Source organism: Salvelinus alpinus, chromosome 16 (genome assembly GCF_045679555.1).
Source record: "Salvelinus alpinus chromosome 16, SLU_Salpinus.1, whole genome shotgun sequence".
NCBI classification, from domain to species: domain Eukaryota; kingdom Metazoa; phylum Chordata; class Actinopteri; order Salmoniformes; family Salmonidae; genus Salvelinus; species Salvelinus alpinus.
The window spans coordinates 19,955,234-20,025,544 of record NC_092101.1 but is presented as its reverse complement, the minus strand read 5'-3'; the positions used below and the strand labels follow the sequence as shown (position 1 = coordinate 20,025,544).

At 45.1% G+C, this 70,311-nt stretch overlaps 4 protein-coding genes across 9 annotated transcripts in view; 2 read left to right on the top strand and 2 right to left on the bottom strand.

Moving 5' to 3' along the window:
• LOC139541078 (cysteine-rich motor neuron 1 protein-like) overlaps nucleotides 1-3,911 on the bottom strand; it is a 6,366-nt gene extending 2,455 nt beyond the window's left edge. Inside the window, exons 1-2 of the mRNA XM_071345285.1 lie at nucleotides 3,634-3,911; nucleotides 3,188-3,424 (exon numbers count right to left, since the gene is read on the bottom strand). Coding sequence (XP_071201386.1) covers nucleotides 3,188-3,424; nucleotides 3,634-3,826 — 430 coding nt within the window. The 5' untranslated portion in view covers nucleotides 3,827-3,911. The remainder of the gene's footprint in view (nucleotides 1-3,187; nucleotides 3,425-3,633) is intronic.
• Nucleotides 3,912-4,547: 636 nt separating this feature from the next.
• Nucleotides 4,548-15,786, bottom strand: npl (N-acetylneuraminate pyruvate lyase (dihydrodipicolinate synthase)). 2 transcript variants are annotated; one of them, XM_071345287.1, is made up of 12 exons: nucleotides 15,635-15,786; nucleotides 14,807-14,902; nucleotides 14,613-14,686; nucleotides 9,320-9,407; nucleotides 8,673-8,730; nucleotides 8,469-8,544; nucleotides 8,224-8,316; nucleotides 7,948-8,093; nucleotides 7,588-7,634; nucleotides 5,762-5,846; nucleotides 5,601-5,640; nucleotides 4,548-5,481 (listed from the first exon to the last, which is right to left on the bottom strand). In XM_071345287.1, exons 2-12 carry the CDS (start codon nucleotides 14,875-14,877, stop codon nucleotides 5,336-5,338), a joined length of 924 nt encoding a protein of 307 aa, XP_071201388.1. In that variant the 5' UTR covers nucleotides 14,878-14,902; nucleotides 15,635-15,786; the 3' UTR covers nucleotides 4,548-5,335. The 2 variants fall into 2 exon arrangements, with proteins under 2 accessions (XP_071201388.1, XP_071201389.1); XM_071345288.1 differs by having other exon boundaries at nucleotides 14,807-14,879; nucleotides 15,635-15,772.
• Nucleotides 15,787-16,033: 247 nt separating this feature from the next.
• Nucleotides 16,034-33,799, top strand: LOC139541076 (ER degradation-enhancing alpha-mannosidase-like protein 3). Of its 4 annotated transcripts, none has more exons than XM_071345284.1 (21): nucleotides 16,034-17,449; nucleotides 17,552-17,597; nucleotides 22,225-22,325; nucleotides 22,487-22,526; nucleotides 22,646-22,758; nucleotides 22,851-23,004; nucleotides 23,375-23,509; nucleotides 23,843-23,948; nucleotides 24,145-24,242; nucleotides 24,389-24,514; nucleotides 24,650-24,733; nucleotides 24,819-24,902; nucleotides 26,805-26,929; nucleotides 27,116-27,293; nucleotides 27,457-27,602; nucleotides 27,727-27,871; nucleotides 28,049-28,240; nucleotides 28,388-28,553; nucleotides 28,758-28,943; nucleotides 29,280-29,327; nucleotides 32,489-33,799. In XM_071345284.1, the coding sequence occupies exons 1-21, from the start codon at nucleotides 17,325-17,327 to the stop codon at nucleotides 32,761-32,763; spliced, it is 2,673 nt and encodes an 890-aa protein (XP_071201385.1). In that variant the 5' UTR covers nucleotides 16,034-17,324; the 3' UTR covers nucleotides 32,764-33,799. The 4 variants fall into 4 exon arrangements, with proteins under 4 accessions (XP_071201385.1, XP_071201383.1, XP_071201382.1 ...); XM_071345282.1 differs by having other exon boundaries at nucleotides 27,116-27,344; nucleotides 29,280-29,294; XM_071345281.1 differs by having other exon boundaries at nucleotides 27,116-27,344.
• A 1,279-nt stretch (nucleotides 33,800-35,078) lies between these two features.
• On the top strand, nucleotides 35,079-66,107 carry LOC139541075 (uncharacterized protein C1orf21 homolog). Of its 2 annotated transcripts, XM_071345279.1 has the most exons (7): nucleotides 35,079-35,230; nucleotides 48,204-48,365; nucleotides 53,702-53,831; nucleotides 61,310-61,395; nucleotides 63,628-63,698; nucleotides 64,248-64,308; nucleotides 64,580-66,107. In XM_071345279.1, the coding sequence occupies exons 3-7, from the start codon at nucleotides 53,741-53,743 to the stop codon at nucleotides 64,625-64,627; spliced, it is 357 nt and encodes a 118-aa protein (XP_071201380.1). In that variant the 5' UTR covers nucleotides 35,079-35,230; nucleotides 48,204-48,365; nucleotides 53,702-53,740; the 3' UTR covers nucleotides 64,628-66,107. The 2 variants fall into 2 exon arrangements, with proteins under 2 accessions (XP_071201380.1, XP_071201381.1); XM_071345280.1 differs by lacking the exon at nucleotides 48,204-48,365 and having other exon boundaries at nucleotides 35,108-35,230.
• The last annotated feature ends 4,204 nt before the right edge of the window (nucleotides 66,108-70,311 follow it).

The following is a 70,311-nucleotide window of genomic DNA, read 5'->3' as shown; positions in this document are numbered from 1 at the left end:
GTGTGGACCATGATAATTCCTGAGGGATGTGGACACCGAGGAACTTGAAGCTCTCGACCTGCTCCACTACAGCCCCGTCTATGTGGATGGGGGGCATGCTCAGCCCTCCATTTCCTGTAGTCCACAATCAGCTTCTTTGTCTTGCTGATGTGGAGGGAGAGGTTATTGTCCGGGCACCACACTGCCAGGCTGTCTCGTCGTCGATGATCAGGCCTACCACCGCCGTGTCGTTGGCAAACTTAATGGTGTTGTGCACGGCCACGCAGTCGTGGGTGATCAGGGAGTACTGGAGGGGACTAAGCACGTACCTCTGAGGGGCCCCCGTGTTGAGGGTCAGCGTGGCAGATGTGTTGTTGCCTACCCTCACCACCTGGGGGCAGCCCGTCAGGAAGTCCAGGATCCAGTTGCAGAGGGAGGTGTTTAATCCCAGAGTACTTAGCTTAGTGATGAGTTTAGGGCACTATGGTGTTAAATGCTGAGCTGTAGTCAATGAACAGCATTCTCATGTAGGTGTTCCTTTTGTCCAAGTGGGAAAGGGTAGTGTGGAGTGCAATAGAGAATGCGTCATCTGTGGATCTGTTGGGGCGGTATGCGAATTGAAGTGGGTCCAGGGTGTCTGGGATGGTGGTGGTGATGTGAGCCATGACCAGCCTTTCAAAGCATTTCATGGCTACAAATGCGAGTGCTACGGGGCGAAAGTCATTTAGATAGGTTACCTTGGCGTTCTTGGGCACAGGTACTATGGTGGTCTGCTTAAACATGTAGGTATTACAGACTGGGTCAGGGAGAGGTTGAAAATGTTAGTGAAGACCCTGTTAGGGGGTATCATCGGATGGGGCCACCGTGTCTCCTGACCCCTCCTGTCTCAGCCTCCAGTAGTTTATGTGTCGGGGAGCTAGGGTCAGTTTGTTATATCTGGAGTACTTCTCCTGTCTTATCCAGTGTCCTGTGTGAATTTAAGTATGCTCTCTCTAATTCTCTCTTTCTTTCTCTCTCGGAGGACCTGAGCCCTAGGACCATGCCTCAGGACTACCTGGAATGATGACTCCTTGCTGTCCCCAGTCCACCTGGCCATGCTGCTGCTCCAGTTTCAACTGTTCTGCCTGCGGCTATGGAACCTTGACCTGTTCACCGGACGTGCTACCTGTCCCAGACCTGCTGTTTTCAACTCTCTAGAGACAGCAGGAGCGGTAGAGATACTCTTAATGATCGGCTATGAAAAGCCAACTGACATTTACTCCTGAGGTGCTGACTTGCTGCACCCTCGACAACTACTGTGATTATTATTATTTGACCATGCTGGTCATTTATGAACATTTGAACATCTTGGCCATGTTCTGTTATAATCTCCACCCAGCACAGCCAGAAGAGGACTCATAGCCTGGTTCCTCTCTAGGTTTCTTCCTAGGTTTTGGCCTTTCTAGAGAGTTTTTCCTAGCCACCGTGCCTCTACACCTGCATTGCTTGCTGTTTGGGGTTTTAGGCTGGGTTTCTGTACAGCACTTTGAGAAATCAGCTGATGTAAGAAGGGCTATATAAATACATTTGATTTGAAGACACTTGCCAGCGCATGCTCTGAGTACACGTTCTGGTAATCCATCTGGTCCTGCGGCCCTGTAAATGCTAACCTGTTTAAAGGTCTTACTCACATCGGCTACGGAGAGCGTGATCACACAGTCGTCTGGAACAGCTGGTGCTCTCATGCATGGTTCAGTGTTGCTAGCTACGACGCGAGCATAGAAGGTATATAGTTTGTCTGGAAGGCTCGTTTCACTGGACAGCTTGCGGCTGGGTTTCCCTTTGTAATCCGTGATAGTTTGCAATCCCTGCCACATCCAACGAGCATCAGAGCTGGTGTAATAGGATTCTGTATTGACACTTTGCCTGTTTGATGGTTCATTGGAGGGCGTAGTGGGATTTCTTATAAGCGTCCGGATTAGCATCCCACTCCTTGAAAGTGTAAAAGTGTAAGCATCCCACTCCTAACTCAGTGCGGATGTTGCCTGTAATACATGGCTTCTGGTTGGGATATCTATGTACGGTCACTGTGGGGACGATGTTATCGATGCACTTATTAATGAAGGCGGTGACTGATGTAGTAAACTCCTGAATGCCATCAGATTAATCCCAAAACATATTCCAGTCTGTGCTATCGAAACAGTCCTGTAGTTTAGCATCCGCTTCATCAGACCACTTCTATATTAAGCATGTGTGTAACTGGAACTTCCTGTTTGAGTTTATGCTTGTAAGCAGGAATCAGGAGGATAGAGTTACGGTCAGATTTGCTAAATTTACATTTACATTTCATTTTTAGTCATTTAGCAGACGCTCTTATCCAGAGCGACTTACAGTAGAGTGCATACATTTTATTACATTTTTACATACTGAGACAAGGATATCCCTACCGGCCAAACCCTCCCTAACCCGGACGACGCTATGCCAATTGTGCGTCGCCCCACGGACCTCCCGGTTGCGGCCGGCTGCAACAGAGCCTGGGCGTGAACCCAGAGACTCTGGTGGAGCAGCTAGCACTGCGATGCAGTGCCCTAGACCACTGCGCCACCCGGGAGATCATTGGAGGATGAGGGAGAGCTTTGTATGTGTCTCTGTGTGTGGAGTAAAGGTGATCTAGAGTGTTTTCACCTCTACTTACACAGGTGACATGCTGGTATAAATGAGGTAAAACAGATTTCAGTTTCCCTGCGCTGCCACTGGATGAGCATTTTCTTGTTTGCCTATGTACTTATACAGCTCGTTGAGTGCGGTCTTAGTGCCAACATCGGTTTGTGGTGGTAAATAGATAGCAAAATATAGATAAACTCTTGGTAAATAGTATGGTCTACAGCTTATCATGAGGTATTCTAACTCTGGCGAGCACAAACTCGAGACTTCCTTCATATTAGAGACCAGGTGTTAACAGAGACACACCCCTCCCCCGACACCACCGTTCTGTCCTGACAATGTATAGAAAAAACAGATATCTACGTATAAATCTATGTAATAATTATGAATATGTAGGTTATAGGCAGACATACACAGTCACCCATTAACAAATGTAAGCTGTTACATAATACACAACCATGCACCACTTTCATCACTGTGGCTGTTACGCAATGCTTAAATTTGTACAGGGGCCGTACCTCAATGTGCCCTCTTAAGCCCAATCTGTTAGAACCAATCCTCTTACCTTTGCACACGCCGGTGTGTGGGGGTCTGGCAGGGCTGCGTCCGGTGAACAGGGTGCAGGTGAGGTCTCTGTCACAGTAGCCTTTCTCCCAGTGGGGGCCTCCACACACCTGGCCCATCTGACGGGCACACTGTGGGCAGCAGCCACACGGCTCAGTGACATGTCCCCCAGGGCAGACTCGCCTGGCACGGGGACACAGCACTCCAGAGCATGGCACACAGCCTGGGGCAAGGGGAGCTATGGGCGATATAGACAATATGATGCACTGCACGCACCTCTGTAATTAGTTACAATACTGTAATTCCATTGTCATAGCCAAAGTGGAGTTCACTAGAGGACGCAAATAACAATTTATCTAACTGCTTTTCAAATACACTCATGAATAAAACAAATAAAAGTCAAAATATGGAACACATAATATTGGGAATAGTAACAGGTAGACTCACGGCTGCAGAGTCCAGCACTGGGTGTTTGCTCCTTGTCAGCGGGCTTCACAGACACACATGTGAGGTTGGTGTCACACTGGCCCTCCACTGCCCCTCCACACACTTCCCCCTTACCTAGAATAACCTGCCCATGCAGCTGTGAGGGGCTACACCCCAACAAGAACACCCAGAGCCCAAGATAAACCCAAACCATTGCTGTTATCAATAACCCAACTTACCGTACCAAAGCATGGGCTCAAAGAGAGCTTCAGTTCCTCTGAGAGACTTCTGAACATCATGTGTTCCTCCTCCCACTGTCCTTCAGCCAGATTCCTGACCAACCATCTCTTTTCTTATCCCAGCCAAAACCACACACCCCTCTCCCTCGCTCATTCCCTCCGGCTCAGTCTGTCCCTGTCTCTAACTCCTGTACACATTTAATCAAATTCCAATAGATTTCACAACAACTATGCTTCAATAGCCTCAAAGAAAACATGTCCAAAGTTTCATTCTGTCCAAGAGTTGGTGATAGTGTTATTGAGTAGAAAGGCTGGCTTGGTCTCTCCCCTCACGTCAGAAGAGTGAAAAGTGTGTATGATCACGGGTGGATTGTGTAGTATAGTCAATAGAGGATATGGAAAGGGCCAGGGAAGTAGAGGGTCAGGGATGTAGAGGGGGAGGAAGAAAGGGAGCAACTAAGAACACAGAGAGACCGCAGACACCACAGCCAAGAGGGACTGACATGGACAAACACTTCTCTGTCTGACAGAGGCAGGCAGGCACACAACCTCTGAGATCATTCTGCTTTTTGGTTTACAAGTACTGAAAGAGATCTGAAACTGAAGTCATACTCTGCAGAGCTCAGAATCATAACAGAGAAAGAGAGAGACAAACAAATGAACATGAAACTTGGGAGAATAACAGGTGAAAATCTATATGGTATAACATTCCAAAACGGTTGATCTTTTATTTCATATGCAATGTCCAAGAGTGTTTACAAAAATGATTCAAGTTATGTTTAGATTTCCCTTTCACTCGCATACAAGTTCAGGTATACTGTAATTCACTTTAAAGACAATATCAAGACTACAATACTGGAAAGAGTGCAATTCAACTTATAGATGTACTGATTTACTTCAGGGTTAGGTTACAGTCTAATACAGTACTTATATGAAAAGGTATCGAACACACAATAATGCATTGTTGTTCCTGTAAACGACAAAGAGAGTAAAAACAAATAAAGTATGAAGACAACAACCCTGCAGGTCTCACTATAAAATCAATATAGATTAAATATCAGAAACCATTTTAAGATACAAGGTGCTAAAAGTCCCTCTGTAACCCAGCCAATCTGTAAAACAGAGTATTTTTAACAGTTCCCTAGTAGGCTATGCTCCGGATGCTCTTAATGCCCTACTACATGATGCTTGATTGCACCTCTTGCATGTCTGTGTTTTTGGGCATTTTGGGCTTCTGGCAGTGGAATGTTTCTTTACATTTGAATACATGTGCAGGCGATAGTCAGTTAAATCAAACTTATTGGATACAGTGTTAGTGTTTTCTGTGCCTCCTTATTAAAATCAGTTAGAAGCAGGAGAACAGAATAGGAGATTTCAGAGTTGACATCTTGGAGAGTCTAGATAAACAAAGAAACGCATGACTGTTTTAACCGACTCTGTAATGCTCCCAGGCTGGCCTATAAAGCCAAGCCGCCGTGCTACTGTCATTGCTCCCCGAGGATCTGCTGGAGTCTCTGTGCTATGGAGAGGGCCTTGGGATGGGGGCAGGGCAGCAAGGGCAGGCGGGGAGGGCCCAGAGCCAATCCTGACACCTCACTCATCAGCTGCTTATTTACAGCCAAATCAAACCCTGCACACACACAAACACAATGTATCACATCACAAAATGCACAGACTCACTCTAGGTTAATCTCACAGATGACACACATGGGAATGACTTTTGTGGGTGAAAATGTTGCACTCACTCACCCAGCTTTATTGCATAACAGAGTATATCTTGCACCTGGAACTGCAAAGGGAGATCAAAGACATGAATCAATCAGATTAGCACAGATTTAGGAATGATGTCAATGATGTCTACAATGATGTCCTGAGATTTTTTTCTTTCTGAGGCTGAAAAGGAGGTGTACCTGTATAGCCCTGGCCTTGGGGAGGTCCCCTTTATCAAAGGCTGACATGAGTCTGTTCACACTGCTGCCCAGGTAGTTGTATGTGCTGGGGAGAGAGTGGCATTTCTAAGACATACAGTGCATTCGGAAAGTATTCAGACCCCTTGACTTTTTCTACATTTTGTTATGTTACAGCCTTATTCTAAAATTGAGGAAAATGTTTTATTTAATCAATCTACACACAATACCCCATAATGACAAAGCAAAAACAGGTTTTTAGAAATGTTTGCTAATTCATAAAAATAAAAACAGGGTATCAGGGCCTCCCGAGTGGCGCAGCGTTCTAAGGCACTGCATCGTGTCACTACAGACCCGGGTTCGATTCCGGGCTTTATTACAACCGGCCGTGATCGGGAGTCCCATAGGGCGGCGCACAATTGACCCAGCGTCGTCCAGGTTAGGGCTTTACTTGGCTCATCGCGCTCTAGCGACCCCTTGTGGCAGGCCGGACGCCTGCAGGCTGACCCGGTTGTCAGTTGAACGGTGTTTCCTCTGACACATTGGTGCGGCTGGCTTCAGGGTTAAGCGGGCGGGTGTTAAGAAGTGCGGTTTGGCGGGTCATGTTTCGGAGGACGCATGAAATCGACCTTCACCTCCCGAGCCCGTTGGGCAGTTGCAGTGATGAGACAAGATTGAAATTGAGGAGAAAAAGGGGGTAAAATACAAAACAATAATGTAAAACAAAACAAAAATACCTTACATAAGTATTCAGACCCTTTGCTATGAGACTTGAAATTTAGCTCTGGTGCATCTTGTTTCCAATGATCATCCTTGAGATGTTTCTACAACTTGAGTCCACCTGTGGTAAATTCAATTGATTGGACAGATTTGGAAAGGCACACACCTGTCTCTATAAGGTCCCACAGTTGACAGTGCATGTCAGAGCAAAAATCAAGCCATGAGGTCGAAGGAATTGTCTGTAGAGCTCCGAGACAGGATTGTGTCGAGGCACAGATCTGGGGAAGGGTACCAAAACATTTCTGGACCATTGAAGGTCCCCAAGAACACAGTGGCCTCCATCATTCTTAAAATGGAAGAAGTTAAGAACCACCAAGACTATTCCTAGGAAACCTGGCACCATCCTTACAGTGAAGCATGGTGGTGGCAGCATCATGCTGTGGGGATGTTTTTCAGGGGCAGGGACTGGGAGACGAGTCAGGATTGAGGCAAAGATGAACGAAGCAAAGTACAGAGAGATCCTTGATGAAAACCAAGAACAGGACCACAGACTGGGGCGAAGGTTCACCTTCCAACAGGACAACGACCCTAGCACACAGCCAAGACAACGCAGGAGTGGCTTTGGGACAAGTCTCAATGTCCTTGAGTGGCCCAGCCAGAGCCCGGACTTGAACCCGATTGAACATCTCTGGAGAGACGTGAAAATAGCTGTGCAGTGACGCTCCCTAGCCAACCTGACAGAGCTTGAGGATCTGCAGAGAAGAATGGGAGAAACTCCACAAATACAGGTGTGCTAAGCTTGTAGCATCGTACCCAAGAAGACTCTGGGCTATAATTGCTGCCAAAGATGCTTCAACAAAGTACTGAGTAAAGGGTCTGTAAAATATAAAAACCTGTTTTTGCTTTGTCATTATGTGGTATTGTGTGTAGATTGATGAGAAAAAAAAACATTTAATACATTTTAGAATAAGGCTGTAACATAACAAAATGTGGAAAAAGTCAAGGTGTCTGAATACCCTCCGAATGCACTAAGTGTCTGCCTAATGGACTGACTTCACACAGAGAGCATAGTTCTCAGGGTTAAAGTATGATATCAAATGGAGACCAACCTGCCTACAGCCCCATTGGCACCCATTGCCATAGCTCCTAGCAGTTGCTGTTAAAGAGTAAAACATTCTTTAATTAGATAAACATAACATACTGAACACGACTTGCCTCCAAGGCAGTCCTCGAGTATCCCAACAGTACACATTGTTGGTGCCCCAAATAAAAACACCTGATTTAAATGATCGAGGGCTTGATGATTATTTGACAAGTTGAATCAGGTGTGCTTGTCTGGGGCTACAATAAAAATGTGTACTGTTTGGGGTACTTGAGCACTGGAGTTGGGAAACACTGCTCTAAGGATAAGTTATCTTCATACTGACAGAGACAAGCACAGAGAGGGAGAAGAAAGATGAAGTGCTGACCTCATCTATACCATATAGGAGTGACCAGTGAGATGGACTATAGCTGACACACTGGCCAAAGTCCATCAGGTCGCTACCACTGAACTTCAGCCCCTGGAACGAGGGGATCTGATTCTCTATCCCCTCCAACACATCCCTTGATCGCACTGACAGGAGAAAAGAGTGGCTGAGAATCAACATCCTTGTAATTCAAACCCTGAATATTAGAGTATCACATGCAGAGGTCCATCAAGAAGTGACCGACTGTATCATATCAACTGAAAGCAGAGTACTCACAGTTGACCCCGGTCACAGCTGGAATGTGATAATAATAGAAGGGCATGGCTGGGGCGGCTGCAGCCACTTCCTGGAGAAACATCCTCAGAGCATCTGAGTTCAGTGGAAGGAAACAGAGTAAGGAAAGGAAATCCCTACAGTGAATTTCTCTGCAACGTTGATCCGAGTGGAATGGCATAGTCATACCGTAATGAGCAAACAGAACCACAAGTATACATCACAACCGAAAATTAGGCTCAACGCACCTGCAGTGGCGGGTTTGAAGAAAGAGGGGGAGATCACTGATATCCCATCGGCTCCTATTTCAGCAGCATGTCGTGCCTGCATGGGGGACACAGAGACAGTACGACACCTTAATTACACTGTGAGCTGTTCCAAGCCCTTGTGCTGAGTTTAGACTAGCTATGGGTAGGCAAGAGTACCAGCAGGTTGTGCCAGGGATGACTCACCAGCTCCTGGGAGTCCTTCAGACTCATGCAGCCCACATGCACTATCACCTGCTCCAGCCTGTGAAGACACAGCAAAGTGTGCCAAGAAGCCAGCAAGGCGTAATCAGTGACTCATTCACACACACAAACAGTATTGCCACATACATTGAGTATAGCAAACATTAGGAACACCTTCTTAATATTGAGTTGCACCACCCCTACCTCCTTTTGCCCTAAGAACAGCCTCAATTCATTGGGGCATGGACTCTACAATGTATCGAAAGCATCCCACAGGGATGCTGGCCCATGTTGCAGGTCTTGACACAAACCGGTGCACCAGACACCTACTACCATACCCCGTTCAAAGGCACTTTTGTCTTACCCATTCACCCTCTGAATGGCACACATACACAAACCATGTCAAGGCTTAAAGATCCTTCTTTAATAACCTGTCTCCTCCCCTTCATAGAAGTGGATTTAACAAGTGACATCAATAAGGGACCATAGCTTTCACCTTGATTCACCTGGTCAGTCGGTCATGGAAAAAGTTGTTCTTAATGTTTTGTATACTCAGTGTATAAACTATATTACACACATTTAATAACCACCTTCTGTATTACTTACTTGTTGGGTTTAGAAATGGCAAGAATGGCATTTCACAGACTTACTTGTTCTTGCCCTGATGACACCACTCCACTGCAAGCAGCTTCCTCTCCTCCACAGTGAGAGACATACCTTCTCCTGTCGTGCCATTAACTGGTGGAGCGGTTGGGGAAAAGAACAGAGGCATAACTAACAGCTGTGCTTGAGCTTGGTAGGAAAGTGATAGTACTTCTATGACTTTGCACAGATCTAAAGGAGGAAGCCAATAAAGTGACTAAGTAGGCAGTTGAAATTGGCGAGGCAGCTACATTTTTGGGCGTTCTTGCAATAGAATTATATTGAATTCTGCTTAGCTCACGCTATACCACAATAAACAAAGTTCAAACGCAGACTCATTGAGTGCTTTTGATGTGACAGGTTGGCGCGAAATCTGTAGCCCATCTCTGCTGCCCTGTATCAGTGTAAAATAGGGTCCTTATAGCAGTGGTAAGACCAAAGATTCAGCAGGAGGCAGGCAGGTAGAGGTACAAATGACTGTTGGATTTATTTACACAGCGCTGGTGTTTCAAAGATGACGCTGATATTTACAAATATATATAAAACAATTCTGACTTCAAAATGTCAGCATTCAAAAGAAAAACCCTCTCATCAGGCACATTCTGACTTAACCAATAAAGCACAGGTGGGGTCTACCAGGCTCAGATACAGCCTCCCCTTGGGTTACCCAACAGGTGGGGTCTACCAGGCTCAGATACAGCCTCCCCTTGGGTTACCCAACAGGTGGGGTCTACCAGGCTCAGATACAGCCTCCCCTTGGGTTACCCAACAGGTGGGGTCTACCAGGCTCAGATACAGCCTCCCCCTTGGGTTACCCAACACTGAACTAACTAGAATACCTATTATTGGCACACAGGCCAGGTATATCTATGCAAACTAAAGTATGCGCGTTCACACAACATTAAACATGGAGAAATCGGACACATGCTCTCCAAACAGACAACGAAGAAATTGACAGTAAACTGGTAAAATGTTATTGCAGTTTGTGAGCTCTCCAAACAATGTAATTTTGTAGAATTTCCATAACCATACATTCTAAAATGGGGGAGTATGTTGCGATTAACTTTGCAGATAAGTACAGTATATACAGTGGCAAGAAGTATGTGAACCCTTTGGAAATACCTGGAGTTCTGCATAAATTGGACATAGAATTTGATCTGATCATCTAGGTCACAACAATAGGCAAACACAGTCTGCTTAAACTAATAACAAACAATTATACGTTTATATGTCTTTATTGAACACACCGTGTAAACATTCACAGTGCAGGGTGGATAAAGTATGTGAACCCTTAGATTTTTTTATTTATTATTTCACCTTTATTTAACCAGCTAGGCCAGTATAGAACAAGTTCTCATTTACAACTGCGACCTGGCCAAGATAAAGCAAAGCAGTGCGACACATAGAACACAGAGTTACACATGGAATAAACAAAAATACAGCCAATAACACAATAGAAAAGTCTATATACAGTGTGTGCAAATTAAGCAAGATTAGGGAGATAAGGCAATAAATAGGCCGTAGTGGCAGAATAATTACAATATAGCAAATAAACACTGGAGTGATAGATGTGCAGAAAATGAATGTGCAAGTAGAGATACTGGGGTGAAAAAAAATATATATATATATATAAAAATGTAATAAATAACAACATGGGGATGAGGTAGTGGGATGGGCTATTTACAGATGAGCTATGTACAGGTTCAATGATCTGTAAGCTGCTCTGATAGCCGATGCTTAAAGTTAGTGAGGGAGATAAGGGTCTCCAGCTTCGTTGATTTTTGCAATTCGTTCCAGTCATTGGCAGCAGAGAACTGAAAGGAAAGGAAGCCAAATGAGGAATTGGCTTTGGGGGTGACCAGTGAAATATACCTGCTGGAGCGCGTACTACGGGTGGGTGCTGCTATGGTGACCAGTGAGCTGAGATAAGGCAGGCTTTACCTAGAAAAGACTTATAGATGACCTGGAGCCAGTGGGTTTGGCGACGAATATGAAGCGAGGGCCAGCCAACGAGAGCATACAGGTTGCAGTGGTGGGTAGTATATGGGGCTTTGGTGACAAAACAGATGGCACTGTGATAGACTGCTGGAGGCTATTTTGTAAATGACATTGCCGAAGTCAAGGATCGGTAGGATAGTCAGTTTTACGAGGGTATGTTTGGCAGCATGAGTGAAGGATGCTTTGTTGCGAAATCGGAAGCCGATTCTAGATTTAATTTTGGATTGGAGATGCTTAATGTGAGTCTGGAAGGAGTGTGTACAGTCTAACCAGACACCTAGTTATTTGTCCACATATTCTAAGTCAGAACCGTCCAGAGTAGTGATGCTAGGCGGGCTGAAATCGGTTGAAGAGCATGCATTTAGTTTTACTTCCATTTAAGAGCAGTTGGAGGCCACGGAATGAGAGTTGTATGGCATTGAAGCTCGTCTGGAGGTTAGTTAACAGTGTCCAAAGAAGGGCCAGAAGTATACAGAATGGTGTCGTCTGTGTAGAGGTGGATCAGAGAATCAGCAGCCGCAAGAGCGACATCATTGATGTATACAGAGAAAAGAGTCGGCCCGAGAATTGAACCCTGTGGCACCCCCATAGAGACTGCCAGAGGTCCGGACAACAGGCCCTCCGATTTGACACACTAAACTCCGTCTGAGTAGTAGTTGGTGAACCAGGCGAGGCAGTCATTTGAGAAACCAAACTGGTTGACCCTTCTTTGGCAGCAATAACCTCAACCAAACATGTTCTGTAGTTGCGGATCAGACCTGCACAACGGTCAGGAGGAATTTTGGACCATTCCTCTTTACAAAACTGTTTCAGTTCAGCAATATTCTTGGGATGTCTGGTGTGAACTGCTCTCTTGAGGTCATGACACAGCAACTCAAATCGAGTTGAGGTCAGGACTCCAGAAGGCGTATTTTCTTCTGTTGTTGATTTACTTCTGTGTTTTGGGTCGTTGTCCTGTTGCATCGCCCAACTTCTGTTGAGCTTCAATTGCCAGACAGATAGCCGAACAGTCTCCTGAAAAATGTCTTGATAAACTTGGGAAATAATTTTTCCTTTGATGATAGCAATCAGTCCAGTCCCTGAGGCATCCCCAAACCATGATAATCCCTCCACCATACTTTACAGTTGGGATGAGGTTTTGATGTTGGTGTGCTGTGCATTTTTTTCTCCACAGTGTTGTGTGTTCCTTCCAAACAACTCAACTGTAGTTTCATCTGTCCACAGAATATTTTGCCAGTAGCGCCAGGTGCAGTTCAGCAAACTTCAGACGTGCAGCAGTTTTTTTTGGACTGTAGTGGCTTCTTCTGTGGTGTCCTCCCATGAACACCATTCTTGTTTAGTGTTTTACGTATTCCAAACTCGTCAACAGAGATTAGCATGTTCCAGAGATTTCTGTAAGTCATTAGCTGACACTCTAGGATTCTTCTTAACCTCATTGAGCATTCTGTGCTGTGCTCTTGCAGTCATCTTTGCAGGACGGCCACTCCTAGGGAGAGTAGCAACAGTGCTGAACTTTCTCCATTTATAGACAATTTGTCTTACCGTGGACTAATGAACATAAAGGCTTTTAGAGATACTTTTGTAACCCTTTCCGACTTTATGCAAGTCAACAATTCTTCATCTTAGGTCTTCTGTGATCTATTTTGTTTGAGGCATGGTTCACATCAGGCAATGCTTCTTGTGAATAGCAAACTCAAATTTTGTGAGTGTTCTAGCTGCGCCACCAGAGTCTCTGGGTTCGCGCCCAGGCTCTGTCGCACCCGGCCGCGACCGGGAGGTCTGTGGGACGACGCACAATTGGCCTAGCGTCGTCCGGGTTAGGGAGGGTTTGGCCGGTAGGGATATCCTTGTCTCATCGCGCTCCAGCGACTCCTGTGGCGGGCCGGGCGCAGTGCGCGCTAACCAACAGGGCCAGGTGCACGGTGTTTCCTCTGACACATTGGTGCGGCTGGCTTCCGGGTTGGAGGCGCGCTGTGTTAAGAAGCAGTTGGTTGGGTTGTGCTTCGGAGGACGCTTGGCTTTCGACCTTCGTCTCTCCCGAGCCCGTACGGGAGTTGTAGCGATGAGACAAGATAGTAATTACTAGTGATTGGATACCACGAAAATTGGGGAGAAAAGGGGGTAAAAATTCAAATAAAATAAAAATTGTGAGTGTTTTTTATAGGGCTAGGCAGCTCTAAGCAACATCTCCAATCTCATCTCATTGATTGGAATCCAGGTTAGCTGACTCCTGACAATTAGCTTTTGGAGAAGTCATTAGCCTAGGGGTTCACATACTTTTTCCAACCTACACTGTGAATGTTTAAATGATGTATTCAATATAGACAAGAAAAATACAATAATGTGTGTGTTATTATGTCTATTGTTGTGACTTAGATGAAGATCAGATCAAATGTGATGACCAATTTATGCAGAAATCCAGGTAATTCCAAAGGGTTCACATACTTTTTCTTGCCTGTGTGTATGTGTATATATTTATGTATTTAATGGGGCATTTAAAAACATTGACAAATAATTGGCACAAAGAAACCAAAAAATTGAGAGATGTGCCTATAGCGTGTCTTCGCCACACAACCCTCCCCTTATTCTTGTCTGGACATTTAAAAAGTATGCTTGAGACACGTTCCTCACACGTAAGCAGTAACCTCAAATATTGTCAGGGCGTAGCAGTAGTCATTTTCCCTTTAACTGATCGAACCCAGGGCTGTAGTGACGCCTCAAGCACTGCAATGCAGTGCCTTAGACCCCTGCGACCCAAACTTCCCCGCATGAGCCTTTGTTGAAGCAGGTAAGGGAGCATTCTCTCCCGAACGATGCACAGGGGACACTGGGGTTGGCTCCAGACCCCAAAACAGGGACATCTTCTGTGCCACACCCAGGAACATTCACACCCCCTCCCCATCATTGTGCACTCCCCATAGGAACAGCAGAGGAGCAGGAAGGAGAGTCCGGCCTCCAACACGGCGTCCTCCTCACCAGGTAACTTTTAACTTGACTCTGCCCTTATAAATAAAAAATTACAGGCGGAGGCGTATCACATTATTCACTTAGCCTACCACAGAGATGAGAAGTGTTTCACGCTTTTTACAGAAACCCAAACGAGTGATACCTAATCACCCCCCTACACACACTGCGGCCCGCTCTGTCCATTGTGCTGACACAGCGCAGCTGATATTTTCTTTGCGTCAACCTGTCACTCAATCATTTGACGTTTTATTTACTGTAGGGACATAAAACTGTGGGGGAACAAGTTTGAACGGAGGGGATACCCCTCAAGGAGCCAGGTACAGAGGAAGCTCTTACCAAATATACTCTTAACACCTTGTTGCTCTAACAGGTAGTCAATGTAGGGTCTGATCTCTGAAAGGTTGATTTCACTGTGGAGAGAGGGAGAGATTGGATAAAGAGTACAATAAGTTGAAGAATGTGAAGTCAACAACAGCTCTAATCATAAATGCATACATAGCATGACCCATAAAACAAGTTAGATCACCTACCCTTCAGGAGTGAGTGGTGTAAAAGTGGCAGCTACAAGGCCAGTGGCCTTCCTGCCAACAACGGGAGTCATGGCTGAGTGAGAGAAAATATGCTGACTGTGCATGGTTGGGGGGGGGGGGGGGGGGGGATCTGTTAATTTCCTGAGTTGAATTGAATCCTTCACTACAAAAGAGTACCAAAACTGGTTGAATCAATGTTGTTTCCACAAAATTTCAACCACAACAAAATCTGATGAAATTGTATCAACATGGAAAACGCATTGGATTTGGAAAGTCTTCAATGTAAGGGCATTTTGTATTTTATTTTCACATAAATCCAATGACATGGTGGAATTTTTGTTTATTTCACGTTGAATTAAAAATAGCTGACAACTCAACCAAATGTAAATTAGACATTGAACTGATGTCTGTGCCCAGTGGGTAGAGTAGAATTCTGCACAACAACATGAAAACAACCATGGAATGGATAATATTTCATAGCTTTACAATAATAGGTCTGATTCTTCAAACTCCATTGAGCCTATAGTGACTCTCCCCTAAGACTGACATTAATTTGCCAAGCAAACAGTGAACTATGGTACTGGCACTGACCCCTGTAACGTGATATAGCTTACTGACTATCTCGTGTATTTCTTATTTCTATTGGTCGTGTGTTTTTGTTCTACTTTACTCTATAGTACTACGGATATTGATTACTGCTTTGTTGGGAAAGAGTTTGCCAGAAAGGCATTTCACAGTACTTGTGCACGTGACAATACAACCTGAAACTTAAACTATCAGTTTATCATGTTAGGCATGCAATGCATACAGTACTAAATATGTTGTTACCCGTTTTGTTTGTTCCTCCAGTAGATCCTGCACAAATAGGTGGAAATATGATGCAAGCCTTTATTTCGTTTTCTTGTTGAAGAGAGCCTGCCTTACCTTCTGCCTCTGCCAGAGAGTTTTCAACATGGATTTGACGTCAAAGCTCAAGTAGGTCATGTGAGACCAGACGTTGCACATGACTTTGCTAGGCTAGATGGGAAATGTAGTGACTACCAACAATGGTGGGAGATTCATTCTGATGTCTGTCAATATTCAAGGAACTGACACACGTCCACCTTTATGTATATTGCCATCACATTTTTTAAGGCATATTCTTTGCAAATATATAACGACTGCAATAATATTGCATGACAAAACTACAACATTTAGGTGTTGGAAGGGGCTGAGGGCACTACATCCTAACCGGATGCGGATGTTGTTGACGTTTATCTTAACAGCACCTTTGCTTTTATTTCACGGCTAAGGGTTTATGCTCAAGGCAACAGAGAACGGCCAAATATAACAAGCAGAACAGAAGACACTGCCCGAGGGGCTTATATAAACGGCTGAAATGGACTCGGCGCCTTTCCTACTTCGCTTGTTTTTGGACTGTCATTTACTGGACAAGCTGGCTAGCTAGCTGGCTCCACAACTGTCGGACGAAAGAGGGGAACTGTCAAAGGAGGAAATAAAAGCTAACTTTGTTAGCTTTCTGGTTATATTAGCTTTCTCGTCTAGCTTGCTTTACGGATATCCTAATTGTTATAGCTAACATTAGCTAGATCTTCTCTATGGGGCTACTGTCAATAGCAACGGAACAACTTTGTAGTCAGCTACGTTATCGGAATTAGTTAATGATTAGCTAATTATTTGGTAGTTTTAAGTTAACCTGAAACCGAGAATTGACCTCTTCGGTATTACTGGCAGTAGTTAAGCGTTTATGGTGTCCACTTACCCAGACACGGATGTCAAGTAACGTTAATACGGAAGGAGAGTTTGTTTTGATTGACTTGAAGATTGTTACACTGTCAGTAATCAATAATGTGATTAACCGTTAATAAACGCCACCGACAGCGGGGATTAACAGTATGTGAATGTTTTGTGTTGACTGAAGCTTTGCCAACGTGTCACACGCTACAGTAGGTCCGGGTGCCGCATGTGTCAGTGATTGGACAGCAAACAGGTGTGACCAACAGGTGAACGCGGTTTTAAGGGATTTGACACTGAGTCAAGGAAGGAGTGTGCGCGAACGTCTTTGTATAACTTTGTCTTAGATATTAAGACGCATTTTATGACAGATCACTGATATCAGTTTACATAATACTACAGCATTCCTGCATTCTGTCAAATATATTACTTATGAGCCTGATTTTTAGATACAGTTGTATGTCCAACCTCTTGTCACACCACTGCCATAAACCGGGATTTGTACATTATGACTTTGGTGAGGTGGAGTGAGTCAAAGATGGTGTCTAAATGGGCATCAATAAGCTTATTAGTAACAATATTGTTGGCCTTATAAACAGCACTGCCTCAATGTGTTAAATAATCATTGGGCAGACAGACTTTGCCTGAAGTGTCCCCTAGTGCTGAATATGTGAACATGAGATCTGAGTGCTTGTGTTTATCAGAGAGTGTTGTGGTGTCTAGGCCAATATTAATGTGATGATCGGTTACAGTTGCGCTTGACTGAAAAAGACAGGTTGTATCTATGTGCACAGTGTTGTGGTTTCGCCCCGCAACAATGTCGGCCCTATTGTTCTCATTGCTGCTATTACTGAGCACCTTATGCAGGCTTGGACAATCTATGTCACGAGAGGAGAAGCTCAAACTGAGGTGAGTGAGAAAGATGTCTGGTTCTGAGCTAGATGTGTGACATGTTCTGACTGCCTCAGATAAAGGAGAATGAGCTAAGCTGACTTGTTCTTTCCCTTCAAGGAACCAAGTGGTTGAGATGTTTGACCATGCTTATTCAAATTATATGGTAAGTCTCGTCACCGCACCTGCCCCATTCATATAACTGAGATCAAATCAAAGTTTAATGGTCGCATACACAGTTTATCAGATGTTCTAGTGGGTGCAGTGAAATGCTTGTGTTACTAGCTTCTAACAATGCAGTAAAATGTCAAACAAGTACACAAATAATAATAATTTTAAAAAAGATTACAAAAACCACAACAAGAAATCAAGAAATGTCGGAACAAAATAAATTAACAACCCAAATAGCACTGTAATACATCCAAATGCAATCTATGCGTATTTACACAAGATATACTAAGAATGGTATGTACAGCAGTAGCTATATTAGTGAGCTATGCTTCTACACCTGCACTTGCTTGCTGTTTGGGGTTTTAGGCTGGGTTTCTGTATAGCACTTTGAGATATCAGCTGATGTAAGAAGGGCTATATAAATTAATTTGATATGTCAAGATTCCAGTATATAAATAAATATGCAGTGTATAAACAGTGTAACTAAAATGCAATGTACAGTAGTAGAAATATTAGAATGATCTGCTTACAAACAGTATTTAAATATGCAGTACAAAACCCTATGGAAGAATGTATAGAATTTCTGGAAATTAGCTTTCGGACCAGATGCGGAATATAAATATACACTCAGTGGACACTTTATTAGGTACATCCATCTAGTACCGGGTCAGACCCCCCCTTTGCCTCAAACAGCCTGAATTCTTCGGGGCATGGAAATGTTGCTCAATTGGTATCAAGGGACCAAATGCGTGTCAGGAAAAGATTCCCCAAACCATTACACCACCGCCACCAGCCTGTACTGTTGACACCAGGTGGGATGGGGCCATGGACTCATGTTGCTTATGCCAAATCCTGACTCTGCCATCAGCATGATGCAACAGCAACTGGGATTCGCAAACACCAACCAGGTGATTTATTTGTTTATTTTTAAATCAATCAACTGTCTGTTGGTGATCACGAACCAACTGGAGCTACTTATTGTTTTTAGCTGATAGGAGTAGAACCCGGTGTGGTCGTCTGCTGCAATAGCCCATCCGTGAAAATGACCGACGAGTTGTGCGTTCCGAGATGCCGTTCTACACACCACTGTTGTACTGCACTGTTACTTGCCTGTTTGTGGCCCACCTGTTAGCTTGCATGATTCTTACCATTCTGCTTCGACCTCTCATCAAAGAGCTGTTTTCACCCACAGGACCTCCGCTGACTTTTTGTTTGTCGCGCTATTCTCAGTAAATCCCCTAGACACTGTTGTGTGTGAAGCCCAGGAGGTTGGCAATTTATGAGATACTGGAACAGACACACCTGGCATCGACGCTCATATAACACAGTCGCTTAGGTAACTTGTTTTGCCCATTCTAGCACTCAATCGAACAGTAATTGAACTGCCTGTCTGCCTTAGCAAGCCACGGCCAGGTGACTCACTGTCTGTAGGAGCGAACCATTTTTGTGAACCTAATAAACTGCCCACTGAGTGTATATGTGTGTGTATGGTTAGTATGTGAATAGAAAAGGTATGTGTGTGTGTGTGTATAGCAGTAGTTATATAGGATGAGCCATGACTAGAATACAGTATGTACTTATAAAGTGGGGAAAACAGTATCTAAACATTATTAAGGTGACCAGTGTTTAATGACTATTCATTCGGTTCAGTGCCTTCAGAAAGTATTCAACCCCCTTGACGTTTTCTACTTTTTGTTGTTTTACAAAGTGGGATTAAAATTGATTGAATTCTCTTTTTTTTGGTCGACGATCTACAAAAAATACTCTATCAAAGTGGAAGAAAAATGCTAGACAGCCATTTCAAGTCTTGCCATAGCGTTTCAAGCCAATCTAAGTCAACTGTAAGTAGGCCACTCCGGAACATTCACTGTCATATTGGGTAACAACTCCAGTGTATATTTGATTTGTGTTTTAGGTTATTGTCCTGCTGAAAGTTGAATTTGTCTCAGTGGCTGTTGGAAAGCAGACTGAACCAGGTTTTCCTCTAGGATTTTGCCTGTGCTTAGCTCCATTCCGTTTCTTTTAATAAAAAAAACGCCGATAACAAGCATACCCATAACTTGATGCAGCCACCACCATGCTGGAAAATATGAAGAGTGGTACTCGGTGATGTTAGATTTGCCCTAAGCATAACGCTTTGTATTCAGCACATAAAGTTAATTTCTTTGCCACATTTCTTTGCCAGTTTTACTTTATTGCAAACAGGATGCATGTTTTGGAATATTTTTTATTCTTTACAGGCTTCTTTTCACTCAGCGATTTAGGTTAGTATTGTGGAGTAACTACATGTTGTTGATCCATCCTCAGTTTTCTCCTATCACAGCCATTAAACTGTAACTGTTTTAAAGTCACCATTAGGCCTCATGTTGAAATCCCTGAGCGGTTTCCTTCCTCTCCGGCAACCAAGTTAGGAAGGACGCCTTTATCTTTGTAGTGACTGGGTGTATTGATACACCATCCAATGTGTAATTAGTAACTTTACCTTTCCCAGAGGGATATTCAATGTCTGCTTTTTACATTTTGACCCATCTACCAATAGGTGCCCTTTTTTGCAAGGCATTGGAAAACCTCCCTGTGGTTGAATCTGTGTGTGAAAATCACTGCTCGACTGAGGGACCTTAAAATTCTGTATGTGTGGGGTACAGAGATGAGGTAGTCATTAAAAAATCCTGTTCAACACTATTGCACACAGAATGAGTCCATGAAATGTATTACAGTATGTGACTTGTTAAGCAAATATTTAGCTCCTGAAATTATTTAAGCTTCCATTAACAAAGGGGTTGAATACTTATTGAATCATTTCAGCTAAACATTTGTATTAATTGGTAAAAATGTCTAAAAACCTAATTCCACTTTGACATTATGGGGTATTGTGTGTGTAAACCAGTGACAAATAATCTTAAATTAATCAATTCTTAATTCAGGCTGTTACACAATGAAATGTGGAAAAGGTCAAGGGGTGTGAAGATTAAGACTTTTTCTGGTAGATGTTTTCTAAGACCTATTTTCCATCTGTTTGACCAAACATCAAAGCCTTTGCTTATTCCTAATTTTTAAAAATGGAAAAATGGTTTTAAAATATATATAAAGTATTCAGACCCCATGACTTTTTCCACATTTTGTTACGAAACAGCCTTATTCTAAAATGGATGAAATAGTTTTTTCCCTCATCAATCTACACTCAATATCCATAATGACAAAAGCGAAAACAGATTTTTAGAGATGTTTGCAAATGTTTTATAAATAAAATACCTTATTTACATAATTATTCAGACCCTTTGCTATGAGACTTGAAATTGAGCTCCGGTGCATCCTGTTTCCATTGATCATCCTTGATGTTTCTACAACTTGATTGGAGTCAACCTGTGGTAAATTCAATTGAATGGACATGATTTGGAAAGGCACACACCTGTCTATATAAGGTCCCACAGTTGACAGGGCTTGGTTTTTGCTCTGACATGCAATGATGTCGAAGAAATTGTCCGTAGAGCTCAGAGACAGGATTGTGTCGAGACACAGATCTGGGGAAAGGTACCAAAACATTTCTGCAACATTGAAGGTCCCCAAGAACACCGTGACCTCCATCATTCTTAAATGGAAGAAGTTTGGAACTACCAAGATTCTACCTAGAGCTGGCCGCCAAGGCCAAACTGAGCAATCGGGGGAGAAGGGCCTTGGTCAGGGAGGTCACCAAGAACCCGATGGTCACTCTGCCAGAGCTCTAGAGTACCTCTGTGGAGATGGGAGAACCATCCAGAAGGACAACCATCTCTGCAGCACTCCACCTATCAGGCCTTTATGGTAGTGGCCAGACGGAAGCCAGTCCTCAGTAAAAGGCACATGACAGCCCGCTTGGAGTTTGCCAAAAGGCACCTAAAAGACTCAGTCCATGAGAAACAAGATTCTCTGGTCTGATGAAACCAAGATTGAACTCTTTGGCCTGAATGCGAAGCGTCATGTCTGGAGGACACCTGGCACCATCCCTACGGTGAAGCATGGTGGTAGCATCCTGCTGTGGGGATGTTTTTCGTTGGCAGGGACTGGGAGACTAGTCAGGATCGAGCAAAGTAAAGAGATCCTTGCTGAAAACCTGCTCCAGAGTGCTCAGGACCTCAGACTGGGGGAAAAGGTTCACCTTCCATTTCTGTTTTTGTATTTTAAAAAATAGCAAAAATAGCAAAAATGTCTCATTTGTTTTTCTTTGTTATTATGGGGTATTGTGTGTAGATGAGGAAAAATAATTTCAACCATTTTAGAATAAGGCTGTAACATAACAAAATGTGGGAAAAGTCAAGGGGTCTGAATACTATCCGAATGCACTGTATGCCTATATAGACTCTTAGCTTTCCTTTGACATGCTCCTGTGAACTTCTCATGTTGGTTCTCATGGGTCCTTTCAGATTAAATTAGTGTCCTTTCAGATTAAATTAGTGCGTGGCAAGTGTTTTACATTTCTGCTTTATTTGCCAGGAACAGATATGAATGTATTGATTTTGGTGTGGTAGAGTGTTTTGCAAGGAAACTACTTGAACCTTATTTATGCCTACTGTATGTCAAGTATTGTCTGACATATGGTCAACCTTTACACACTACTATTGATCCTTATTGGTTGTGTTCTCCAGGACCATGCGTACCCAGCAGATGAGCTGATGCCTCTGACGTGTCGGGGAAGGGTGCGTGGGCTGGAGCCCAGTCGGGGAGACGTGGATGACGCACTGGGGATGTAAGGGCCTGTCTGCCTGCCTGCCTTCAGGCCTGAGTAGGATGTGGTAACGGGAGAAACAGTCCTGTTGGCACTGGAATACTCTTGAGTCTCTATGTTGATATCTTCTCGCCATAAGGGACTGTGACAGTGATTTGATTGAATTGTCTGTGTGTTTTAAGGTTCTCTCTCACCCTCATCGACACCCTGGACACTCTAGTGGTGAGTAAAATCTCTTTAGTTTGTATCACCGACCAGTAAGCTGCCTTGTTGGTTTTGTTCAGTCTCTGTTTTTAGGGATGCTTTGATTTTAATTGATTTCCTCCTGTATTTACTTCCAGCTCTTAAACAAGACAGCAGAGTTTGAAGCAGCAGTGAGGAGAGTGCTGAAAGATGTGCGACTCGACAATGACGTTGTGGTGTCTGTCTTTGAGACCAACATCCGTGTGCTGGGGTAAGAAAAAAACGAAAGACTGTTGACTGGCTGGACATCATGTGTGCTTGCGTGTGTTTATGTGACTATTGTGACTTTCCTTATGTTTTCAGGGGGCTGCTAGGGGGCCACTCCATGGCTGTGATGCTGAAGGATGCAGGGCATTACATGCAGTGGTACCAGGATGAGCTGCTCCACATGGCCAAAGACCTGGGTCTCAGACTCCTGCCTGCCTTCAACACCAGCAGTGGCCTACCTTACCCCAGGGTGAGCTCTGACTATACATGCAGCCTATACATAGACTTAACATAAGGTCTCGGCTGTTGTGTTTTTACCATAATATGTCACACACACACCCACACAAGCATGTACATACACCCATAAGGTTGAGAGGGCAACTTTTGGCAAGCACATTAGCTAAAAGGATGCCGTCGGCTAGCGGGTAAGAGTACAGCAGCCCTCTCAGATTATGACTGCATCATTACATTTTCTGCTTCAGTGCTCTGCTTGCAGCTGCCATAGTTTTCAGAGGCAGAGTTTTCTATGGCTGTATAGTTCACGTGAACAATGACTTGGAACACAGCGGTGTATTTCAGTCTATGACAGCTATATTGAGCCTTATAATTCCACTCAACAGGTAAACTTGAAGCATGGTGTCAGGGGTCCTGAGTCTCGGACGGGCACAGAGACGGACACCTGCACAGCTTGTGCTGGTACCATCATCCTGGAGTTCGCTGCCTTGAGTCGCTTCACTGGGGACCCTGTGTTTGAGGTATAAGACATTCGTCTCTTACTTTAAAATGTGTGTTCAGATCACGGCTGATGCATGACTAGACTGCAGCGGTACTAGACCTTAAAGGGTCAGTCCAGCTTGTTGACTCTCGGCGATCCCAGTGTGTCTGAATGATATTGATTCATGGTCTTCTGTAGTTCAGTTGGTAGAGCATGGCTCTTGCCACGCCAGGATAGTGGGTTTTGATTCCCAGGACCACCCGTACGTTACATTGTTTTTATCCATGCATGACTAAGTCGCTTTGCATAAAATATTCTGCTAAATAGATTTTTAAAAATTCAATAATTTGACAATTAATTTCATCATACTCAGGTCCATGCACGGAGAGCCCTAAACTTCCTGTGGGAGAAGAGACAGAGGAACAGCAACCTAGTGGGAACAACCATCAACATCCACTCAGGAGAGTGGGTCCGCAGGGGTGAGGAAGAGAACCCGTCCCAGGCCATAACTAGTATGATAAAGGAGGGTTTACATGGATTTTTCCCACGAAGGACAGTGTATTGGATGTGGTAGAAGTAAATGGGCAAGGGGGTAGGCGCTGATGTTCTGTACTTGTAGAAATAGGCCATTGGTGTTTCTGAGGTATGAAATGGTACACTGTTGTATTGTTCCAGACAGCGGAGTTGGAGCAGGGATCGACTCGTATTATGAGTACCTGCTGAAAGCCTACATTCTCCTGGGAGATGACCTCTTTCTGCAGCGCTTCAACATTGTGAGTGACGTCACACGCTGTAACCATTCTCCAGCCGAAATCATGGAATGCTATTATGCCTTTATTATGATGGAATTCAATACACAGAAAGTATGCTCCATTCTCATCCTCAGCTTGTCATATTTTCTCATTATTTGTGTTTCCAGCACTATGCGTCTATAATGAAGTACATCAGCCAGCCTCCTCTCCTGCTGGATGTTCACATCCACAAGCCTCTGCTGCCTGCTCGCACCTGGATGGACTCCCTCCTGGCATTCTTCCCTGGGCTGCAGGTGAGACACTCAGCCTGGCGTCACTAACAGACCAGCTGCCTAAGCAGGGGTTTTAGTACATAAAGATAGTGCTGAGATTATGGAGACAAATTTAAACATGTATTTTCCTCCTAACCTTGTTAATGAATCTCCCAGGTGTTGAAGGGAGATATCCGGCCGGCCATTGAGACCCATGAGATGCTGTATCAAGTCACCAAGAAACACAACTTCCTCCCAGAGGTTAGCTCAAATTTTGTTTTGCTTCCTCTCCCTCCCTTTGCTCTCACTCAGGCTGTAGCCTTTAACACCCCTCTTTGTTCCCTAGGCGTTCACCACTGACTTCAGGGTACACTGGGCTCAGCATCCACTAAGACCTGAGTTTGCAGAGAGCACCTATTTCCTGTACAAGGTAAGGACTATGCAGACATGCAGTCTAGAAGTTGACATAGATCCATGAACATACAGTACAGTCAGAATTTTCAGACCCCTTTTTCCACATTTTGTGACGTTTCACCCTTAATCTAAAATGGATAGATTTTTTTTTTTATCAACCTTCACACAATACCCCATAATGACAATGCGAAAACAGGTTTTTAGACATTTTTTGCAAATGTATTTAAAATGTTAAAAACAACGCTTATTTACATAACTATTCAGACCCTTTGCTATGAGATTCAATTGAGCTCAGGTGCATCCTTTTTCCATTGATCACCCTTGCGAGGTTTCTTCAACTTGATTGGAGTCAACCTGTGGTAAATTCAATTGATTGGACATGATTTGGAAAGGCACACACCTGTCTATATAAGGTCCCACAGTTGACGGTGCATGTCAGAGCAAAAACCAGGCCATGAAGTCGAAGGAATTGTCCGTAGAGCTCCGAGACAGGATTGTGTTGAAGCACAGATCTGGGGAAGGGCACCAAAAAATGTCTGCACCATCGAAGGTCCCCAAGAACACAGTGGCCTCCATCGAAGGTTGCTGGATCGAATAACCAAGCTGACAAAGTTAAAAAAATGTCGTTCTGCCCCTGAGAAATGTATGTCGATTTAAGGCAGCCCCCCACACCTCTCTGATTCAGAGTGGATCGTTTAAATGCGGAAGACACATTTCAGTTGTACAACTGACTAGGTATCCCTCTTTCCCTTTCCCATTCTTAACTGGAAGAAGTTTGGAACCACCAAGGCACTTCATAGAGTTGGCTGCCTGGCCAAACTGAGCAATCATGGGAGAAAGGCCTTGGTCAGGGAGGTGACCAAGAACCCGATGGTCACTCTGACAGAGCTCCAGGGTTCCTCTGTGGAGATGGTTGTCCTTCTGGAAGGTTCTACCATCTCTGCAGCACTCTACCAATTAAGCCCTTATGGTAGAATGGCCAGACGGAAGCCACTCCTCAGTAAAAGGCACATGACAGTCCACTTGGAGTTTGCCGAAAGGCACCTAAAGACTCTCAGACCATGAGAAACAAGATTCTCTGGACCGATGAAACCAAGATTGAATTATTTGGCCTGAATGCCAAGAGTCACGTCTGGAGGAAACCTGGCACCATCCATACTTTGAAGCATGGTGGTGGCAGCATCATGCTGTGGGGATGTTTTTCAGTGCCAGGAACTGGGAGACTAGTCAGGGTTGAGGGAGAGATGAAAGGAGCAAAGTAAAGAGATCCTTGATGAAAACCTGCTCCAGAACAGGACCTCTGACTGAGGCAAAGGTTCAACTTCCAACAGGACAATGACCCGAAGCACACAGCCAAGACAACGCAGGGAGTGGCTTCAGGACAAGTCTCTGAATATCCTTGAGTAACCCAGCCAGATCCTGAACTTGAATCCGATCGTACATCTCTGGAAAGACCTGAAAATAGCTGTGCAGCGACGCTCCCCATCCAACCTTATAGAGCTTGTGAGGATCTGCAGAGAAGAATGGGAGAAACTCCCCAAATACAGGTGTGTGAAGCTTGTAGCGTCATACCCAAGAAGACTCGAGGCTGTAATCGCTGCCAAAGGTGCTTTAACAAAGTACTCAGTAAAGGGTCTGATTACTTAAGTAAATGTGACATTTCCATTTTCTTATTTATAAAACATTTGCAAATATTTCAAAAATCATGTATTCGGTTTGTTATTATGGGTATTGTGTGTAGGTTGAGGATTTTTTTTTTTTTTTAATCCATTTTAGAATAAGGCTGTAACAAAATGTGGAAACGTGAAGAGGTCTGTATACTTCTCGAATGCACTGTACATTTTGATCTCAGTGGCCTTCGTTATTGCCTAATCCAGTTGTACAGTGTCTAACCCTGGTCCCACTGTTCCCCCTCTAGGCCACCAAAGACCCCTACTACCTAGAGGTAGGGCGCACGGTGCTGGACAACCTGAACCGCTTTGCCCGGGTCCCCTGCGGCTTTGCTGCCATGAAGGACGTTCGCACCGGGAGCCACGAGGACCGGTGAGAGCCCAGATCCAGGGGAATAGCCAAGGGACGGGGAGGGTCTGACTGGCATTTAATGATGGGCGGGAAACAGAGGTGGATGGTTTAAGTGGCTGAGCAACCGTGTGCCAGGCAGGTAGTTAAATCAAACTGGTTTATGTGGTGTCTACACTGCTGCTCCAAATTTGGCTTGCTTCCTCTCAGAATGGACTCCTTCTTCCTGGCGGAGATGTTCAAGTACCTGTTCCTGCTGTTTGCAGAGGAGGAAGATCTGCCGTTTAATGTTGAGGACTACATCTTCACCACCGAGGCTCACCTCCTGCCCCTGTCCCTGTCCCTGTCCACTGCCCCTCGCGGCCCCTCTCCTCCCGCCAACTCCACGGTACATGCTGAATCTCTGCCTCATCTGTCCGCCTCTGTCAAATCTCTTTGGGTGGGTATAGTAAAATCACATGCTGTGACCAGCTATAGTTCTAATGATACTACTTCTAATAATATTCAGATGATCGAGTTAGTTATGTTTGTTCTCTCCCACCCTGTCTTAGTCAGAGGAAGAGCTGGATGACTCCAACTTTGATTGGACCTGCCCCAACACACGCCTCCTTTTCCCTGACCCTGCCTTCCCTCGGAACCTCCGAGATCCAATCAGAAGTGCTGTGGACAAGAGCTGTCCCCGCCCTGCCGTTCACCGGTAAGGGACATTATGCCTAACGTGAGGAATCATGTTAAGTGCTTTTTGTACTGAAATATGGCAGAATATTATTCTTGTCACAACCATACTGAATGTGAACATTAATGCCCTCCCTCTCGTCCAGTGAGCCAGGGATGGGTCGCCCCCCTCTGAGGGCTCAGGACTTCATGGCCAACAACCCTGATCACCTGGAGCTGCTGAGGAGGATGGGAGTCAGCCTTATACACCTGAAGGATGGCAGAGTGCAGCTAGTCCAACACGCTACACAGGTAAATATTCATGCACAATACAAGCTGGGAGACATGTTTTTGCTATCAATTTGAATGGTGTCATAAGATGACTGCCAACCCCCCCATATGAGTGTTATTCAGTCTCTCCCCATCTACTGCCCTCTCCTCTCTAACTCCATCTCCGTCCCTCTCTCTCCCGTTACTTCCTCTCTCTAGGCGGTCAGTGCTGTGGCAGCAGAGGACGGGATGCGCTTCATGCAGGAGATGATGGAGCTGTCCAGCCAGCAGCAGAAGGAGCAGCTCCCTCCGCGCGCCGTACAGATCATCTCACACCCCTTCTTCGGCAGAGTGGTGCTGACCGCTGGCCCAGCACAGTTTGGCACAGACCTTTCCAAGAGCATCACTGGGGTGAGTGTGTTTCAGTGTGCCAATTTCCAATGGATGGGCGCCTGTCTGCTTGTTTGTTTATCCTGTCTTGTCCCTAGGTGCCAGACGTTCTCTATTCTCAGCGTTCCGAGTGACGTTTGAACATGTACTCTCTTTGTCTGTCTGTAGGTGCGTGGGTTTGTGACAGTGGCTGAGCCCTACAGTGGCTGTGCGGAGCTGAGCAACGCTGCCTTTGTACAGGGCCGCATCGCTTTGCTGCAGCGGGGCCAGTGTATGTTCGCTGAGAAGGCAAGACACATCATGAAGGCTGGGGCCATCGGAGGCATCGTCATCGGTGAGGAGGACCAACTAACACAGGATCTTAATTTAAATGAATTAATCTACTTCAAGAAGGCTTCACTAACTCTCATCATACTTCTGACATTTATACATGTTCATAACACTTTCATTATGTATATAACCTTTTAATAAACTGATGTATTACCATTTATAGGGTCCTCTTTTACCCTGCTAACTACCCCCTCCTTCTCCCCAACAGATGACAACGAGGGCAGCAGCAGTGACACAGCTCCCCTCTTCCAGATGGCCGGCGATGGCCGCAACACGGAAGACGTCACCTTGCCCCTGCTCTTCCTGTTCTACAAGGAGGGAAACATCCTGTTGGAGGCTCTTAAGGAGTACAGGGAGGTGGAGGTGCTGCTGAGCGACAAGGCCAGAGACCGAGGTGAGATCCACTGGACAGAACAGGAGGGTGCTACTGACTGGAGACATGTTCAGAACATGGGTCCTTATTTCAGCTCATTAGAGACCAGATTTGATTTTGTGAAGATTTCAAAATGGCCAGTATTTCAGGGTTCAGTGGTGACTCCAAATAGTGGGCCTGTGGCCACTTTACAGTAGCAGCTTGGTGGAGATAGGTGATGGTGAGCACCCAGTGTGATACAGGATACAGCTCCCTTTCCATTTGTCTTCCTTCTCCTCTCCTTCCCTGTGGTGGACTGTAACAGTAACTTTCCTCTGCTTTCTTTCTTTCCTTTCCCTTCACCCTTTGGATGAGCAGCCTCCATATTCAAAGGTAAACCTCTCCCTGGCATCCTGCTGGAGAGCAGTAAGTATCGCCCTCTTTCCCCTCTCCTCCATTATTTTGTGTGTGGTAGAGCAGCTCAGTGCAGGTTAGTCTTGTGTAAATAGCTGGCCATCTCAAAACTCATCAAGAGCATGATACTGTTGGTCTGTACTGCACATGACTCATCAGTACCGTGCTGTTTATAGTTCGCTGCCTCTTGTGAACTGCAACACTGCTCTATTTCTGTCTGGGAATGACCGGTGTGGGTGCTTGTGTTAGATATACAGTACCAGTCAAAAGTTTGGGCACACCTACTCATTCCAAGGTTTTTCTTTATTTGTACTTTCTTCTACATTGTAGAATAATTGTGAAGACATCAAAACTATGAAATACATGGAATCATGTAGTAACCCAAAAAGTTTTAAACAAAGAAAAATATATTTAAGATTCTTCAAAGTAGCCTCTCTTTGCCTTGATGACAGCTTTGCATACTCTTGGCATTTTCTCAACCAGCTTCATGAGGTATTCACCTGGAATGCATTTCAATTAACAGATGTGCTTTGTTAAAAGTTAATTTGAGAAATGTCTTTCCTCCTTAATGCGTTTGAACCAATCAGTTGTGTTGTGACAAGGTAGGGGTGGTATACAGAAGGTAGCCCTATTTGGTAGAAGACCAAGTCCATTTTATGGCAAGAACAGCTCAAATAAGCAAAGACAAATGACAGTCCATCATTACTTTGACACATGAAGGTCAGTCAATGCGGAAAATTTCAAGGACTTCAAGTGCAGTCGCAAAAGCCATCAAGCGCTATGATGAAACTGGCTCTCATGAAGACCGCCACAGGAAAGGAAGACCCAGTTACCTCTGCTGCAGATGATAAATTAATTTGAGTTAACTGCACCTTAGATTGCAGTCCAAATAAATCCTTCACAGAGTTCAAATAACAGACGCATCTCAACATCAACTCTTCAGAGGAGACTGTGAATCAGGCCTTCATGGTCGAATTGCTGCAAAGAAACCACTACTAAAGGACACCAATAAGAAGAACAGATTTGCTTGGGCCAAGAAACAAACAATGGACATTAGACTTGTGGAATTCGGTCCTTTGGTCTGATGAGGCCAAATTTGAGATTTTTGGGTCCAACCGCCGTGTATTTGTGACGCAGAGTAGGTGAACGAATGATTTCTGCATGTTTAGTTCCCACCGTGAAGCATGGAGGTGTGGGGGTGCTTTGCTTGTGACACTGTCAGTGATTTATTTAGAATTCATGGCACACTTAACCAGCATGGCTACCACAGCATTCTGCAGCGATAAGCCATCCCATCTGGTTTGCGCTTAGTGGGACTATCATTTGTTTTTCAACAGGACAATGACCCAACACACCTCCAGGCTGTGTAAGGGCTATTTGACCAAGAAGGAGAGTGATGGAGTGCTGCGTCAGATGACCTGGCCTCCACAATCACCTGACCTCAATTGAGATGGTTTGGGATGAGTTTGGACCGCAGCGCAAATGCAAAGCAGACAAGTGCTCAGCATATGTGGGAACTTCTTCAAGACTGTTGTAAAAGCATTCGAGGTGAAGCTGGTTGAGAGAATGCCAAGCGTGTGCAAAGCTGTCAAGGTGGCTAATTTGAAGAATCTGAGAAAAAAAGAAAACTGCACAGCGCTCTTGATAGTGTCACTGTTCTTTAATAAGCTTACGTTTCGGCCACATGGCCTTCGTCAGAGCTTTTGTGTGTTTTAAATTAACACCCTTATGTACACAGCTCGACCCACATCTTTTCCATGAATCAAATGGGGTTGGAGTCGAGGGAAAACAAATAAGTGCTACCAAATATAACAATGTGCATTTCATATATATATTTGAATAAAGTGTGTACATAAAAAGTATTAAACACGTCTGTAAAACCACAATGAGGGCATCGACCTACCAAGCAAGTTTTCATAAATCATTGGGTACAGCGCAAGAAAACAAGTTTTCCTGCACAGTGCAACAATATGATGAAGTGTGAATATTTCTGCCACCCACATACAGGAAAATGGTTCCAAATAAATGATGTACGTGCTCCACCACCCATGTTATCTACATGATTAAATGTCCATGTGGGCTGTGTTATGTAGGTAAAACCTCTCATTCGCTATAACAGAGAATTTGTGAACATATAAGTTCAATCGGGAGAAACGACAGGGATTATCCAGTTGCAGTACATTTTAATGACCTAAAACATGAAATTTCTACCTTAAAAAAAATATATATATATATTTTATTTTGTGGCATATCAGACATGGGAGGTGATATAAATAATACTCTGAGCAAAAGAGAATGTTTTTGGATTTTCACCCTCCAGACATTATTTCCTAGAGGTCTAAATGATGAAATTCCTATGTATGTTGTGAACATGAATTATGCCCCCATTTCAGTTTACTCTTGATGTTCTTGCGCTGTACCCAATGATTTATGAAAACTTGCTTGGTAGGTCGATGTCCTTGTTGTGGTTTTACATATGTGTTTAATACGTTTTATGTACACGCTTTATTCTAATATTTATGAAATGCACATTTGTTATATTTGGTAGCACTGATTTGTTTTCCCTCGACTCCAACCCCATTCGATGCATGGAATGGATGTGGGTGGGGCTATGTCTACATAAGGGTGCTAATTTAAAAAAACGCACAAAAGCTCTGACGAAGTCCGTGTGGCCGATACGTAAAGCTTATTAAAGAACAGTGATGCTATCGAGCGGTGTGCGGATTTCTTTATTTTCTTCTAATTTTATTCAACTGTTACCATGCACCTGCAAAAAAGAGCTCAGATATACGAGTTCCTTTTTGAATTTTTACTTTAAAATATATTTTAATTTAACTTTTTTGGTTACTACATGATTCCATACGTGTTATTTCATAGTTTTGATGTCTTCACTATTCTATAATGTAGAAAATAGTAAAAATAAAGAAAAACCCTTGAATGAGTAGATGTGTCCAAACTTTTTGGACTGGTAGTGCACATACATAGTGAGTAGGATATGTATGCATGTATGTATGTGTGTATGTATGTAGGATACATACATATGTAGGATACATAGGATTGGTTGATGTAGGATACTCGGAACCTATATGGATGATTGTGCAGGATACAGTTTATTTATTGTGGTGGAATGTGATCTGAAAATGAACTGAGCTCACCCCTTTCTCCTTCCTCAGGTGGGGACGCTCATGAGGAGGACCAAACTTCACCCGCCTCTTCCGCAACTCTTGACCGGTCACACGTGAGCACTGTGGAGCTGGACGAATCAGCTCCCGACAATGAGGAAGTGACTCCTGAGGAGGATGTGGGACCTGCCATTAAGAGGAACCCTGAGCCAGAGGAGGAGCCTGCTGTTGACAAGGACTCTAGCAGCAAATCAGTGAAGGCCATGATGGCTGATTGGCGGGAGGACTTAGAGGCGTTCCAGCAGATGGAGAAGGATGAGCTTTGACAGCCTCCACATCCCCCCCCCTCCCTTATCCTCCCCCCCACTGATCTTTCCCAACCACAGTATTGGCCTGGAGGACAGCTGACTGTGCCTCCTAAAGGATAACGTTTTAGTGGGGAGATGTTTTTATAAGGAATGGTTACCAGGATGGAATACAGTGACTTCCACTCTGTTCTTTCTCTTCACCTGTCTCTAGTTACATCTGCCCATACATCTGCCCATCTCATATTTCAGATTCTGGGGGGTCTTCTCTCTATTGGCTCATAACAGAACAGACTGCAGTCCAGGTATGTCACCATGGACATCTGCTCTAGTCTCACTGTTTTCTGTTTGTTTTATTTTATTACGTTTGTCTTCCTTTGAATACATTTCTGGGTCACTGACATATGGGAGCAGATTCTGAGTGCTGGTTGAATAATAATCCACTGACTAACTGACTGGTTGATTGATTGGTTTATTTAACTGTGATATGTTGTCGGAACATTTTACTATTTTATTTTGTGGGCCTAATTTGTGGGGTCAATATTAAGCTACTTGGCTGTAAGGGAATGCAGTGAGAAGCAGTCTATAAAAGGCTAGTGCTGAGAATCACTTAGCACTGGCACTCTCCAGGAAGATATGAAGTTATTAGTGTGACTGTAAATATGTATTTGTCAGTTATTTCCAAGGTAATTTGAAATAAAGTGCAGGTTCTGGTCGGTATGAGAGGTCACCCCTCTGGTCCACGTGGGATGAACCTGCTCTACCCTTGCCCTCTGTCGTCATGGAGACAGGAGGGCAGACCGCATAGACGGGTTGGTTGTTTAGCAACAAAACCGACTGTTGCGCAACTATATTAAGATATAAAATACTGTACTGTCTTTGGGAATACCATGTTCTATATCTATGGCAGACAGTACCACTGACTGGCCAGCAGAGGGGATCCTTGTTTGGGGCATCATACTGGTCTGGAGCTTGCTGACTGACTGGAAGACCAAGCAAACAAAAAAGCCAACAATGTAATTAACTTTTAATAAAATTGATAAAGAAATTAACAAAAGTGTTTTGTCATCAATTTTTTAAAACGTTTTTCAGACATTGTTAGACTAGGGGTTTCTATTGGTTTTAGACTATTACATGACTGAAATGACAGTGGAACCATACAGTATTTGTATTGATATGATAACCTCTTCACTGGGTTGGGATTAAAAAGGAATGGAGACATACATCAGTGGTTTCAATTTTTTTATGGGTTACTATTATACTATTTATCAATTTCTGATGCTTAATCTGCATGGATCATGCTGTGTACCCAATACATATAACATTTGTAAAAAAATATATATCAGTGTCCCCACTACAACAAAGAAATAATTTTGTCCTTGAAACATTTCATTGCAATACTGTAGAATTCCATTGGAATTCATATCCTCCATATGGAGGAATGCCCCTTCTGCGGAGTGCCAGTATGGTGGCCGATGGCGTCAAAGCCTCTAATTGGCCATTTTACATATCAGAAAACCAGGGTTTATACACATCATTACGTGTACCACAGGATGCTGCTGAGGAGAGAATGGCTCATAATGGCCGGAACGGCAAATGCAATGGCATCAAACACCTGGAAACCATGTGTTTGATATATTTAATACCATGCAACTTATTCCGCTCCAGCCATTACCACAAACCTGTTCTCTCCAATTAAGGTGCCACCAACCTCCTGTGGCTTGTACCCCTATCCTCACATCTTTAATAGAATGTCTCATTTTCCCTTAGGTCTATGGGCCCGATGCTGTTTCAGGCATTGCTTTTATTCTGTGCTAGAATCAATGGCTCACATTTTTCACAGAACTACTTATTTTCTCTCCAGAGAGAACAACTACTGAGCTGGCATGGTTGAACTATACCTCTCCGTCCATGATCATGCATCTTGGCCAATTTCAAGGAACAAGATATCATGCATAAAAAAAGTATTATGCACATTTCTGGTCTTTTTCCCACTAATTTGTATTTTGACCAATCACAGACCCTTTCACAGATCTTTTGCAGAGCTGATCTAATTGGTCAAAATACAAATTAGTGAAAGAAGATCAGAATTGGGCTGCCTGTCTGAACGCAGCGATAATGTACCTGTCAATCTCATTTCCCAGAAAAGTAGTCCCTCTCACATGCTACTACTTGCTTCTGTTGTCAAATGTATTCATTTATTGAGCCACCTTTTAAATATCATTTTTTAATTCACAAAATAACCCTTCTATATTCTTATTGCCAAAAAATGAACAGAATATTTACATTAAACAGTAAAGTCATAAGCAAGATGGCTGCATTACTGCGCGAAATAGTGGCATCCTGGTAAAATGACGCAAACCATAGTTTACGTTCAGTGAAGTAGTAATACGGTTCCCATCCACACGCTGTAGCGCCAGCTCCCGCCTGACTGTCTGCGTAAAGCTCGGTGAATCTCAAGTGGACCGAGAGGAACTGGTTCAGTAAAGTAAGTAGCTACATTCATAAAATACTCGCTATTAGTTTTAAAACGTTATTAGCGTCTTTAGTGAACGTGCACATATGATTTCTTTCGTAGCGTTCTCTTTTGTTGTTGTTCCTTGACTCGGGCTGTGATTGCCTGGCGCTTTCCTTCCTGTGTCTTGGGGTTCGGCTCTCGGACATGTCTCTGTTAGACAAATCTGCATGCGTCAGGAGAAAGGAGACTATAGGGGAAATGGAGTACTATAGTAGGTATGCGTTTTGTTTACCGTTTAGCATTATGCTCAGGTTGGATACAGTTCGATGGCTTTAATGCTTTACCAATTTGTTAAAAAATATATAAAAAATCATTCACACTGGCCCCCTTGCCCTGTCGCTCTCTCTTTTCTTCCTCTCGTCTGCAATGCCGTTTGTTTCTGGACTTGAAGCAACATGAACAGAGGACACCTGGGCTGTTTTAAAGACAATCACCTTTATGCAGTATCTAGGTATGTGTGTCTCTGTGTGTACACACGTAGAGACGTTACCCTCTCTTTCCCTGCGGGAAACAATGCGCCCAGTGTGTCTCTGCAGCACAGCTGGACACAACTGTGTGTTGAGGCGAGGAGCAACTTTGCTCCGCCACGCTAGACCTGGACCGGCGGCGCAGCTCTACTATTAATTGACGCCTTAATTCAAACACATGACTTGTGTCGAGATCTACGGCTCCTCTGAGTGCTCGAGATGCTTGTCTGTATGTCTATGGCTACCTGACAGTGTCACTGCTCCATGAGCCCACAGGCGATCATATCGAGACACATACAGCTCAATATTCTCTGGCCACTGATGTGCTTTAGTGATGTGTCTTCAGCAACCATAGTATTGGGCAACGTAGTATTGAGCAATTTTGGATAATTTTTAGTGTTTACGTTACGTCGCCATAAGGACCTAGACTTCTGTTTGACAATAATATAACAGCTTACTGATTTGCTGGTTAGTCGCTGGACGCTATCCCCTGCTGCTGGTCCACTGCAATAATTGGACCGATGCACATGCATTAACATGGGTGTATTTGCTTTATTGCTTAGCCACTATATTCTGCTATCAGCTTGTACATTGGCTAATATAGTCCTGCACTGTTGTGGTTAGATGACCATGCAATCTACGTTTGTCTGGCTTTATCTGTATGCCTGCATCTGCAGTCCTCATCCGTGAATGCGATGTGTATGATTCGCCGCTCGCATATGGCTTTTGTTCCGGCGGCAGAAAAATACAGTGCACAGCTTGCTCTGAAGTCAGCGTCTCCCTCCAGGCAGAGAGAGAGATCTATTATTAGCTGTCCTGTACTCGCTCATCTGCCCATCTCTCTGCCTCTCAATTTGTGCTCTCGCTCACTACATCCCCTCCCTGGCCACTGTCTGAATCTCAGGTGGTGATTTTCGCCTGTCTTTGGCGGAGGTGGAGTGCAACCCTAATTAGGGTTGATATGATGCAATGTTAACGTGACATCACTTTAGCGGCCGGTCCTTGCTGTTCTGCCGCCCTAGGCAAGACCAAAAAATGCAGTCCTACAAAACTAGAATAGTCCCAGTATGCAAAATGACGTGTAAAATATGCAGTGTCGATTTTAGCATGTAAATCTTGGTGGGGCAAACTCAATAATTTGTTATGTTCATGCATGCCAGCAAGCCACAACACTAAACAATACATGAATTTCACTGTAACAGTGACAAACTGTGCCCACAAACAGTTGGGACAGCTTTATGTATGCCCTAACAGCAGAGCTTTATTTTCAGCACCATGGAGTGAATTCTTACTGTGGCTACACCTGGCTATCAGTAGCTGATATAGCTACTTTCTTAAACAAATATGGTTTCTACTGACAATTGAGTTGTACAAACTATGGCATAAGGGGACGACGAGCGGATAAGAGGTCATCCGTAATTTCGATTAAGACATTCTTAAGTGAGCTAGGACAGACATAGTATATATAACTATTTGTTCAGCACTTTTGAAATGTACAGTGACATTCAGAACATGTGCCATTCTTAGAGTATTCTCCATGTACACCAAGTCAGAACCGTAGCATAAATAAAGGGGGCATATAAGCAGACAGCGAAAGCTCTTACAATATTCTGTGATTACATTTCTCTAAAACAGGCTATAGGCTACATGTGTGTTGGCTATACACCAACACTTCAGCGAGCATGCCTTTCTAATCGACCTGTCCTGGGTATCCTGGAAGAATATTGACCTCATTCTGTCAGTAGATGCCTGGTTATTCTATAAAAGTGCTTTCCTCACCATCTTAAATAAGCATGCCCCATTCAAAAAATGTAGAACTAAGAACAGATATAGCCCTTGGTTCATTCCAGACCTGACTGCCCTTGACCAGCACAAACATCCTGTGGCGTACTGCATTAGCATCGTATAGCCCCCGCAATATGCAACTTTTCAGGGAAGTTAGGAACCAATATACACAGGCAGTTAGGAAAGCAAAGGCTATCTTTTTTCAAACAGAAATTTGCATCCTGTAGCACAAACTCCAAAAAGTTCTGGGACACAAGTCCATGGAGAATAAGAGCACCTCCTCCCAGCTGCCCACTGCACTGAGGCAAGGAAACACTGTCACCACCGATCAAGCTACAATAATCGAGAATTTCAGTAAGTATTTTTCTACGGCTGGCCATGCTTTCCACCTGGCTACCCCTACCCCGGTCAACAGCTCTGCACCCCCCACAGCAACTTGCCCAAGCCTCCCCCATTTCTCCTTCGCCCAAATCCAGATAGCTGATGTTCTGAAAGAGCTGCAAAATCTGGACCCCTACAAATCAGCTGGGCTAGACAATCTGGACCCTCTCTTTCTAAAATTATCCGCTACAATTGTTGCAACCCCTATTACTAGCCTGTTCAATCTCTCTTTCGTATCGTCTGAGATCCCTAAAGATTGGAAAGCTGCTGCGGTCATCCCCCTCTCCAAAGGGGGTGACACTCTAGACCCAAACTGTTACAGACCTATATCTATCCTACCCTGCCTTTCTAAAGTCTTTGAAAGCCAAGTTAACAAACAGATCACCGACCATTTTGAATCCCACCGTACGTTCTCCACTATGCAATCTGATTATCAAGCTGGTCGTGGGTGTACCTCAGCCACGCTCAAGGTCCTAAACGATATCATAACCGCCATCGAGTAAAAGACAATACTGTACAATCCCCGCATTCTTATCGGCAGACTCAACAGCCTTGGTTTCTCTAATGACTGCCTCGCCTGGTTCACTAACTACTTCTCAGATAGAGTTCAGTGTGTCAAATCGGAGGGTCTGTTGTCCGGACCTCTGGCAGTCTCTATGGGGGTGCCACAGGGTTCAATTCTCGGGCCGACTCTTTTCTCTGTATACATCAATGTCGCTCTTGCTGCTGGTGATTCTCTGATCCACTTCTATGCAGATGACACCATTCTGTATACATCTGGCCCGTCTTTGGACACTGTGATAACAAACCTCCAGACGAGCTTCAATGCCATACAACACTCCTTTCATGGCCTCCAACGGCTCTTAAATGCAAGCAAAACTAAATGCATGCTGTTCAACCGATCGCTGCCCCCCCGCCTGCCCGTCTAGCAGCACTACTCTGGCGGTTCTGAATTAGAATATGTGGACAACTATAAATACCTAGGTGTCTGGTTAGACTGTAAACTCTCCTTCCAGACTCGCATTAAGCATCTCCAATCCTAAATTAAATCTAGAATCGGCTTCCTATTTCACAACAAAGCATCCTTCACTCATGCTGCCAAACATACCCTCGTAAAACTGACTATCCTACTGATCCTTGACTTCGGCGATGTCATTTACAAAAGCCTCAAACTCTACTCAGCAAATTGGAAGCAGTCTATCACAGTGCCATCCGTTTTGTCATCAAAGCCCCATATACTACCCACCATTGCGACCTGTATGCTCTCGTTGGCTGGCCCTTGCTTCATATTCGTCGTCAGACCCACTGGCTCCAGGTCATCTATACGTCTTTGCTAGGTAAAGCCCTGCCTTATCTCAGCTCACTGGTCACCATAGCAGCACCCACTCGTAGCACGCGCTCCAGCAGGTATATTTCACTGGTCATCCCCTAAGCCAACTCCTTCTTTGGCTGCATTTCCTTCCAGTTCTCTGCTGCCAATGACTGGAACGAATTGCAAAAATCACTGAAGCTGGAGACTCATATTTCCCTCACTAACTTTAAGCATCAGCTGTCAGAGCAGCTTATCGATCATTGCATCTGTACATAGCCCATCTGTAAATAGCCCACCCAACTACCTCATCCCCATATTGTTATTTGTTTTTCTCCTTTGCACCCCAGCATCTCTACTTGCACATTCATCTTCGGCACATCTATCACTCCAGTGTTTAATTGCTAAATTGTAATTATTTTGCCACTATGGCCTATTTATTGCCTTACCTCCCTAATCTTACTACATTTGCACACACTGTATATAGACTTTTCTATTGTGTTATTGACTGTACGTTTGTTTATTCCATGTGTAACTCTGTGTTGTTGTTTGTGTCGCACTGCTTTGCTTTATCTTGGCCAGGTCGCAGTTGTAAATGAGAACTTGTTCTCAACTAGCCTACCTGGTGAAATAAAAATAAAATACATATTTCCCTGGCATATTACATCATTAATGCAGCTGCTTACAATACATTTTTGGACTCACCTTGTTGTGCTGTCCTCACTTGAACAGGAAGGTGGTGTGGTGGTCCTTCTTGTTGGCAAATTTTGTCACCAAACTTTATCAAAGTCTGTCATTCTCTGGATTTATAGTGCTTTCAAGACAACTGGAAACTCAGGAAAAAAACAAGGTTGAATCATGACGTCGGTGATCTTCAAGTCAGTCAGAGCTCTGGAAAGAGGCCCGAGTTCCTGAATTTTCCCAGTCGGAGCTCGTTTATTTTTTGTTTCTAGTTGTCTTGAACTCACTAGAGTCTGAGATTTCCGAGTTTAGTTGTTTTGAACACGGCAGCATGGCCAATGTATTCAACCTTTTCTGGCCCATGGTGTTGAGAGTTTATCCTTTTAAGCTTGTAAAAGAGACGCTTAAACCCAGACTTAAACCACACACCCACTCCAATGAATAGCAGGCTAGTGATTGCTTTGCAATGCTTGCAGTTAGTCACTGATTCCTTCTAAACCACTCATTGTTGAATTTGCGGTTACCAACTTGTTATTTAATGTTTATGTCCAATGGCCGATGAGCACCGATACGTTTTATCTGTAATTTCTCTTCGATTGAAAAGGGTTTGCCAGTATATTGTCAACTTTATTCATTATGATGACTAAGATTTTGAAAGTATGAGGTTGACATGATCAGTCCAATCAAAGCTACTGTAGATATAACATGATTTGAAATCATTGTATCTGTGGCCAATGACCGTGAACCTTCTTTGATGTACACTTCTAATGTAACTTTATGGCAGCACCCAAGGAGCTTGAATTTTTTTTAGCTCTGCCCCTAGATTTCGAGCCCAACCACTAACGGATCAAATGGCCTAACCTAAATGGCGATCTCTCCCCCTAGATTTTGCGGTGGCGTAGGGTCCCCATAAGTGACAGAATACTGAGCCAATCACGGCGCAACTAGAGAACATTACCAACCCCTACACTCCGTATTTTCCACTTGCTGCCCCATCCCCACAGAAAGCAATGAGCCAGGCTGAAACACCTGCATTTTGGAGCTGCCTTACTCAAGAAAGCAGAAAAGAGACCATGTTTGTATGTAACTTTATTAACTCAAAGATTTGTGTTTTAAATTGTTTGCAAACTGTTATATGACACGTATTAATGCCAAAATAATATTTAAAATATATTATTTAATTTTTTTGCTAAACATGAATGACGTGTCGCCACAGACAAAATGTATTTTCCAGACATTGAAGTTCAATTTAGGCTCTGAATAAAAGGTGAAAATACATATTTTCCAGGATGTTGAAAAGGCGTATTTTCTGGACGTTGAAAATATGTATTTTCCAGAATATGTATTTTCCAGATGTTGACATCAGGTCCATTTTCAGTTCTGAATGAAAGTTGATTTTTATTTATTTATAGATGCCTATGTTTGGACCAAATCAAGGCCTGTCCAGACCGGACCAAAAACCAATGTCCGTGGATGTGGAAATCAAGGCCGATCTGGACCGCACACACAAAATATGCATTTTTCAATGTCTTGGAAAATGTGTATTTTAAACGTATGGAAAATGTGTCTTCACCTTTCATTCAGAACCTAAATTGAACCTAACTTCAATGTCTGGAAAATACTTATTTTACACGTCTTTTCAATGTCATTTTGCTTACTGGGACTATTGTAGTTTTGCAGGGCCCGTTTTTGGGGTCTTGCTAGGGTATGCTGCAATGGAATTTTATGAAGGCCCATCCATGTAGTAGGTCCACCCTTTGTAAAACAGGCTGTTGAATTAATTTTATTAGTCCTGATTCCTGTGACTATTCAGTTTGGCTATTTTAAGCTCTGAATATCAGCTACCCAACTTTATCAGGAGTTATCTTGAGCCTATTTGCAATGTTTACACAGCGGGAAATGCAGAAGTATTTAATTTTTCGCTATTATCAGCTTGTCAAACTTGAAAGCACTGATCATGACAATTGAGTGAAACTCCCGGACAACAGTTGTGATTGTCCATTTTAGTTTGACCTGTCCTGTTTTTAGGATATGTTTGTTAACTTGACAAAGCATTTTTTATTTAATTGGGCACCATTTATGTTCGGCTATTTGATTGGAGAAACCTGCATGATGTAAAAAGTGTCCATCTCATTGCGTTGTCGTACATTTATCTCTAGCCTGTAGGCTACAGAAAAGGCCACATACTCTTTCTACCATAACCTATATCTGCGACATGATTTATGTTTATTTTTTGCCGGAACGTTGGTGGAGCGCAGCAGCAACGTCTCCAACAGCATCCTGGAGAGGAGTGCTGGGAATGGATAAGCAAAATATTTTGCACCCCTGCTTTTGACAAAGTGGGCACTGTTTATCACCGGGCGGCATCAGTGCTCACCGATAAGCCCATATGCCACTGGTCGTCATCCGTTGAGGAAACTCTTCCTTTGAAGTCAATGAAAGCTGCTTCACGTCCAGCGTCAAAGAATCGCGAGGTTCAATTCTTGATGGCTGACGCTCACATTGATTCTATCTTGTGAATTGAAATAATGAAATCAAGTTGATTTTGGTTGCATATGGCCTCGATTATACACCACTGGTTATTTTACTAAGATTTATGAAGTCAATAAGCTACTACTAGCTAGCTAGCCAGCTACATTGACTAGCTAGGTTCACATTGTAAACAAAATAAACTTTATTAATTGGAGAATAATTTAGTACAACCACTAGCAAAAATATGAGTATTTGTGGAAAACTGGACCAAAGCTATTGTACTTGCGCATAATCGATGAATGTGGTACATACAGTAGAGCACTGTTATTATTGGGGTTCTGTGTGTCCTGACTGCATGTGTGTTAGTACCTCTGCACATGCTATTTGTGGTAGTCGGTCATTGGCATTGCCGAGTGACATTAGGTTTCAAGTTAGGTGTATTGCAGTGCAGAAAGCACTAGGCCAGCACAACCAGATCCCTCTAGGTACTGTCTCACAAAGCTCAGGCACTGCATGATGCACATTGCTGTGTGTGTGTTTGTCTCTCCCCCCACTCTGAGTCGGTGTGTACATAGTGTGTATAGAGTCCAGTGGTACATGGGGCAGGCCAGGGTATGTTTCTTCCTTTTGGACAGAGGTAGGCTTGGGCAACACCCCGGTATAAACAGTATATATCAAAATAGTTGGTATGATTTTTGCCTTGCGGGGGCTGCTGTGGTGCGTGCCAAGCTGCTGCTTATAACTTAAACTTAACTTATAGTAACTAAGAAATCTAAGATGTGTCAAATTAATTATATCCAGCTCAGGGATATGCATTTGGTTTGCTAAGTGGCTGGATGTGAAGATCAAGCTTCGTGGTTACAGCAGATGCATTCAATCCCCTTCTGGATCAAGATCCAGGTATTTTATTTATTGCGCCCCTTGTGTGCACATTCGGTAATACCGTATACCCTGGTATGGTACAGAGACGGTATGACGGTATGGACATCTGGATGTCGCCCAACCCTAGGCAGAGGGACTTTGCACATATTGCTTGTTGCTGTAGCAAGAGACCAAATCACATTTTATTCGTCACATGCGCCGAATACAACAGGTGTAGACTTTACCGTGAAATGCTTATTAACCAACATTGCAGTTTTAAGAAAAATAAGAGTTAAGAAAATATAAACTAAAGTAAGGAAATGAAAAAACAAAAAGCGTAACAATAACGAGGCTATATACCGAGTCAATGTTCAGGTTAGTTGAGGTAATATGTACACCAGCAGTGCAGAGTGGTGCTGGAGCCTGGAGGCGTTGCAGAACAGGGCCCCCAGAACAGAAAATAGGTGTTGCTCTGTTGCAGGCCAGAACCTGGACCACACGCTATATATGGATCTCAGAGTATAAGTAGATAGGACACTGGAGAGAGCCTACTCGTTTGCAGTGCAACAACACAAGATAGTGACATGATCTTCTCACAAAATGTTATTATAATTTGACAGGAAATATGCAACACCATTTTGAGACATGATTCTGCTTGTTTGCACCTATTTAAAGGTAGCCCATCTTCCAACTCTATTCTATTATTCAGGTTTTCCACCCCGCAAATTAAATAATAATTACCATACAGTCCCACCCTGGTCAGTCACACACAGGAAGCTGCTTCACTAATTATCCTACTGCAGAGACTCAATTAAATCCAGATTGAAATATACTGTATCTCAAATCAAATCAAATCAAATCAAATTTTATTAGTCACATACACATGGTTAGCAGATGTTAATGCGAGTGTAGCGAAATGCTTGTGCTTCTAGTTCCGACAATGCAGTGGTAATGATTTCTAATGAAAATTCATGGCCATACTGTATTTGTCCGCCCAGACTTGTCAGAGGGATTCGGACGGATCTGGAGCAGCTGAGTGAAAGAGAACAACAGGAGGGGTTGACCTGAGCTCTGCTGTTTGTTGATCTGGGAGGGCATGTCTGGGAGGGAGCTGGGAGCCACTCTAGAGAAGGTGATAACATGGTAAATGAGTTAAGACACTACTGTACCAGGACAGTGATACAGTCTGATACACAGGCCAGGCCACTGTGATAATAAGTCCATAAATAGGGTCAGGAGTGTAACCCTGACCACATGACATGAGAGAAATCTCTGGTCCTACTGTAAAACTCCTGGCCCTAATCCTCAAAACTGCCCCGTGGGAACACTGGGGCTCGCATTCATTCTGTGGCTTATAAACTAAATAAAACATCACACAACAGATTACACACTAGTCTACCACAACATATCTACAATCCAGAATCCATAATACAGCAGTATAACAATGTTAGTGTACCTGTGTGTAGAGTGTATGCTAGCATGCGTGTGTGTGCCTCTCTTCACAGTCCTCGCTGTTCCATAAGGTGTAGTTTTATCCACTTGTTTTGTTCTTCACATTTTACTGGTTGCATGAGTTACTTGATGTGGAATATAGTTCCATGTAGCTATGGCTCTATGTAGTACTGTGCGCCTCCCATAGTCTGTTTGGGACTTGTGGACTGTGAAGAGACCTCTGGTGGCATGTCTTGTGGGGTATGCATGGGTGTCCGAGTTGCGTGCTAGTCGTTTGAACAGAAAGCTCAGTTCTTTCAACATGTCAGTACCTCTCACAAAGACAGGTAGTGATGCAGACAATCTCTCCTCAACTTTGAGCTTAGAGCGATTGAGATGCATGTTATTGAAGTTAACTCTCTCGTGTACATTTAAGGCCTAGCTGTGCTGCTCTGTTCTGGGCCAACTATAATTTGCCTATGTCCCTGTTTGTGGCACTGGACCATATGACTGGGCAGTAGTTCAGGTGGGACAAAACTAATTTGTTTTGTTGATAACAATGTCAAGGAAGCAGAGCAGCGCTTTATTATGGACAGACCTCTCCCCATCTTCGCTACTGTTGCATCAATATGTTTTGACCATGACAGTTTTACAATACAGGGATGTACCAAGCAGTTTAGTCTCCTCAACTTGCTCAATTTCCACATTATTCATTACAATATATATTTTTTGAGGTTTAGTGGATGATTTGTCCCAAATAAAATGCTTTTATTTTTTAAACTAGTCCTAAATATTTCATTTCTTGCCACCGATTCTAAAACTGACTGCAGCTCTTCTGTTGCAGTGATTTCACTTGCTGTGGTAGCTGACGTGTATAGTGTTTCAGCATATATAGACACACAGGCCTAACTCAGTGCCGGTGGCAGGACATTAGTAAAGATTGACAAAAGTAAGGGGCCTAGCCAGGGTCCGACAGAAGGGTCTGTGTTGATTCTGGTGGCTCCCCGTTAGCGCAGAGAAAACCCCTCTGTTGGTCGGGGACCCGTGGCGGGTTGCATGTCGTCTATCTATTATCCCAGGCATACGGGAGCGTTTGCCACTCACGACGGCAGACAAGAGAGCTGTGTGTTTGGCCCCTGAAAGGTGGAATTTTGATGGCTAGGGGTTTATATCCTCGACCATGATTACGACGATACAGTTGGCGCGTGTGTTCTACGAGAGGGTTGTATATGTCTAAGTCGCGTGCGTTTGAGGGTTGGTTTATCCTTTTCAGAGTAGACATTTTGTTGTTGCTTTAGCTTTTCCAACAGGGCCTTTCTTTTTCCAAATTGCAGATTTATATGGCTGCCATCTCGGCATGTCCTGATTGACGGCTCTACTCCCGTGGCAGAGCGCGAGTACACAGTTTCCAGGTTATTGCTGGAACCTATGGGTTTATGCCTTGGGCTGCCGTGGACAATAGACTCTGATCAATGCTATGCAGAACGTGTGTACGCCTTTACCAAGTCACGACCAGATGTCCAGTTGTTTTGGACTTGCGGTTCCTTGTCCGAGTTCTGACATTTCAGGCTCGCAAGGTAAGTGTTGTTCTTGGATCCATGGGGTCTCTGGACTTGGGCTGCAGTGGCAGCGGGTCAGTGTGCATAGTCAAGTTGCAGCAGGTTCTGGCTCCCTGTATGGTGCTCTGACAGTTCAAGCGTCATGAGGCTCTGACCCTATTCTGGAGCCTGTGGAACATGTGTGCTTGGGCTGCCGTGGGCCTCCTATTTTGGGACCCTCTTAGCCGTCTTGCAGCATGATTGTATGTCCCCATAGTATGTTACAGAGTAACCGACTAAAAGGGAACGTACAGTTGTGAATATAACTACTGTTCCCTGAAGGAGGGAACGCGGTATGACATTTTTAGGACCGCGCCGTCAGGGGTTTGAGCTCGTTCAGGTGAATATGATCGGTCGTTGACTCTCTATAGTGTGTCCGGAACCAAATTCACCATTCCGTTTCTGTTCACAGGGTTCACTCAAACCATTGTTTTAAGCTTTGTTTTACTATTGGCAGTTACAGCTGATTTTGGGATTGCTTATCGATTTGCTCTCCTTAAATATGTCATCTGATTTTAGTAGTTTCAATCTCTGAATTGTTTCATCTAACTTTTCGCCGCCAGTTCCTGATATCAGGACATAGAAACTACAATCTTGTTTTGTTGTATAGTCATGACTGGTTCGAGACTGATATCATTGCTACTTAAAGCGGATCCAAGTTCAGTTTTAAGATCCACCGGCGTCATTGGCTGGACATTTCTGACTGGTCTTGGAACTGTGACAATGGGCAGCATCTCCCCTCTTGGCTCAATGGGATATGTAGTGATTTTGCCAACAGAGCCAGATATGTACACACTCTTGGCTCAATGGGATATGTAGTGATTTTGCCAACAGAGCCAGATATGTACACACTCTTGGCTCAATGGGATATGTAGTGATTTTGCCAACAGAGCCAGATATGTACACACTCTTGGCTCAATGGGATATGTAGTGATTTTGCCAACAGAGCCAGATATGTACACACTCTTGTACCCATAACCTCTTTTCAACTGACTATCATATTTGTTGATTTAAATCAGACTTTATTAATATGAGTAATCCAGGAATGTCACGAGTTAATTGACATGAAAACTTGCGAGGAAAACAAACAACTGTACAGATCGCAATGGTAAAATGATTTCCTGACATTACGAGTCAGCGGAGCTAGTCCTCCTCGCCAATCTGGACCTCGTTCCTTTAACTGTACGTTTTCCCTTTTCTGAACCTCTCTCTTATGAAACTGTCCATGTTTCCTCTAGCTCCTCAGGGCTGCGACTGAACACAAGGGCAAATGAATCTGAACTTTAACTCAACATTAGATTTCAATGACTCTTCTGATTAACGAGGTTATTAACAGTGGCCTCTGAGCTCTGGTCATTCACTCCTCTCTCTCTCTCTCTCTCTCTTCCTTCTCTCCCCCTCTCGCTGTCATGCCCTAAGCCACAGAGCAGACGGCACAGGAAATACATTGAGCCATGCAGCCATCTCATTTTCAATTTGGCTGGTTTTATTGGCCTGACAAAAGAAATACTCCTGTCCTGGTGCTAACGTGTATGCAACAATATGTCTTGAATCTTTTCCTTTTCCTTTCTGTATCTGCCTGACTGACAGTCTCTCTCTCTCTCTCTCTCTCTCTCTCTCTCTCTCTCTCTCTCTCTCTCTCTCTCTCTCTCTCTCTCTCTCTCTCTCTCTCTCTCTCTCTCTCTCTCTCTCTCTCTCTCTCTCTCTCTCGGTGCATGCTGGGTGTTTTTGGAGTCTGAGTGTTTGGTGTGGAAAGCTCTATCCTAACTAACTTTCTTGATTCTTTTCTTTACATGTTATTTTCTATGGTGGAGGGTTAATGCAATATTTGTTTTTGGCGGTATCCAAAGTTTTTTTTTCAAAGTTAGGGTGGAAGAGGACAGAGTAACTTTCCTGGGGGTTGGAAGGTGTAGTGTGCGCAATGGCTTCTCAGCCTAGCGCGGATTGTCACATGACAGTTCTCCCAAACAGAGGAGCCGTTATTTGTACATCGTCCTCCCTCCCCCACAGCCACTTCTTCTCGTGCCCACTACAATGGAGAGAGAATGAGAAGAGGTGCTCCAAGCAGAACATGAGAATGGAGACGTGCACAAAGAACAATAACACCACACTCAGAAGAGGTATTATTTTTCTGAGGGTGTACGAGGTTACGAGCGCGTGTGTGTGTGTTGGCACAGCTTGCCGGCTTGTCAGGCTGATGTAGTGTTTAAACTGGGACAAGGGAAAGCGGTGCGGTACATGGGTTTGCTGTTGGCTAGTGTAAATATTATGGTGATTTGGCTCAGGAGTTGTCCTTTTGTGTCAGAGAGAGACAGAACGCAGGGTTTCTTACTTTCAGCCCTGGTACCACTGCTGACTTTGTCCCTGTCACTGTCATCATGGCTGACGATAGGCCTCAGAGACCGGGCCTTTAACCATACTCTGAGGCCCTCCGCTGTGCTCCAGGATAGGCGGGCCTGCCCAGCCAGTTTTTCAGGCTCTATGGTGGCTGAAAGCTCCTGGCACAGCTGTGCACTTGAGAAGGTTCAAGGTGTCTCTTTGAACATGGCATTTTACAACACACACACACACAGAGCGGTACTCTACCTGCAGGTCTATGAGTAGTGGAGCTGGGGGGTATGTGTACACACACAGAGCGGTACTCTACCTGCAGGTCTATGAGTAGTGGAGCTGAGGGGTATGTGTACACACACACAGAGCGGTACTCTACCTGCAGGTCTATGAGTAGTGGAGCTGGGGGGTATGTGTACATGCACAGAGCGGTACTCTACCTGCAGGTCTATGAGTAGTGGAGCTGAGGGGTATGTGTACACACACACAGAGCGGTACTCTACCTGCAGGTCTATGAGTAGTGGAGCTGAGGGGTATGTGTACACACACAGAGCGGTACTCTACCTGCAGGTCTATGAGTAGTGGAGCTGAGGGGTATGTGTACACACACACAGAGCGGTACTCTACCTGCAGGTCTATGAGTAGTGGAGCTGAGGGGTATGTGTACACACGCACAGAGCGGTACTCTACCTGCAGGTCTATGAGTAGTGGAGCTGAGGGGTATGTGTACACACACACAGAGCGGTACTCTACCTGCAGGTCTATGAGTAGTGGAGCTGGGGGGGTATGTGTACACACACAGAGCGGTACTCTACCTGCAGGTCTATGAGTAGTGGAGCTGAGGGGTGTGTGTACACACACACAGAGCGGTACTCTACCTGCAGGTCTATGAGTAGTGGAGCTGAGGGGTATGTGTACATGCACACAGAGCGGTACTCTACCTGCAGGTCTATAAGTAGTGGAGCTGAGGGGTATGTGTACACACACAGAGCGGTACTCTACCTGCAGGTCTATGAGTAGTGGAGCTGAGGGGTATGTGTACACACACACAGAGCGGTACTCTACCTGCAGGTCTATGAGTAGTGGAGCTGAGGGGTATGTGTACACACAGAGCGGTACTCTACCTGCAGGTCTATGAGTAGTGGAGCTGAGGGGTATGTGTACACACACAGAGCAGTAGTCTACCTGCAGGTCTATGAGTAGTGGAGCTGAGGGGTATGTGTACAAGCGTCCTTGCATAAACACGTGCACACAAGCTCCGCAAATCAAATCACATTTTATTTGTCACAACAGGTGTAGACCTTGCCGTGAAATGCTTACTTACAAGCCCTTAACCACCAATGCAGTTCAAGAAATAGTTAAGAAAATATTTACTAAATAAACTAAAGTAAAAAATGTAATTTGAAAGTAACACAAGAAAATTACATAACAATAATGTGGCTATATACAGGGAGCTTGTGCATGTACACATAACCCTCAGCTCCACTACTCACAGACCTGCAGGTAGACTGAGACTGGGGTGGGGTTAAACACTAGAATGTGGCTTGTAGCTTTTTGTTGATCCCTTCAGTAAAAAGCATGATTTAAGCAGGTATACAGTAGTTGTAGACCTTTGGTATAATGCAGAGAGAGGCCTAATGGCAGAATACTAGAAGTGGGTTTGCAACCTGCATATTTGTTAGGCCTAACTATCTCTGCCCTTGCAACGTGTGTGTATTGATATCATCAAATGAGAGTGTGTGTGAGTGCTGGATCTGGCTTGTGTCAGGGTCTTAGCTGGCAGTGTAAGCTTGTCCCATTGACACCCTTCCACATCTGTTCCTAGCTGACAGGCCTGCATTGTCCACATCCCCTCTGTGCAAACTCAACGCTGTGCTCTACTAACACACAGCCCAAACACCACTATTGACCTGGCTAGGATGGCACATCGAGGACAGTGAGATTCCTAACTAGACATCCATTCATTGGAACTGGGATTTTCAAACACTTATGGCATACGATTCAGTCAGGAGGAGAGCTAGAGGTTTTCGTTCTCTCTCTCTATCTCTCTCTCTTACCTCACACCCGTCTGCACGCTTAAGAAATGTGCCCAGCCAGACTCCATGGTCTGAGCCATAATTGAGTTTCTCCAGCTCAGACACGAACATGCAGTCCACAGTGCCTGGGCTGCAGTCCACAGTGCCTGGGCTGCAGTCCACAGTGCCTGAGCAGCCTGGGCTGCAGTCCACAGTGCCTGGGCTGCAGTCCACAGTGCCTGGGCTGCAGTCCACAGTGCCTGGGCAGCCTGGGCTGCAGTCCACAGTGCCTGGGCAGCCTGGGCTGCAGTCCACAGTGCCTGGGCTGCAGTCCACAGTGCCTGGGCTGCAGTCCACAGTGCCTGGGCAGCCTGGGCTGCAGTCCACAGTGCCTGGGCAGCCTGGGCTGCAGTCCACAGTGCCTGAGCAGCCTGGGCTGCAGTCCACAGTGCCTGAGCAGCCTGGGCTGCAGTCCACAGTGCCTGAGCAGCCTGGGCTGCAGTCCACAGTGCCTGGGCAGCCTGGGCTGCAGTCCACAGTGCCTGGGCAGCCTGGGCTGCAGTCCACAGTGCCTGAGCAGCCTGGGCTGCAGTCCACAGTGCCTGGGCTGCAGTCCACAGTGCCTGGGCTGCAGTCCACAGTGCCTGGGCAGCCTGGGCTGCAGTCCACAGTGCCTGGGCAGCCTGGGCTGCAGTCCACAGTGCCTGGGCAGCCTGGGCTGCAGTCCACAGTGCCTGGGCAGCCTGGGCTGCAGTCCACAGTGCCTGGGCAGCCTGGGCTGCAGTCCACAGTGCCTGGGCAGCCTGGGCTGCAGTCCACAGTGCCTGGGCAGCCTGGGCTGCAGTCCACAGTGCCTGGGCTGCAGTCCACAGTGCCTGGGCAGCCTGGGCTGCAGTCCACAGTGCCTGGGCAGCCTGGGCTGCAGTCCACAGTGCCTGGGCAGCCTGGGCTGCAGTCCACAGTGCCTGGGCTGCAGTCCACAGTGCCTGAGCAGCCTGGGCTGCAGTCCACAGTGCCTGGGCTGCAGTCCACAGTGCCTGAGCAGCCTGGGCTGCAGTCCACAGTGCCTGGGCAGCCTGGGCTGCAGTCCACAGTGCCTGGGCTGCAGTCCACAGTGCCTGAGCAGCCTGGGCTGCAGTCCACAGTGCCTGGGCAGCCTGGGCTGCAGTCCACAGTGCCTGGGCTGCAGTCCACAGTGCCTGGGCTGCAGTCCACAGTGCCTGAGCAGCCTGGGCTGCAGTCCACAGTGCCTGGGCAGCCTGGGCTGCAGTCCACAGTGCCTGGGCAGCCTGGGCTGCAGTCCACAGTGCCTGGGCAGCCTGGGCTGCAGTCCACAGTGCCTGGGCTGCAGTCCACAGTGCCTGAGCAGCCTGGGCTGCAGTCCACAGTGCCTGGGCTGCAGTCCACAGTGCCTGAGCAGCCTGGGCTGCAGTCCACAGTGCCTGGGCAGCCTGGGCTGCAGTCCACAGTGCCTGGGCTGCAGTCCACAGTGCCTGAGCAGCCTGGGCTGCAGTCCACAGTGCCTGGGCAGCCTGGGCTGCAGTCCACAGTGCCTGGGCTGCAGTCCACAGTGCCTGAGCAGCCTGGGCTGCAGTCCACAGTGCCTGGGCAGCCTGGGCTGCAGTCCACAGTGCCTGGGCAGCAGTGATAAGGGACTGAGGTAGGCCTCGCCACCAGGCCACAGGTGACTCTGTTGGTTACCAACCCATCCTCTGTAGTCAGGCAGAATTGGGCTGCTGCCAATGAGAGAGCCGTGTGTGTGACTCTAGCCCCCCCCAGAAGAATCCCTCTCACTCTCTGGACCTTTCACAAAGACCTGTGTAAGCTCCCCTCAACCTCAGAAGATGAATGCTATTTAGCCAAGAAAGCTGTGAAAGACACACGCACGCACACACACACACACACACACACAATTCTCAAACACGCATGCAAATAACATACGCTCACACTATTCAGTCTGCACACAGACAAACACTCCTCTCTGCACACCTGGTGCTTTGTGCAGTGGTCAGACAGCTGGCTGGAGGAAGGCTGGGTCTGAAGTAAACAATGTCCTCCTGTCAGCTTCAAATGAGGGGCGGGACACAGGAGGGACACAGAGTAGGAGTGTCAACAGCCTTTTGATGCTCTGGACCATTTCTCTCTACTCATCTATTCTCTGGCCTCCCATTACTCTCTCTCTCCTTTTTCCTCTACCTCTCTCCTTTTTCCTCTACCTCTCTCCAACCTGTTTCTCTCTCTATTCTTCTTCCTATTTGACCCTCTTTTATTTCTCTGTCGGACCGCTCTGTGTCTGTCGGACCGCTCTGTGTCTGTCGGACCGCTCTGTGTCTGTCGGACCGCTCTGTGTCTGTCGGACCGCTCTGTGTCTGTCGGACCGCTCTGTGTCTGTCGGACCGCTCTGTGTCTGTCGGACCGCTCTGTGTCTGTCGGACCGCTCTGTGTGTCTGTCTTTCTGTGTCTCTGTCTCTGAGACACATGGAGAGAGGGACACAGAGAGAGACGCACATAGAGAGGAGAGAGAGAGACACACACACACACACACACAGACCCAGACAGACTCGGAGAGAGAGAGAGAGGGAGACCTGCCTCTGTATCCCTGTCTGTCTCTGTATGTATCTGTGTCTGTCTCTGTATGTATCTGTGTCTGTCTCTTTATTTGACTGGCTGTGGGTTTCTAGGTGTTGGTGGTGGCTGATGCTGCCATGCTGTGTCTCTGACAGTGTTTTCCTTTATGCCTGTGACAATAGTGTGTGTGTGTTCCTGACAGTCTGTCTGTGACAGTATATTGCCCGTGACTGACAGTCTGATACTCTGTGCCTGTGACATTGTGCGTGTGACTGACACTCCTTCTCCTCAGTGACAGGCTCAGAGGTTGGGATTGTGTAGCTTTCTCCCAGTCATCATTAAAATACAATGCCTGTGTCAACCAATGTAATTATCTGTCAACAGCTGCTATGGACTCTAACTTAGTCTCTCTTTCCACTCTCTTCTCCCACCCACCTCCACTCTCCACTCTCTCCTCCCACCCACCTCCACTCTCTCCTCCCACCCACCTCCACTCTCTCCTCCCACCCACCTCCACCACTCTCTCCTCTATCCGTCTCTAGGTGAGAGTGCGATGAGGAGAGGAGCCAGAGAGTGAGGCGATGGGCTGCACCTCTGCTAAGCAGGTGTCGGCCGTGCCCAGCGACGAGGAGGGCCGGGGCAAGGCCTACAGCAACGGAGACCTCTTCACCGGTCAGTACACAGTATCATAAAGTACACCCTCTACATTCCAGCCGCACCTGTAGCCGTCTCTATATACACCTGCCTGTCTAATCTCTCTCCACGCTATACCAGCTGCTGACCAGGCTTCCTTTACCTGTAGAACATTGTCCCCATCTGTAGCATGTCCCGTAGAAATATAATTACACATCTGTAGCATGTCCCGTAGAAATATAATTACACATCTGTAGCATGTCCCGTAGAAATATAATTACACGTAGAAATATAATTACACATCTGTAGCATGTCACGTAGAAATATAATTACACATCTGTAGCATGTCCACTCCACACACACTGGCCTGTTGGCTATGTTATCTGTATTACCTCTCCTCTAGTCTCGCTCTATACCCAATCTCTATTCTACAAGGGCAGCTTGACTATTCCACCTTTTTAGTCTGACTTTTTTAAATGAGTACATCAGGCTATATATTTTATTAATGAATGCCAAGTTGCTGACATGGGCAGTGCAGATTTCAGAAAAAGTCAATATGTGTCATGTTACCCATTCTCTTTCTCTTCCTCCCTCCTACCCTGTGTGAATACTACTTGGTGCAGTAGCCTCTAGGATAGCTGAGTGGTTTTGGTGTTCTGTCCTCTTAGTACTTAATGTTTTAGAGCTTGGACATGGTGAGAGGGTTAAGAAAGTGTATCTAGTTAACAGCATCAATTATAGCTGCTTGCTGGGCAGGTTGGGTGCTGTGGCTAGGATTAGAGAGATGGGATGAGGGATTAGAGACCGATTTAAGAATTAGGAGCAACACGCTGGAATACCCACACCGGAAATGGCAGATGATGCATCGGTCTGTTCTCCCTCTCTCACTCTTTCCCTCACTCTATTACTCTCTCTACGCCCTCCCTCTCTCTGTTGGACCCATAGTCATTGGTCTGACCTTTGTGCCTCTCTCCTTTTCCTTTTGACTTTCTTTCTGACCCTCCCCCTATCACTCTGTCCCTCCCTCTATTAGTCACTCCTCTTTTTCTTTTAAGGAATGGCTGCATCGTGACACTTGATTGGAGGAGGAAGGGAAATATTCCTTGAGAGAAGATGACGTGGATGAAGGATTCTCTTTTTCCCTTCTCGGTTCATCTATCTCCTCCCTTTCCTCTCCAGGGCCTCACTTTCTTGTCTTTCTTCCTTCCTTCCTCTCCCTCTCCGTATTAAAATATCTCCCTTCATGTCCTCCCCGGCTGTTCAATGACTCCCTCCCTCCCTTCCGCTCCCCCTCCCTTTCCTTCCTCTCTCCCTTATCGCAGCATTGGGTCACGGCTCCCTGCCCTCCTCCATCCATCGATACCTTACTCACACAACAGGAAAGGCTGAGCTCCTTTACACAAACACTGGGGGAATGAGAGAAAATGGCAACACTTTCTGATTAATTGTGTTGCCTTTAGCACGTCACTTGTTGTCTTGTTGCAGTTTTACGATTTGATTTGTAGTTGGCCAGACTGTTGTGAGTGGGTGTATTGGTTGTATTGTAGTTTATATATAGTCGCTATGGGGCTATTGTTGAATGGACATTCAGAACTGCGAATGCAAAATGAAGCCTCACGCAGCGCACTACATGATGTAATTCAGGATGTATCTAACTGATTTTACACTGAACAAAAATATAAACGCAAAAATTTCTAAGATTTTACTGAGTTAGAGTTCATATAATGAAATCACTGAACTTAAATAAACTAATTAGGTCCTAATCTATGGATTTCACATGACTGGGAATACAGATATGCATCTGATGGTCACAGAGGGTGTATTCAGATCCCTTCCCTTTCTCCACATTTTGTTACGTTACAACCTTATTCTAAAACTGATTAAATACATTGTTTTCTTCATCAATCTACACACAATACCCCATACAGTGAAATTAGGTTTTTAGAAATGTTTGCTAATTTATTACAAATAAAATACCCCATAATGACAAAGTGATAACAGAAATACCTTATTTACATAAGTATTCAGACCCTTTGCTAGGAGACTAGAAATTGAGCTCAGGTGCATCCTGTTTCCATTGATCATCCTTGATGTTTCTACACCTTGATTGGAGTCCACCTGTGGTAAATTCAATTGATTGGACATGATTTGGAAAGGCACACCCAGTTGACAGTGCATGTCAGAACAAAAACCAAGCTTTGAGGTCGAAGGAATTGTCCGTAGAGCTCCGAGACAGGATTGTGTCGAGGCACAGATCTGGGGAAGGGTACCAAAAACATTCTGCAGTATTGAAGCTCTTCAAGAACACATTTGCCTCTATCATTCTTAAATGGGAGAAGTTTGGAACCACCAACACTCTTCCTAGAGCTGGCTGCCCGGTCAAACTGAGCAATTGGGGGAGAAGGGCCTTGGTCAAGGAGGTGACCAAGAACCCGATGGTCACTTTGACAGCGCTTCGGAGTTCCTCTGTGGAGATGGGAGAACCTTCCAGAAGGTCAACCATCTCTGCAGCACTCCACCAATTAGGCCTTCATGGTAGAGTAGCCAGACGGAAGCCACTCCTCAGCGGTAGGGACTGGAAGACTAGTCAGGATTGAGGTTAAGATGAACGGAGCAAAGTAAAGAGAGATTCTTGATGAAAACCAAACAGTGCTCAGGATCTCTGACTGGGGTGAAGGTTCACCTTCTAACAGGACAAGGACCCTAAGCACACAGCCAAGACAACACAGGAGTGGCTTCGGGACAAGTCTCCGAATGTCCTTCAGTGGCCCAGTCAGAACCCAGACTTGAACCCGATCGAACATCTCTAGAGACCTGAAAATAGCTGTGCAGCAACACTCCCCATCCAACCTGACAGAGCTTGAGAGGATCTGCAAGCTTGTAGCGTCATACCCAAGAAGACTCGAGGCTGTAATCGCTGCCAAAGGTGCTTTAACGCAGTACATTTGCAAAAATGTCTTAACCTGTTTTTGCTTTGTCATTATGGGGTATTGTGTGTAGATTGATGAGGGGGGGAAACAATTTAATCCATTTTAGAATAAGGCTGTAACGTAACAAAATATGGAAAAAGTTAAAGGGTCTGAATACTTTCCAAATGCCCTCTACCTTTAAAAAAAAAAAGGTGTGCATAAAAAAAGTCAGTATCTGGTGACCACCATTTGCCTCATGCAGCACAACACATCTCCTTCGCATAGAGTTGATCAAGCTGTTGATTGTCGCCTGTGGAATTTTGTCCCACTCCTCTTCAATGGCTAGGCGAAGTTGCTGGATATTGGCGGGAACTGGAACGCTGTTGTACACGTCGCTTCAGATCTATCTGGCCGGTACAGTTGAAACCGGGATTCATCCGTGAAGAACACACTTCTCCAGCGTGCCAGTGGCCATTGAAGGTGAGCATTTGCCCACTGAAGTCGGTTACAACGCCGAACTGCAGTCAGGTCAAGACCCTGGTGAGGACAACGGGCGTGCAGATGAGTTTCTGACAGTTTGTGCAGAAATTCTTCAGTTTTGCAAACCCACAATTTCATCAGATGTCTGGGTGGCTGATCTCAGATGATCCAGCAGGTGAAGAAGCCGGATGTGGAGGTCCTTGGCTGGCGTGGTTACATGTGGTCTGCGGTTGAGGCCAGTTGATTGTACTGCGAAATTCTCTAAAACAATATTAGGGGCAGCTTATGGTAGAGAAATTAACATTTCATTGTCTGGTGGACATTCCTACAGTCAGCATGCCAATTGCACGCTCCCTCAACTTGAGACATCGGTGGCATTGTGTTGTGTGAACTGCACATTTTATAGTGGACTTTTGTCCCCAGCACAAGGTGCACCTGTGTCATGATCATGCTGTTTAATCAGCTTCTTGATATGCCACACCTGTCAGGTGGATGGATTATCTTGGCAAAGAAGAAATGCGCACTAACAGGGACGTAAACAAATGTGTGCAAAATTTAGCGAAATAATAAGCTTTTGTGGGTATGGAAAATCTCTGGCATTGTTTATTTCAGCCCATGAAACATGGGACCACCAATTTACATGTTGCGTTTATATTTTTGTTCAGTATAGCTTACGTGTGCATAAGAAACATCCTCTTTAGACTTGAGCTGTAAGTAATATGAGAGTAATAGTCTCTACTAGTATGAGATCACATAAGCCCCTTTCATTTCGAAACGGCTATGAAAATAGTGGAATATAGTGTTGTTAGCTGGCCAGGCGGGCTTTTAGGGCAGTAATAATGATTCCTGGTCTGACATAGTATATTGTTAGGTAACCAACCCAGGCAGTAGAGAACGACCAATAGTTGTTGTTTTTTTAGGTTCGGTACCGGTTTTGGGGGTCAAGGAGGCCGATGGCCGATATTCAATATCATTAAATTGGAAAATGTTGGTGACAAAATGTCCCAGTGACATCAATTTTTGGTAAAAACTATCTAACTACATAATGGTAATTATTTTATTTATTTGAATGATAAATCTTGATAAACTGGGTGAATTTAAGATGGCATTAGCCTACTCTCACAATACAGGTGATTGCATATTCAATAGGAGTGTGTGCATTACATTGAGTTATTGAGCTTATTCTGACTGATCAGTGGAGTCAATGTTGCTACAGATGACAAACAATCTGTTTGTCTTCCATGTGGGACTTACACTGAGTGGACAAAACTTTAGGAACACCTTTCCATAATAGACTGACTAGGTTAAAGCTATGAACCCTTATTGATGTCACCTGTTACATCCAGTCAGTGTAGATGAAGGGGAGGCGACCGGTTGAAGAAGCATTTTTAAGCCTTGAGACAATTGAGACATGGCTTCTGTGTGTGTGTGTGCCAGTCAGATGGTTAATGGGCATGACAAAATATTTAAGTGCCTTTGGACAGGGTATGGTAGTAGGAGCCAGACGCACTGGTTTGAGTGTCAAGAACTGCAACGCTGCTGGGTTGTTCACGCTCAACAGTTTCCTGTGTGTATCAAGAATGGTCCACCAACCAAAGGATATCCAGCCATCTAGACACAACAGTGGGAAGCATTGGAGTCAACATGGGTCAGCATCCCTGTGGAACGTTTTCAACACCTTGAAGTCCGTGCTCCGACGAATATAGGCTGTTCTGAGGGCAAAAGGGGGTGCAACTCAATATTAGCAAGGTGCTCCTACTGTTTTGTACACTCTTGTGTATATTAGCGTACTGATCAACAACATTTGCATAGAAGCATCACTCCAGCATGTCACAACTGTATGGAAGGACATCATATAGGGACTGTTAGTTTGACAATCTAAATTAACATCTATTCAGTGCAAGTGGGTCCAATGTCATGACTTGTGATCACGGATGCTTATTTTCAGTCATCTGTGATCTGGAAAAAGTAGCAGCCAGGATGAAATTCAAAACAACTAATCTAGCCAGCTCGCTAGCACAGTAGCTAACACATCAGATGAAAGGGTTAGTTATCTGTAATCTTTGCTAACAGGTCACATAGCTTTCTGCTTACCTAGCTAGCTTGCTTATTGCATGCATGTCCAGGCACGTCAGCACAAGCCTTATTATTAGTGGATTAAACTAAACTGATACTTGCAACAGGAGTTCGATTTTGGTCAGAGTCTGTTCATCCGTTTCTCAGTACTGCACCTTTCTATTGGAGAATGAGCTAGCTTGCTGCTGCTGCTGGTTTTCCCCTCATCAAATCAAAGTTTATTTGTTGCCTGCGCCGAATAAAACAGGTGTAGACCTTACAGTGAAATGCTTACTTACAGCACATAACCAACAGTGCAATTTTTAAGTAAAAAATAGGTATTAGGTGAACAATGGGTAAGTAAAGAAATAAAGACAGTGAAAAATAACAGTAGCGAGGCTATATACAGGCACCGGTTAGTCGGGCTGATTGAGGTAGTATGTACATGTAGGTATGGTTAAAGTGACTGCATATATGATAAACCGAGAGTAACAGTAGTGTAAAGGGGGGGTGGGGGTGGGCGGTACAAAATGCAAATAGTCCGGATAGCCATTTGATTACCTGTTCAGGAGTCTTATGGCTTGGGGGTAAAAGCTGTTGAGAAGCCTTTTGGTCCTAGACCCAGCTAGACATTCCACAGCATTGTGCAGTGCTCAGGTGGTGAGTGGTGACTGGCATAGCAGCAGTTTTGCTATGTAGATGGACAATCGGCGGGAGGGAGCCAGGCAGCCTGGCCAGGCAGGGGGCTCTGACTGGCAGACTGCAGAAAGGAGCGAGTGACAGACTGCCCTGACCATTCCACTCAGCCTGACTGGGAATGGACACACACTCATGCGCAAACTGACACACACACTAGTTCCAACTGACACACAGCCCCTCAGTCAGCTCTTAAAGGTTGACACAGAGCTCCAGCTCCTAATGAGAAAGATGTCCACATTAGAGAATCAGTTTTTCTCAAAATAGAGTCGCTTTCTCTGTTATTGTCCCTAAAATGGCCCTATCATCATCAAGACGAAGCAAGCAGCCCTGTCGCCTCTGTTTCACCCCATCGTCTGTCACAGTCAGTGCCAGTGGAGACGCACCCTCACTGATACACATCCACTCCAATATGGACAAATGTAGGCAACCTGGTCCCAGATCTCTGTGCTTTAGCCAACTGCCTGTTATTGTTATTGTCATGCCATACAAGGACATACCTGGACAGATCTGGGACCAGGCTAAAAGAAAACAGATGGGAATAGATTTCTTTTAAATGTACATGCAATATAGTCATTTTCCTCCGTCCTTATAGGTTAATTCTTAATGTATTCATGTGCCTTTAATGTCTGCTCAGTGTTAGTCATTTTTCTCCTGTTACCTGTCTCTGTTACTAAGCCACAGTGACTGATGGTTGATTCACTGTGTGTTGTTTGAGGTAGTGTGTGTGTAGGCGTGTTCAGGCGGGCTGCTTTGTTCTGGCATGTTTACATTCCCCAGGCAGCAGAAGAGAAAACGATGTGTTCTTTCTCCTCCCTCTCTCTCTCCATCCCCCGTCTCTCCTCATAGTTAGGCCTGTCTGCCCTCTAGGGTGTCTGCTCTGATGTTGATGTCTTTCACACACTGATGACGCACAGTGTGACACACACACACAGGTGATACAGGTGTCAGGAAGGATGCTGCGTCTGAGGGACTGAAGCACAGAGACAGACAAAGAGAGGATAGAGTGAGTGAGACTGTGTGAGGAGGGAGAGATGAATAGAGTGTGTGTGGGACGGTGAGAGGAAAAGGAGTAGAACAGCATACAGGCTGCAGAGACAATTCAAATAGACTGACTGCATATCCCACCCTCCCACTCCTTCCTATCAGTCATAAGAGTCTATTTCAGAGAAAGGGCCAAATACACAGAATCCAGTTGATAATACTGTGTGTGTGTGTTGCTTTATCAGACAACTGGATATCTACTCAGGAATATAGTTACCTGTTTTTCTGTCCACTGTTGGGTGGGGTTTCTCTGTGTGTATGTGCAGTGCCACTCGTATGCAGGAGTAGTTTTATTTATCTAACTGTTCTCTCTGTTTTTCTCTCTCCATACAGACGAGTACAAGATGAAGGGAGTGGAGGAGGTGAAGTACATGCGTGGAGAGGAGGACCGGGTGAACGCACGCAACCAGGAGAACCTGGTGAGAGAGGAGCCACGCGCGCACACACACGCAGTCTGACTGTTCATCAACACATAGAAAACACAGTCCTCTTTGACATTCTATCAACACATGCAAACAGACAGTGTTTGTGCTAAATGCACACATCCACAGAAGCCCCCCAACCCAACACACAGCCATGGTGCCTCCCGAGCAGGTAGATACAACGTGTTGGCGTGTATGGAATGTGGGAGTTTCACTAAAGGCTGTTTTAACCCCTTCCTTCATGGCCTATATTTTGTGAGCAATAGCTACGATTTATTCTTTCCTACAAACACTGTAAAATAACCAGGAAAAAGTGCACACCCTTTTGGATGAGGTAACGATTGAAGGAAAGGAATCAAAACTCTAGAGGAATGAAACTCCTACCCTACTATTGATTGTCATTTCAGTGTCTCTTTATTCCACCATTGTTGTGAATGTGCTGCCATCGTCATAGTGGCATTAGTTTCGACATATGCGACAGCTGGCTTAAAACATGCAGCAGAACAAATGTCATTTTCAGAAGTGACTTTGACTATTTTTAGAAAGCTTAACGGGAACTACTCACAGGGGACTGTTTCTCACAGACGCACATTTTAATCCTGCAGAGTCAAAGTGCACACACCAACAAATAGATTTATTTGTGACGCTGCATATCCATGAAATGCCTGTAGTGAGCATACGCAGTAGCAGAGTGATCTGAAGGCTGTGGAGAGTGCAGCTCCTAGTTTAAAACATGCTAAACCCTTGGCATGCCATGCTCCTCCAAAGCACAGCCAGCACCTCTAATGATCCAGGCCGGTGAGGAGGTTTTTCCCCTGGTCAGTCCCTTTTAGCATCCCAGCCAGCGTCTGGGTCCAGGCAAGAGCAGGGCAGACCAGGCTCTCATGATCTACATGGTAGCCTGTCTCTTCCCAGCAGCAGGGGTAGGCAGCCTGTCTCTTCCCAGCAGCAGGGGTAGGCAGCCTGTCTCTTCCCAGCAGCAGGGGTAGGCAGCCTGTCTCTTCCCAGCAGCAGGGGTAGGCAGCCTGTCTCTTCCCAGCAGCAGGGGTAGGCAGCCTGTCTCTTCCCAGCAGCAGGGGTAGGCAGCCTGTCTCTTCCCAGCAGCAGGGGTAGGCAGCCTGTCTCTTCCCAGCAGCAGGGGTAAGCAGCCTGTCTCTTCCCAGCAGCAGGGGTAGGCAGCCTGTCTCTTCCCAGCAGCAGGGGTAGGCAGCCTGTCTCTTCCCAGCAGCAGGGGTAGGCAGCCTGTCTCTTCCCAGCAGCAGGGGTAGGCAGCCTGTCTCTTCCCAGCACCATGGGGTAGGCAGCCTGTCTCTTCCCAGCAGCAGGGGTAGGCAGCCTGTCTCTTCCCAGCACCATGGGGTAGGCAGCCTGTCTCTTCCCAGCACCATGGGGTAGGCAGCCTGTCTCTTCCCAGCACCATGGGGTAGGCAGCCTGTCTCTTCCCAGCACCATGGGGTAGGCAGCCTGTCTCTTCCCAGCACCATGGGGTAGGCAGCCTGTCTCTTCCCAGCACCATGGGGTAGGCAGCCTGTCTCTTCCCAGCACCATGGGGTAGGCAGCCTGTCTCTTCCCAGCACCATGGGGTAGGCAGCCTGTCTCTTCCCAGCACCATGGGGTAGGCAGCCTGTCTCTTCCCAGCACCATGGGGTAGGCAGCCTGTCTCTTCCCAGCACCATGGGGGTAGGCAGCCTGTCTCTTCCCAGCACCATGGGGTAGGCAGCCTGTCTCTTCCCAGCACCATGGGGTAGGCAGCCTGTCTCTTCCCAGCACCATGGGGTAGGCAGCCTGTCTCTTCCCAGCACCATGGGGTAGGCAGCCTGTCTCTTCCCAGCACCATGGGGTAGGCAGCCTGTCTCTTCCCAGCACCATGGGGTAGGCAGCCTGTCTCTTCCCAGCACCATGGGGTAGGCAGCCTGTCTCTTCCCAGCACCATGGGGTAGGCAGCCTGTCTCTTCCCAGCACCATGGGGTAGGCAGCCTGTCTCTTCCCAGCACCATGGGGTAGGCAGCTGGGTCTGGTAACTCTTACCTCCAGCCACAGACCTGTCAGTCCACTTAACCATAAGGACACACAACACAGCAGGGTACGGATGTTTCCAACCTTAGGGCCCTGGCTGGTGGGGCAGGTAGATTCTCTCCCCCCAGGTCTACTACATGGGCAGATTGGGGTTCGGGGGGCTCTGTGTATAGTGTCGGGGGTCAGAACTATGAGCTGATCTGTGTGTTTCAGGAGAAGACCTCTTTACAGTACAGGGGGAAACCGCACAAAGAAGGCTCTGGAGCCAACGCCAACAGGACAAAGTGAGTAAAAACATGTTTGTTTGTGACAAAGTGAGTGTAATAATAATAAAATGTGTGTAATAACACTGAGTATGTGTGCACATGTTATCAGCTAGTCATTGGTGTTACTTAACAATCATTGCTGTGCTTTTTATATGTATTCATAAATGGTATCAGGCAGTGTGATTTAAATCAGTGTGTTATCACTATAGTGGAGCTGAGTGGCTAGTGTCTTTTGTTTCCAGACATGTATTGTGGCTCTGTTTCTGTTTGGTGACATTGTGAGTGGATTAGCATGGGTGCTGGAGCTGGATTTCGTTTGCGTTTGGATTATAGACCTTTGTTGGGAGTACTCCATAAAATGATTATTCAAATTCCTCCACAACCACGAAGGCTCTTGCCGAAGCGGGGGTATAGAACTGTGTGTGTGTGTGTCCTGTGTGGGGGGTGTAATGGAAAATTCTAGTGGTGTGTTTGTTGCCTCCCGTTTCCTCCCCCTCTAACTTCCTCCCTCGTTCTCACTTTCTCTCCCTCCCTCGTTCTCACTTTCTCTCCCTCCCTCGTTCTCAGTATCCACACATCAGAGAGCCAGCAGGAGTTCTTCAGGATGTTGGATGAGAAGATTGAGAAGGTGAGGGGGGGGGGGGCGGGAGGGACCAACCAGCAGGACCTGAACATTTTAAAGAGACAGTCTCCTGTGAGATTGGGGGCTGCTAAAAGCCAACTCTGACCGGCAGGAAATACTTCAAATTGAGATGCATTCGGATTAGGACTTTAAAAGACTACTTTAGTCCTATCAACTCACCCCTGTCTTATCTAACTTCTCCATTTATCCTACGGAGATGCTATCTGTCCTACCTCTTTCATCACTCTCTTCTCTCTCATCTGTGGTGTGCCCACAGGGACAGGACTACTGTTCAGAGGAAGAAGAGGCAGAGGATGGGACATAGCAAACAAGGCCTGACTCAACCCCCTACAGAGAGCTTCCCAGAGTGTGTGCGAGTGCATGTTCGTCTGAATCAGTGTGTGTATGTATGTTCCACTGCCTTTGTATGTGATTCTGTATGTGTCTGTGTGAGCATGTAGGTTTTTTGTGTGTGTGTGTGAAAGAGCGATGGATAGATATTCTCAAAGACGGTTGCCCCCCTCTTGGCTGTCGTCCCATTGGGCCCCTGAGTGGATTACTGGAGGGAGAGACGAACGAGGAGACATACAGACAGACGTGGACTCACTGCCCTGCAGGACTATGGAGAGACGCACATGGAGACAGACATACAAACAGACATGTGGACTCACTGCCCTGCAGGACTATGGAGAGACCCTCCCCTCTACCCCAACTACCACCCCAGTGAACTGTACTGTGGTCCCTGGTCCAGCTTTGTGTATACCACCCCCTCATGACAACAACATGTAGAAGGAGGACGAACAGAGGAAGAATGAGCATTATGGGAGTCTGGGAGACACCCTCCTGGTTTCCACCCTCCATGGCCCTTACTATTGTGCTTCGCCTGTGAGGAGCAGAGATGTGGATAGAGAAAGAGGGGTGCTGGGGAGGGGGAGGCACTTCTATAACCCCCATCAGACGACGGAGGCTCGCTGCTGCAGTGGGCCAGAGAGGACCCGAGAGGGGAGGGGAGGGGGGAAAGAAAAACCTAGATATTTTAATAAGAGAAAGAAGAGTCAGTGAGTGGCTTATTTTGAAACTCTGAACTCCTGCCTTTTTGAAGGACTTTTTTATTATGTTGATCCAGTTAATTATTTTTTGTTTATTGTAATGTTTTTTTTTGCTTCTATCATAGTGCATCACCTCCTGCAGGCTACAGCTCTATAGGTCAGAGTTCCTGTGTCACTACACAACCTGTCCTCTTAAATATACCCTCAACACTAATATACCAGACCCTGGCTATGTGAAACACACTCAACTTCATATTCATAGATGCAGACACAGAAGTGCACGCTCATACATACATACAGACACACTCTCATACAGACAGACTCATATATATATATACACAAACACATATGCCATTGTATTCCTGTCATTCTTCAGCCACGTGTTATGTAAGTATGTTAATAGGCTGTGATGAGGGTTTTGGGTGAATGTTGGAAGCAGCAGCTGTGGGTTTCTGCTGCTGGACTTGTAGTGTTTATTACTCTTTCCTCTGCATTGGTAGCCCAGCCTCCACTTCTCTTCAACTCAGCAGTATTGACGCTTACTGGCAGCGTGGAGTCACCCTCTGTTGACACACACACACACACACACACACACACACTGCCTTTTCATGGAGTGAGAATTGAGATTCAAAGGAAAAGAGGTGTGGTTGCCTGGGAGACACAGCCCTGAACGTTATTCTGTCATCATTACTAGATCGTTCCTTTTTCATTTGATTCAGTACTTTTTGTTTTTCTATTAAAAATAATAACACAGGAGCTGTTCATCTGCTGTGTGTATCTATCAGTGGTGGAAAAAGTACCCAATTTTCATACTTGAGTAAAATTAAAGATACCTTAATAGAAAATGACTCAAGTGAAAGTCACCCAGTAAATTACTACTTGAGTAAAAGTCTAAAAGTATTTGTTTTTAAACATACTTAAGTATCAAAAGTAAAAGTATGAATATTTTTTATATTTTTATATTAAGCAACCCAGACTGCACAGTTTTTTATTTACAGATAGCCTGGGGCACACTCCCAACAGTCAGACATAATTTACAAACGATGCATGTGTGTTTAGTGAGTCCGCCAGATCAGAGGCAGTAGGGATGACCAGGGAGGGTCTGTTAATAAGTGTGAGTTTTACCATTTTCTGTCCTGCTAAGCATCCCAAATGTAAGAAATACTTTTGGGTGTCAGGGGAAAATGTAAGGACTAAAAAGTACATTATTTCCTTCAGGAATGTAGTGAAGTAAATGTTGTCAAAAATATAAATAGGAAAGTACGGACACCCCAAAAACTACTTAAGTAGTACTTTAAAGTATTTCTACTTAAGTACTTTACACCACTGGTGTCTATCTGTGTGACTCAGAGGTGGTATGTGGTTAACAGTTAGAGTAAGGAAAGTCGTTTCATGCTGACATCACTGTTGGATTGAAGAGTCAGTAGATTTTCCTCTGGTACTGTTCCCAAAGCCATGTTGCAGTTTATACAAGTGGAGTGTAGACACCTTCTGGTCAAGACTGATGCTTTGTGCCATCTGGTGGTTGAATATCAGAATTGCATCTGAGGCGTCATGAATTACAAAGCCTATTCAATAGGGCTGGGGGACCTCACGATACGATATTATCACAGATACGTAGGTACCGATATGTATTGTGATTCTATATGTATTGTGATTTGATACTGTGATTTTTATTGCGATTTGATGTTCCAAACATATGGCTCATCATGTCTGCTGCAGAGAGGCGAGAGACCCATGCGCAAACGAGTTTTGATCAATCATTGAAATAAAAGTGCTGGGAAATGTTTGGAGAACAAGCTCTGAAGGAAAACTACTGGAATTTTCGTGCAGGTACAGCCAACCAGCGCAAAATGAATGTGACATTGTCAAGACAAAACAATATACAGTGGCAAGAAAAAGTATGTGAACCCTTTGAAATTATCTGGATTTCTGCATAAATTGGTCATCAAATTTGATCTGATCTTTATCTAGGTCACAACAATAGACAGTGCTTAAGCTAATAACACACATTGTTGTTTTTCTTGTCTATATTGAATACATAATTTAAAAATTTACACTGTAGGTTAGAAAATGTATGTGAACCCCTAGGCTAATGACTTCTCCAAAAGCTAATTGTCAGGAGTCGGCTAACCTGGAGTCCAATCAATGAGATGAGATTGGAGATGTTGCTTAGAGCTGCCTTGCCCTATAAAATAACACTAACAAAATTTGAGTTTGCTATTCACAAGAAGCATTGCCTGATGTGAACCATGCCTCGAACAAAAGAGATGGAAGAATTGTTGACTTACATAAAGCTGGAAAGGGTTACAAAAGTATCTCTAAAAGCCTTGAAGTTCATTTGTCCACGGTAAGACAAATTGTCTATAAATGGAGAAAGTTCAGCACTGTTGCTACTCTCCCTAGGAGTGGCTGTCTTGCAAAGATGACTGCAAGAGCAAAGTGCAGAATGCGCAATGAGGTGAGTGTCAGCTAAATACTAACAGAAATCTCTGGAACACGTTAACGTCTCTGTTGACAAGTCTATGATACATAAAAGTGTCAGCTAAACAAGAATGGTGTTCATGGGAGGACACCACAGAAGAAGCCACTGCTATCCAAAAAAAACAGTGCTGCACGTCTGAAGTTTGCCAAAGTGCACCTGGATGTTCCACAGCACTACTGGCAAAATATTCTGTGGACAGATGAAAATACAGTTGAGTTGTTTGGATGGAACACACAACTATGTGTGGAGAAGAAAAGGCACAGCACAGCACACCAACATCAAAACCTCATCCCAACTGTAAAGTATGGTGGAGGGAGCATCATGGTTTTGGGCTACTTTGCTGCCTCAGGGCCTGGACTGTTTGCTATCATTAACGGAAAAATGTATTCCCAAGTTTATCAAGACATTTTTCAGGAGACCGTTAGGCTATCTGTCTGCCAATTGAAGCTCAACAGAATTTGGGTGATGCAACATGACTACGACCCAAAACACAGAAGTAAATCAACAACAGAATGGCTTCAACAGAAGAAAATACGCCTTCTGGAGTCCTGACCTCAACCCAATTGAGATGCTGTGGCATGACCTCAAAAGAGCAATTCACACCAGACATCCCAAGAATATTGCTGAACTGAAACACTGTTATGGTCCAAAATTCCTCCTGACCCGTTGTGCAGGTCTGATCCGCAACTACAGAAAACGTTTGGTTGAGGTTATTGCTGCCAAAGGAGGGTCAACCGGTTATTAAATCCAAGGGTTCACATACTTTTCCCACCCTGCACTGTGAATGTTTACACATTGTGTTCAATAAATACATGAAAACGTATAATTGTTTGTGTTATTAGTTTAAGCAGACTGTGTTTGTCTATTGTTGTGACCTTGATGAAGATCAAATTTTATGAACAATTTATGCAGAAATCCAGGTATTGCCAAAGGGTTCACATACTTTTTCTTGCCACTGTATATTGTCAAAAATAATTCCCCCCTCCCCCATCACCACTGTATTCTCACAACTATCGATAGCTAATAACATTATGTTCGAAATCTGAGATCTTTCAACTTACCTTGAGTCACTGGAATGGATTTGTTTAATTTGGAAACCAGCACAGGTTTTGAGTGTTAGTTTATAGTTTATCACTCACTCTCTCACACACACTCACACACACATTCACATTCTCGCTCACAGGGACACATATAGTAATACTAATATTAATAATCAGCAGCCACTGTACAGCAGCACAGAGAGAGTCCCAGTGGGCCTAGTTTTCACAGCCAGCCAAGGGAGAGAGAGGGAGCGACAGAGACTGATGTTGCCTGTTAACCTCAGACAGGAATATGGGCAAGACAATGTTATTTCCACAATGAGGTAAGGACCCAATAAACCCCTCCCTTCCCTTGTGAGTGTGCGCTCATTAGGGTACAGCATGTTCTAGCAGTCTGGCTGAGAGGTTTAAGCCCCAGTTTGCAGTGTGTTGCACACCTCTCTCACACACACACACACACACACAGTTACTGGAGGTTTATCATCTGGAACTGTGTGGACAAGGGGCTACTGGTTCTGTGAGCCACTGTGAGATCCTAGTGGAAGTAAGTGATGGAGCGGTGCCTGGCTAGGGGAGGGGCTTTATGATGATTGGCAGGCTCTAGCTCTGCCCCCATTGGCTGGTCTCTCTCCCAGTGAGACTGCTGGCTCCGTCTAGTCAACGCTCTGCTCTGCCAGCATGACTTCACTCAGCTATTACTCTTAACTCAATCCAGCAGCTTCTAACGCTCTGCCTTTCTCTCCATTTCTCTCCTTCAACCCAACTTACACACCCGCAGGCAGCTCTTAGTTCCTGGCTCCATCTCCATTGCAGTAGCTGTCTCTGCCTCTCCAACTGTCTCCCTTTTTGTTTGTAAAGCTTTGTGATGCTGATCCATATGATTACCAAGGCCAACACCCTTCTGATCAGAGGAGCCACAGTTACAGATGCACTATAATGGATTGGAATGCTTTGTCATTCAGAGGGCCTCTCCAAGTATTCAATGCTCTTCACATGGGATGTCGGAGAACTTGCGTCATACACTTCCAGTATGTATCAGTAGCGTTCTCCTGGTAATAGTGCCTGTCATACAAGTACTGTATCTACTTTACATGATTAGGGAGGGAGCCGTAACATCCACTTTAGTATAGTGCACATAGGCTCTACTGTATGTACAACTGTGAGAGGAGAGGAGGCTGTACGTGACAGGCTACTTGTGTCTGAGTCTCTCCTCTACCCTCTGACCACATGGAGTGTTTTCTTCCACCATCTGTGGCTGAGAGCCCTGGAAGAATGAAAGAATGGGACTTCAGATCCCCACCTCTCCCTCTGTGTGCACTGGCCACACCGAGAGCTCCTTCTGCTGGGCAGCCTGCTCCAGTGATCTTTCATAAAACACACTTGGAAGCCGCAAACAGAGAACAGACATTTTATCCTGTTTCTGTGGGCATATTTT

What these genes read in the sequence shown, in the direction of transcription:
- npl (XM_071345287.1), bottom strand. Translation starts at nt 14,877, where the DNA reads ATGACTCCCGTTGTTGGCAGGAAGGCCACTGGCCTTGTAGCTGCCACT. An exon ending in ACACCACTCACTCCTGAAGG is followed by an intron (nt 14,687 to 14,806) that starts GTAGGTGATCTA and finishes CTCTCTCCACAG; the next exon opens with TGAAATCAACCTTTCAGAGA. An exon ending in GCCAATGGGGCTGTAGGCAG is followed by an intron (nt 5,847 to 7,587) that starts GTTGGTCTCCAT and finishes CTCTCTCCCCAG; the next exon opens with CACATACAACTACCTGGGCA.
- LOC139541076 (XM_071345281.1), top strand. Translation starts at nt 17,325, where the DNA reads ATGTGCACAGTGTTGTGGTTTCGCCCCGCAACAATGTCGGCCCTATTG. An exon ending in GTGGCCTACCTTACCCCAGG is followed by an intron (nt 23,005 to 23,374) that starts GTGAGCTCTGAC and finishes TCCACTCAACAG; the next exon opens with GTAAACTTGAAGCATGGTGT. An exon ending in TGGCATCCTGCTGGAGAGCA is followed by an intron (nt 29,328 to 32,488) that starts GTAAGTATCGCC and finishes CTCCTTCCTCAG; the next exon opens with GTGGGGACGCTCATGAGGAG.
- LOC139541075 (XM_071345279.1), top strand. Translation starts at nt 53,741, where the DNA reads ATGGGCTGCACCTCTGCTAAGCAGGTGTCGGCCGTGCCCAGCGACGAG. An exon ending in CAACGGAGACCTCTTCACCG is followed by an intron (nt 53,832 to 61,309) that starts GTCAGTACACAG and finishes CTCTCCATACAG; the next exon opens with ACGAGTACAAGATGAAGGGA. An exon ending in CACGCAACCAGGAGAACCTG is followed by an intron (nt 61,396 to 63,627) that starts GTGAGAGAGGAG and finishes TGTGTGTTTCAG; the next exon opens with GAGAAGACCTCTTTACAGTA.